A 72,089-nucleotide genomic window follows, 5' to 3' on the forward strand; every position below is an offset into this window, starting at 1 on the left:
AGGCCCAACATTCAGCAACCCTTGTACAATCAGCTTTCTTTTCCTCACCTCATGCATCCCCTTAAAGCCTTTTCCTTGTCCCAATCAGCAACTGCCATGATGTCACTACTAATTGGCCACTCTCAATGACTCGAGGTAAGGCGATCGGGTAACCACACCTCTCAGTGTGGGCTCGCCATATATGGAGTTGTTTTTTTCTCTCATGCCAAGTGCCATCTTGTAATGGCGAGAGAGGAGCTGCTTCCCACAAGGCTTTATGTCTAGGAAGCTCCAGCCCTGCTAGTCACCTCAGTGAACACAGCCTTCTCAGAAGGCACTAGCTTTACTAGTTACCCTGATGAGCATAGCTTATGCAGGAGTATCCAGACCAACCCATCTTAGTGAGTATTGAGTGGCTAGGAGTCTCTGGCTTCATCATTAGTCACTGGTGAATGTAGCATGAGCATGATGCTTGAGTCCTGTTACCTCAATGAAAACAACAGAATGCCTATGAATAGCATAAACACTCAGATTAGGGGTAGGGTGTGGGGGAGGAGTTGACATAAAAAATTTAACCAAAGACCTAAGTCTAGATCTAGAAGTCCCAATATAAAAACAATTTCTATGAAAAGACAAATCCCTAAGAATTATGAATTTTCCAGTAATGATACACAATGAAAATAAATAAAGAATGTAATGTTCAAAATAGCTCAAATACTTTTGAAAAATATAAGCTCAAGAGAAACATTAACTGAAATAAGATTGGCACACTATATGTAAAAAGGAATTTAATAAGGAGATAGAAATATTGAAGAGACACTAACTGAAATACTAAAAATTAAAAATATAAAATCTTTTGAGAGCCTCAACACTAAAACATCACAGGGAGGACAGACTGTCTCAAAGACAAAATGAGAAAATTAAAGGTAATTGGGCAACTCTAAGGAAACAGTGTCTTTCAGACACAACAGGACTGATGCAAATATGAACTCAGAGAGACTCTGCCAGCACACACAAGACTTGCTTGCAGAAGTTCAAGCCAGATGGAGTCCCAACACTGAGAAGGGTAAGTGGACACAGTAACCAAGGAGCTGTTTGAAATCGATACCAATTGGGAAAGGGGAAATCAATTTTCTCCAGTAAGGTGACACTCAAGGGCATGCCCCATTCCCAAGAGTATCTGGCTGACACAGAACGAACTCAGTGGTATTTTGTGGACTTTCTGGTTTTGTTTTGAGGCATTTTTTATTGGTCTTTTGCCTATTTTTATTTTTAATTTTTTGGAGGGGTGACTCAAATAGATATGTGTACTCTAGAGCATAATTCACCAGCACTGAAAACTGGAAACATCTTATGACCATCAGTATTGGAATTAATTAATTTCAGTTGTTATATACACACAAGGAAGTATTCAGGCACAAAATTAAAGAATTTATGTATAAGTGGACTGATAAACATGTCACTACTAAGGCAGATACAGAATGAGTCTGTATGATTCCATGCATGCAACTACTTCAAATAGACATGTTCAAACTATAATTTTGATTATCAGGAGTTGAAAGTAGGGATAAAGGGAAGTAGAATTTTAATGAGTATAGAGGTCCTATCAGTGATGATAACATCAGTTTTTTTGAGACTGGCTAACATTGTATTATTTAACCTAGGCTGGCACTAAACTCATAATTCTGCCTATGCCTTCCAAGGGCTGAGATTACAACTATACCTAGTTGATAACATTTTGAGTTAATAGAATGCTGATTGTTAAACACTGTAATTGTATTTCCATGCCATTGAAACACCACAATAATAAATACTATTTTATATGTATCCTGCTATAACTAAAAGCCCTACAAATATGTCAAAGTTTAATTAGTAATTATACACTTACCGTGTGTACAGCATGTTTTCACAACATATTTTCACAACATATCTTCTGAAAAACAACTGTTACTCCTAATACAGGCAGGAAACAATTTCTGTTCAGTAAATCTGATCTAACGTCTAGAGCCCTACCATACTCCACAGCATGGCTTTAAAACCAACTCCAGGAGACTTCAAACACATTGAAAAGAGTAAATATTTTCTTCCCTCTGATTTTTTGAGTCTGGTGTCAAGTTTGGCTTTGAACATGGATCCTTCTTCCTAAGTCTCTCAAGTGATGGGATTGTAGGTATAAGTATCATGACTATACATCTTTTTTCTATTCCTTTTTTTTCAAAATGTATGTAGCCATGGTTGTTCTAGAAACTCTATGTAACCCAGGTTGCCCACAAACTCACAGTGATCCTCCTACTTTTGTCTCCTAAGTGCTGTAACTAAAGATGCTCACCACTTTGCCTAGCTATCTAGTATCTTCTCAACCAAGGCAGAATTTTACTCACAAAGCAAAGGTTAAACATGTGGGCATATTTTTCAATCCTTAAAGCCTTTCTCTGAGAAGTGATTTTGCTGATTACATAATTCTCATATATAATTCATTTCAAGTAAGATGAGATGTTAATATACACATGCATTATCTGAAGTAGGCTTAACATAAGATGCAGAACTCTACAACTTTAAGAGGAAATATTACGTCCATGAACCTTTTTATTGTTTGAATAATTGCACAAAACACCAGGCAGAAAAGTACTCAGGGAAACAATGGTCACTTTTTTACTATTTGCCCATAGTTTCTTCATCTTCTAGGCATGTAAATGTTCTTGAAAGGATGTTAGACATTTTTTATCTCATGTTAATCAGTAAACTAGCATCTTCCTCCCTCCCCACTTTTAGACAGAAAAGTGTGCTAAATGTCTCTTTGTGGCTTGTTTGACCACCATTCTCCCATATACAGAGTATACCTTTGTTTTCTGAAACACTCCTGAACTACAATCCATCCAGCAACAGGAAAGAAGTGCTACTGATAGTAATCTTCAAAGGGTGAGGATGGGTAACTGGCTTGAAGGCAACTGGGAGTGGTCTTCAGTAAGTTATACTATATTGGTGACTGTACAGAGACAAATCTTGTCAACAAGGTATCACCTCCTTCAGTTAAAATTAGGAGAATGCCACCCATCACAGCTGAGCCAACCATGGCCACCAGTCCTTTTCTTGCTCATAGGATAGTTCTTATTGAGAAACCACTGGTGATAGTTCCAGACAGTCAACCATGGTAAAACTCCTTCCCAAACTATAAAGCTACCTCTGGTTTACTCCCACTGGAGAATTTCAAAAACTTGATATCTGGAAGTGTATCACCACCTATTTTACCCATGGTAAAGGCACCATTACACTCATCCACAATTAGCCAGGGGCAGGACTCTCACATGTACTCGTCCATCTTGGCTCCAGACTTAGGAGAGTTCAAGAGCATGCTAGACACAAAGCTTTTGATTTAGTTTTATATTTTTATGACTTAGTTTTATATTGTGTTTGGTTTCTTGCTTTTTATGTCTTTGTTCTTGTTTATTTGTTGTTTGAGAGATATAGAGAATGAGAAAACCAAGTTCAGGGACATAGGATATGGAGAATATACCAGATGAGTTGGGGAAGGAAAAGACAAAATATAGTGTTTGGAAATATTTTAGTAAAGAATTAGTGCTTAGAGCTGAAGGTATTGAAGGCTTTTGTGACAGCTTCTCCGTCCAGCCCCCAAAAGAATATGTACAGACAAAAGAGCATGTATTATAGAGAATTCTGTAAAATTGTGATAAAAATGTTCTTCACAGTTGATGGCTTTTACCAGGGGGTGGGGCAAGAAAGGACTTAGTATTCTTTAAGGGGCTTTCCATTGTGTGTTTGATCATGCTCTGGTGAATATATGGACAACACAATTGGACTAGGTAAGGCTTTTTAGGTGTATGGGGCACAAGGAAGAATGGGAAGTACGTATGATTGAAGTACATTGTATAAAATTCCCAAATAATGAAAATAATATGCTGGAGAAAAATAAAAATTAATTAATTAAATCAAGATCATACTAGCAATTTCAACAGACCTATAATCCCCAGTGAAATAGAAGCAGTAATTAAAAGTATCCTAATAACAACAACAAAAAAGTCCAGGGCCATATGGTTTTAGGGTAGAATTTAAAAGAATGCCAATACTTCTCAAATAATTCCACCAAAAATCCCCAGAAAGAATATTGTCTAATTCTTTTTAAAAGGACACAGTTACTCACTCCGATACCTACACTACTTGAAGACTCAACAAAGAGAATTACAGATCAGTTTTCTCTATGTACAGAGATGCAGAATTTTGAATAAAATGACTGAAATACAAATCCATGAATATATCAAAATATCTCCAACCATGACCAAATAGGTTTCATTGAAGAGATTCAGGGATGGGTTAATGTATGTAACACAATAAGTGTAATTCACCATGTAAACAGAGTGAAAGACAAAAACCACAAGATCATTTCATTAGATGCAGAAAAGGACTTCATATTTGACACTCTCTCATGTCTAAGACCTGGAGAGATTAAGGATACAAAGAACATAGATGAACAAAATAAAGGCAGTTTATCACAAGTCCACCACTGATATCAACCTAAATGGAAATGCAAATCATTTCTATTAAAATCAGGAACAAGACAAGGTTGTCCAATCTCTCCATATCTATTCAAGCCAATACTAGAAGTCTGTCTTAGGGTTTCTGTTGCTGTGAACAAACACCATGAACAAAAAATAAGTTGGAAAGGAAAGGGTTTATTTGGCTCACACTTCCACATCAAAATCCATCATTGGAGGATATCAGGACAAAAATTCAAGCTGGGAGGGAGCCTGTAGGCAACAGCTGATGCAGAGGCCAAGGAGTGATGCTACTTAACTGGTTTACTTCACATGACTTCTTTGGCCTGCTTTTTTGTAGAACCTAGGACCACCAGCACCATCCACAATGGGCTAAGACCTCCTTCACTGATCACTAATTGAGAAAATGCTATACAGGTGGAGCTCATAGAAGCAGGTTTTTTTTTCTTTCTGATGACTGTAGCTTGTGTCAAGATGACATAAAACTAACCAGTAAAAAGGCTTAGGTAGATCAATAAGACAACTAAAAGAGATCAAAGACATACTAACAGCAATGAAAGAAGTCAAAATATCCTCATTTGCAGATGCTTCTACAGCATATATAAGTGACACTATTACTTCTACCATGAAGTACCACAGCTGAGAAGTGCTCACCAAATGTATCAGGGAATGAAATTAACACACTAATGCCAGTAGCCGTCCTTGTATAAAAATGATGAATGGAATGAGCATCAAGGAGCAATAGTTTCAACAATATCCTCTAAAATATAAAATATATTGGAATAACTCCAAGACTTGTATGAAAAAAGTAAGATATTGAAGAAAGAATTTAAAGAAGATACCAACAGTCGGAAAGATTTTTTATACTCATGGATCAGTAGAATTGATATAATAAAAATGTCCATCCCACCGGCAGCAACCTCCAAATTTTATGCAACTGCATTAAAATCCCAACAATTCTTCACAGAAGTGGAAAGAAAAAGTATCAGCTTCATAGTAAAACAAAAAAATGAAAACAAAACAAAGCAGGATAGGGAGAACAATATTGAATTATAAAAGATCTCCTGGAGTACCACTATCTACAATTTTAAGTTATACTACAGAGTGACAGTAAACACACAGGCACGCACACATGCCAGTAGTTTGTTGTGACAAAAACATGGATGTTGATCAATAGAATTGAATTGAAAACACAGACATAAATGTACGTATCTATGAGCACCTATTTTTTTTTATTTAAAAAGGCAAGAAATACACACTGGAAAAAAAAGATAGCATCTTCAAAAATGGTGCTAGCCAAACTGTGTAAGCATGCAAATAGAGCCATACTTACCACCCTGCACAAAACTAAACTCTAATTGGATAAAAAATCTCAATGTCAAACCAGATATATTTAACCTGATACAAGGCTGTATTTATAATAGAGATTGTAAACAATCTAGATGTCACCTATCAGTGGATTTATGGATGAAGGAACTGTGGCAATTTACACAATGGAAAGTGAGGAATAATCTTGAACTTATTGGCACAGGAAAACACTATGTTCTGAACAGAACACCAATAGCAACAGGCAGTAACAACATTTAATATGACAGCTCATGAAATAGAAATGCGTTCGTATGACAAAGGAAACAATTATTTGTACAAAATGTCAAGCTACAGAATGGAAAAAGATTTTTTTTATCAACTCCACAACAAATAGAGGGCTAATAGCCCAAATATATAAAAAACTCAAAAACAGCAACAACAACAACCAAACAAACAAAAAAACAAGACTGGACCTCATGAGGGTACAGAACTAAACAAAGAATTTTCTGAAGAGGAAACCGAAATGACTGAGAAGCACTTAAAGAAATGTTTCCTTAGAAGGAAAACGCAAATCAAAAGTACTTTGAAATTTCATCTTACATATGTCAGAATGGCTGAGATCAACCAAATAAGTAAGAGTTCAGGTTGGCAAGCATACATATTAAGGGGAATTCATCTATTAATGATGGGACTGAAAACTTGTTCTGTCACTGTAGAAATCAGTGTGGTGATTCTCAGGAAGATGGGAATGGATTTACCTCAAGATCCAGCTATCCTACTCTCAGGCATATGCCCAAAGGGTCCTTCAGCATCCTTCAGAGACATTTGCTCCACCCTGCTCATCACTGCTGTATGTATAATAGTCAGAGTTTGTAAAACAATCTAGATGTCACCTATCAGTAGATTTATGGATGAAGGAAATGTGGCAATTTACACAATGGAATATTACTCAACAGTCTTAAAAAATAAAATCTTCAGGTAAATGGATGGAGCTGGAAATAATGAGCAGCTGGGAATAATGAGTGAGGTAATCCAGGCCCAGAAAAATACTTATGGTTTATATTTACTTACATATGGATATTAGCTACTAAGTCTACGGTAGTCAGTCTCAGTCTGTAAAATCACAGAATTTAAGTGTAGAGTAAGTATTATTGGGGGGGGATTTCCCTATAAAAAGAGAATAGAATAGTTAGCTATGAGTGGATGAGGGGTAGGACTAGAACTCTTATATCAGAGAGGTTGAAAAGAGGCAGCAAGGGAGGTAATATAGGGAAGAACATTTAAAACTAAGGGCCATTTGAGGCTCATATATGAAAACCTGATACAGTAGAAACTTATTAAAATATGTTTAATCAGGAAGTCAATCTAAATGAAACAGGAGAGACAGAGCCCAAACTGGGCATTTCTTGTGACCAAATGACACTTCCAATACTAATAATGCGTTACATATAATCAAGTTGTCAGCCAAAGGGGTCGCAACACCCATACAACCCAGGGCATTTCCATTTCTACAATATTGTTCTGCCAAAGGAGTTCTGAAATCAAATGACTTCTAAGGATGGTTTGCTGTACTTGTAGATCAGTGCCTTGCTCAGCCATCATCCTAAACCCTTCCTCCTGCAGTAGATATAAAAAAAAGTACAGAGAACCAACACCAGATATTGTGCAGAGAGTGAGAGTCCTGAACACTGTAGCAGCTTCTCATAGTTTAATAATGATGTTTCTTTCCCTTGATGAAGACAGTCTATGAGGATGTGTGTCATCCACACTTCAAGTCTTGAGAATTCCAGAAAACCTACCAAATTCAAGAAGTTCAACTTGAAAGACAATTTGAAGACAAAATGAAGGTTGAGAAAATGTGCTAAGGGAGTTAGCTTTCAGAAAGACAGATTTGAGAAGGAGCTGTAATAAGGCCTGGATTCACTAGTTTCTCAATAAGTCTCATGGGAGTATAACATGAACAGGAAATGTTCTTTTATGCTAAGACCAATGTTCCACAGGGAACTCAGTTGCATAGAGGCTGGAATTGCATGTAATGAGCACACAGAAAACAATAACAGCATTATACATTGTCCTCATAGGAGACAATCCTCAGATGGACAGGTTAAACTATTTCCAGTTGTGCAGGGGATCAATTCTTCAAGGTTGTGCTACCTCTTTTGCTTCTGTTAAAAGCAGCTCTACTAGAGTGTGAAAACCTGTATTTGTAATGTGTGCAGTGAGATAAGGTAAGATATATTGCAGACTCTTGCAGTTTAATCATTGTGACCTATGCTACAGACACAGCACCATGGCATGCATGCATGCATGCATGCATGCATACATACATACATACATACATACATATATACATACATACATATACATACACCTCACAAATAACATATTGTTGTGTCTATAGACAAATAAGTACAATAGAATATTACAAACATTACTTTGAATATATTAGCTCTGTGCTTTTAGCAATGAAAAGGATCATTCTGTAATCACCTCCGAATTCTTCAGTCATTGTGGTCCTTTTCTTTCTTATGTTTAATACTTAGGAACTTTATTGTTTACATGAATTTATTTCACTGTGTTTGTTACATTTGGTATTATTGTGCATGTCAAGAAGCAGTTATTTGTTCTTTTCTAGGAGTCACTTTTAGCACATGAAACAACAAAATGATACTCACAATTTACAGTTTCTCCTCCTGGGACTTTCAGCGAACACAGAACTGCAGCCCCTCATATATTGGCTCTTCCTTTCCATGTACCTTGTGACTGTTTTGGGAAATCTGATCATCATCCTGGCCACAATCTCAGACTTCCACCTGCATACAGCCATGTACTTCTTTCTTTGCAACCTGTCCTTTGTGGACATGTGCCTAATCTCTACTACTGTCCCAAAGATGCTGGTAAATGTTCATGTGCACTACAAGGCCATAACTTATGAAGGCTGCATCACGCAAATTTATTTTTTTACATTATTCGTAGGGCTGGATAACTTTCTCCTAGCGGTAATGGCTTATGACCGGTTTGTAGCCATCTGTCACCCGCTGCACTACACAAGCATTATGACACCTCAGCTCTGTATGTCACTAACTCTGGTGTCTTGGATCACAAGTTCCCTGAATTCTTCATTACAAAGCTTTCTTGTGCTACAGCTTTCTTTCTGTGCTGATGTGGAAATTCCACATTTTTTTCTGTGAACTTAGCATGTTGGTTCACCTTGCCTGTTCTGACACTTTTTTAAGTAATATGATAATGAATGTTTTAGCTGCACTGCTGGGTGGTGGTTGTCTTATTGGCATCCTTTACTCTTATTCCAAGATAGTGTCCTCTATACAGGCAATCTCCTCAGCAAAGGGGAAGTACAAAGCATTTTCCACCTGTGTGTCTCACCTTTCTGTTGTCTCCTTATTTTATTGTACCCTCTTGGGAGTGTATCTCAGCTCTTCTGTGACCCAAAACTCACATGCTACTGCAACAGCTTCATTGATGTACACTGTGGTCACTCCAATGCTGAACCCCTTCATCTATAGTCTGAGGAACAATGATATCAAGAGGGCTCTGAAGAAGAACTTTGTGAAAAAAAACTAGAAGAGTGATTACTGTCCTGGGTCTTAAGTTTTAAAGCAAAAAAAAAAAAATGTTAAGGGCTAAACATTCTGAAATTTCTAATTCTCTGTCTCTTGAATGTGTATACCAACCCCATTCCCAAAGCTGAGAGATTGTTTTGGAAGAATGGATGAAAGAGTATAAGAGCCTAGGACTGTGGATGACTACAAAGGAACATTGTCTCCTAGACTCAGCAAGACATCTGCATATATGAACTTACAGAAGTGGCAACAGCATACCCAAAAAATCTGTTTAAATCCAAGCTAGACAAAACCAGAACTTTTAGAGGGGAAGTGGCACACAATTTTACCCCCAAGCGGTGAACTTATTTTTAGTTATTGGGAAAAAGAAAGGCAGTTTTTTTGTAAGAGTGTAGACATTGGTAAGTTGATCAGTCTCCAGTGAAAGTCCACATACACAAGACCATTTGAGCAGCACAAATTAGTCTCAAAGGATTTAAGAATAAAAGGACACAAATTTGGTTGAACAGGGAATGGAGAGGTAGAACTGTGAAGACTTGAAAGAGGGGGTTCATATGACCAAAACACACATGAAGCTGTCAAAGACTTAATAGACAAAAATCAAATATTTTGGGATGAGATAACAGAGCAAGGTTTTACGTCTATGTATTTGTTGTAGTTTCCATTTCTTTGGTTTCAAAATCTTTATGAAGTGTGCAAGCATTTGGCTTCTCCTAATATCTCAGTTTTCTCTTAAAAACTTTGAGATTTTTTTTCACATTTGGTTTTAGTTACACATAACACATATTTTTAAAAATATATATTTTGTCATAGGACATGGATTTATTTTAAACCTGTTTTTAATTTTAAATTATCGTACAAGGTATTATATATTATGGAATTTCAAGCAAAGTATGTTTTAGTAGATTTCCCTTTCTTACCTCACCCACCCACTGTTACCTTTAATAGCCCATGTAACTTCCCTCAATCTCTTTTTTTTTCATGTTGTACATGTCCTTTAACATGTCTCCATCTTTCCTCATGATCAACTTTTACCAACTCCAGGTCTCCTTTCACTTATGAATAATTCACATCAACATGATGAGATATCAAGTTGCTTTTCTTATGATATTACTGAAACCATTTTATGCTGTGCTTCTCCTTTATGCTCTTTCCACTGGGGGTAGACTCACATCCAACAGCGAAGGATATTTGCATAGTAGTAGATGACAGATGTTGTGCAGACCCTTCCTGCCTTCCAACATCTTTCCCCAACTCTGCATCTTTTAACAGACTTCTGAGTTTTTTATCTCAGCAAGAAATCTCCTGGACTTCATGGGGACTTTTTTTTTTCAGTTCTGCATTCACAACACCCACCATAGTCATTGGGAGAAACATATTATCAAATGCACATCAATGAGAAAGACGCATTTTTAATAAATTGATTGCTTTGGTCTCAGAATGGTAGTAGATCTTATACCCAATAATATAAACACAAACATCATACATTTTACTACTAGGAAACATTTTTCTTGTACAATAAACATAATTGAAATATAAAAGTAAGTAATCTTTGAATACTCATTGATACATTTAAAAAGTATGTATATGTGTCTACTTATGGGCTTATTTACATGCATGGGCCACAAAATCCAGAAGATGGTTTCAGATCTGGAGCTGGAGTTACAAGCAGTTGTGGATCTCCTGAATTCAGTACTGGAAACAAAACTCAAGTCACCTGGAGTATGTAACATATAATCTTAACATCTGAGCTATCTCTCAGCTCATAACATTATTATTATTATTATTATTATTATTATTATTATTATTATCCCAACTTCCATTTTCCTCAGAAACCTAATTGTTCATAAATTCTAAGTAAAACTTCCTTTTTTATTCTGAATTTTGCAGTTGTCAGTAGAATGAAAAAAAATCAATGTTATTTATTATGTGTCTTTATGCTCATAAGTCACTTCTGTCTTCATGACAAAAATATAATCTGTAAGAGTCCTGAATTGCTGTTCAACTATGCAATTTTGCTTCACTAGCTTTCCTAAAAAATATGAAAATTCTATATTATGGAAATAATCATCATATAGCAATGTCCAAATACAAATTATTGAATATTCTTACAAAATAAATGCTGAATGTTTTTTTTTTTATTTCAGAGACAACTCCAAAGCAGCACATTACACCATTGTCATCATGTCCATTAGTCATTATAAGAGTTAGCTTTTGCTACAGGACAATAATTGCTAAAAACAAGTGTTTTAAATAAAGTGCCAGTGTTTTCAATGAGACAATATGATGATGAGATATTCCAGCCTGGGCTGATTTCTACATTTGTAGTCAATAGTGTTTGACTTGAGAATTTCTTGACATCTTGCCTGGACTTCTACTTAATGAAGATTTAGCTGAGAGTTAGATGATTTAGGATACTGACTGTGGAAACACACACACACCATCACAAATAATGACATAGCTATTTTCAGATTTGATTGGCTTGTTCAAGGGCTTGGGATAAAATAACCAGTCTTATTCACTCATCTGGGTCTTTAACTAAGATTGTGCAATCTGCAAAACAAATTATGCAAAACACTATGTGCATACATTTTGAAAATTTTTTCTTCTTTGAGCCTCATATTTATTTGAGTTTGTTTGTTTGTTTGCTTGTTTTTAATTAAAGGGCTTAGAAAATTTGGGATTATATGCATGAGGTCAGTCATCAAATGTTGAACTGTTAACTGGATCATCATCACTCCTTTGAATAGATTATTTTTATTTTTTCAATAATTCTTTATTCTGATTTTTGGAAATATCATTCTCTTCTTCTGAAGGGGAATCATGAGGAATTTTTTCACTGATTTATTTATTCACTTTAAATCCAAATTTCAGTCTCCCCTCCAAGTCCTGCCCTTGCACGGCTCTTCCTACATTCCTTCCTCCAGTTTACCTCTGAAAAGAGGAAGGTTCTCCCCACTCCCAAGGTAGCAATCTACCCTGGCACCTCAAGTCACTGCAGAACTAGGTACATCAGAAAAGACAGCCCAGTTAAAGGAACAGGATCCACAGGCAGGCAACAGTTCCTTTGTTTCTTTGTTTACTTATTCAGTTTATATCCTACTCACTGCCCCCACTCCTGCTCACATCCTCCCACAGTATCCTATACTTTGTGTTTAACATTTACTTATAAATTAGTACATACCAGGCATGTCCTTTTGGGTCTGGGTTACCTCACTCAGGAAGATATTTTCTAGTTCCATCTATTTGCCTGAAAATTCAAAATGCCCTTGTTTTAATAGCTGAGAAGTATTCCATTCTGTAAATGAACACATTTTCTTTATCCATTCTTCTGCTGAGGAACATTTGGGTAGTTTCCAGTTTCTGTCTATTATAAATAATGCTACTGTGAACATAGGGGAGTAAGTGTCCTTGTTGTATAGTACAGAATCTTTTAGGTATATGCCCAGAAGTGGTATGGCTAGGTCTTGATTAATTGATTAATTAATTGATTGATTTTTGAGAAACCATCAGATGGATTTCCAGAGTGGTTGTTCATGTTTGCATTCTCGCTAGCAACAAAGGAGTGTTCCTCTTGCTCCACAGCCTTGAAGTGTGAACTGTCTCTTTACATTTTGATCCTAGCCATTCTGATGAGTGTAAGGTGGAAACTCACAGTCATTTTTATTGAATATTTTATTTATTTGCATTTCAGATGTCATCCCCTTTCACATTTCCCCTCCCTAGAAACCCTCTAGCCCATCCCCTCTCCTCCTTTTTGCTTTTATACCATTTTAATCACATGCAAGAATTAAGGTCAGTTCTAGGTTGAGGAACTAGCAATACAACAGATGCAAACAGTCAAGGAACAAGCAAGGCAGTAAGCACAAATAGTCAAAAAAAAAAAAAAAAAAACAAGCAAGGCAATAAACAAGGACACAGGAACCACAGAGAAGACAGAGACAGGATTCTTCCATTTTCTTTCTGCATATAGAAGCTAGCCCTATGCCATAGCTTTCCATACCCAAAAACCCATGCTGAGAAAGCTGGTATCCCAGGAGTGTTGACACACCTAGGATCACCAACTCACAGGCTCACAGGAAAGACAGCTACAGTCAGAGAAAACAAGACCAACTAACACCAGAGATAACCATATGGCAAGAGGCAAGTGCATAAGCAACAAAAACAAAGGTTAGTTGGCATCATCAGAACCCAGTTATCCCGCCACAACAAGCCCTGGATACCTCAACACACCTGAAAAGTAACATTCTGATTTAAAATCACATCTCATGATGATGATAGAGGACTTTAAGAAAGACATATATAACTCCCTTAAAGAAATACAGAAGAACACAGGTAAACATGTAGAAGCCCTTAAAGAGCAAATGCATAAATCCTTTAAAGAAACACAGGAAACGACAACCAAGCAGAAGAAATAATTAAATAAAGCCAACCAGGATCTAAAAATGGAAATAAAACAATAAAGAATTTGTGGGTCCCTGCTGGAGGGTGTCCCATGATGTTCTCTGGCCTGACTGGGGACAGAGTGCAAGCAGGGAGGGTCTGTTACTGCCTCTGCCACTGACTCTGCCCATGGGAAGTCCAGGCCAAGGGGATAGAGCATGAGCAGGGAGAGCTGGCCTCTTTTGCCTCTTTCGCTGCCTCTGCCCATGTCTCCACTGTCGCTGCCCAGTTGCTCCCAAGTGCTGTACATGTCTCTCTGTGTTAAGATGGCCCTGGTGGTGCTGGTGAGGTGCCGGCTATCTAGCGGAGAGGGGAGGGTTCTGAAGGCGTTTTGGGAGAACAGACCTTTTCTCTAGTGTTACAGCTCTTGTGACAGAAACTCTCAGACAACAGGATAATTCTTGTGTGTGTTTACTTCTCCTGAGTTAGTTCAATATATACAGTTTTGGGGTGGGTTAAAGTCTGGTAGCAAATAACCCTTATTGGCTTGGTCTGAGAGCTTGGAGATGCCTCATCTACATGTGGGAGAGCCTAAGGCAATATTCCTATGTGACTGGTGGCCATAGCTGTGAGATGCTGAGACTGAGTGAAAAAAGCCAGGTGCCAGGAGCGATGCTGAACACATTCTGTCTCATGAGGGTTGGGTGTTCAAAGCTTGTGCTTGAACAGGTGCTCAGCTGCTTCTCACAGCCCACTGCCCCACAAGAAATCACAAAGGAAGACAACTCTTGAGATAGAAAATCTATGAAAGACATCAGGATTTATAGATGAAAGAATCACCAACAGAATACCAAAGATAGAAGAGAAAATCTCAGGTATAGAAGACAACATAGAAAACATTGACACAATAGCCAAAAAAAATGCAAAATGAAAAAATCTTCTAACCCCCAAATCCAAGAAATCCAGGACACAATGAAAGGATGATACCTAAGGATAATAGGTATAGAAGAATGCAAAGATTCACAACTCAAAGGAACAGTAAACATCTTCAACAAAATTATAGAAGAAAACTTCCCTAACCTAAAGAAAGAGATGCCCATAAACATACAAGAAGCCCACAGAACAACAGGTAGATTGGACCAGAGAAGAAATTCCTCCTGTCCCATAATAATCAAAACACCAAATGCACAAAACAAAAAAGAATATTAAAAGCAGCAAGGAAAAAGTCAAGTAATATATGAAAGCAGACCTATCAGAATTACACCAGACTTCTAAACAGAGACTCTAAAAGCCAGAAGATTCTGGGCAGATGTCATACAGACCCGAAGAGAACATAAATGCCAGCCTAGGATACTGTACCCAGCAACACTCTCAATTACCATAGATAGAGAAACCAAGACAAATTTATTCCAAGACAAAATGAAATTTACACAGTATCCTTCCACAAATCCAGCCTTACAAAGGATAATAGATGGAACATTCTAACACAAAAAGGAAACACCCTAAAAAAGCAAGAAAGTAATCTTCTTTCAACAAACCCAAAAGAAGATAGCCACATAAAATAATTCAACCTCTAACAAGAAAACTATTTCACAAAATAGAAACAGTAGGAACATTACCTAATTCATTCTAAGAAGCCACAGTTAAGCTTATACCTAAACCACACAAAGACTCAACAAAAAGAGACTTCAGACCAATTTCAAATATTTATGAAAAACTACTCAATAAAATTCTCACCAACTGAATCCAAGAACACATCAAAATGATCAGTCACCACCATCAAGTAGGCTTCATCCCAGGGATGCTGGTATGGCTCAATATAGGGAAATCCATCATCATAATCCACTATATAAAAAAACCTCAAAAAAACCCCTACAAGATCATCTCATTAGATGCTAAAAAGCATTTTGTCAGGGACTGCTCTGCCAAATGTTGGAACCTGCACTGCAGAAAGCTTGGGGGCCAAAATTGTTAGAGCCCACACTGCCCCAAGCTTTGGAGGCTAAATTGTACTGCTGCTCCAGTCTGCAGGTCAGGGTTCAGCAAGAGAACGAGAGTGAGGGAGGACTTGAAGAATGGAGACCAGAGTGTGATTCAGTCCTGTTTATTTTCAAGTCTCTCTCCTTCTCTCTTTCCAAGTCCCTTGTTCCTAGTCCAAGTCCCAAGTCTCAGTTCCTAGTCCCTAGTTCCCAGTTCCTAGTGCCTCCATGTTCCAAGTTTCCAGTCCCTTTTCTGTCTGCCTCTCACCTTTTATAAGTCTCACTTCTTAAGTCATGCCTTTAAGTCACACCTTTAAGTCTCATCTCTAAGTCACACATTTAAGTCACACACACCCAAGGGAAATCCTGGGTATATAAAACAAGATGTTATCAGAGTGTGCTCAGCTGTTGTAGGCTGTTGAAAACAAGTCTCTTGTCAGGGAATATGGCTCAAGATGGCTGCACGGATGATAGCCACCTTCTGTCAGCTCTCCACAAGTTCCCCTTTTTAAATATTTTTTTTTTCAAAAGGGAAGGCTTGGAAAACTTACGGAAACCATGCCTGCCTTAGGTAGGAACAAAGGACCCCAGCCTCCCTTTCCTATCTTTGGATACTCAACAGCCATTGGTTGAGCTCCTGTCTTAGGATGGTGAGGCCTCCCTTTTTAGGGGTAAGGGTCTTGAAGTGTTCTCTTACCTGTCATTGACTATCCAGCTTAGCGCATAAATTAGGAGTTAATCCTCATAGTCTTGATGACAGAGGTTTTAGAATCCCCTACTTCCAGCCTGTAATGATGGACCTGTATGGGTTTCATTTGAATAGCATCTATCTGTTGTTGTACAAAAGCCATCAGTTTGTTAAGCAGCATGGACCCAAGAGACAAGAGACTTAACAATTCCTGAATAGTCTGTATAACAGCAACACTCTTTTTTAAGGGCAACACATAACTCCCTCTATCAGAGGAGTAAAAAGTATAAGCCTCTTCTATTCTGTTTACAAATGTGTTATAGCAGAATCTAATTCTATAGAAATTCAGAACTGATCATAGATTTGATCTTAGCAAAACGTACGGAAATCCCTGTTCCTGCTCCAGTCAATCTCAAACCCAACAACAACTATAGTAACTGTGGTAGTGGGTTTTCTCCTTGGTCTAAACAATGTTCCCCATTAAATCATAAGTTGTAGAACCAAGAGTCTAATAGAGCCACCCTGGAGGTATGGGTGGTGATGTCTCCTTCCACATTGAGGACTTCCCAAGTCAGGTTTGCTGGTTGATCTGTTCCAGTTTGAAGGCAATTGAGAAGCATCTGCATGTCTCCTGCAAAGAAAAATTACACTTCTTAGTGGGTTTCTCCTCCCTGGATTTGTTATTGTTGTCTATTTATTTAATCAGTCTCTCTAGCAGCCAGCGTGTGGCATCTACAGTTTGGGAATATATGCAGACAGAACCTCTTCCCCAGATAAGCACTGGATCTGGCCCATTCCAGGATCCAGTTAATGGGTCTTTCCAGAGGACTGTGGCATAATTCTTTTGGGTATCAGGGTGCCAGAATCTATTTGCAGCAGATTTTCCTTTGGAATCTAAAGTTAAAAAATTTAAAATAAAGAGCATGTGATAAAGGATATTTCTGGGGGATCACTTGGTAGGGTACCATCCCCCTTTTTAATTTTTTCAAATTGACATTTAATGGTTTGGTGTGCCCTTTCTACCATACATTGGCCCTGTGGTTTATATGGATTGCCTGTTTTATGTAGTATTCCCAAGTTTTCACAGAATTGGTGGAAACTGGAGCTTGTATAACCTGAGTCATTGTCAGTCTTTATCTGTTTAGGCATACCAGCAATTGTAGCAAGCATATGAGTGATCACATTGTTGCTTGTTTCTCCATATTGTAATTTTGCATAAATGAAACTACTGTATGTATCTACACATACATGTATATATTTTTGCTTGCCAAATTCATTTTAATGAGTAACATCCATTTGCCAGAGACTGTTTGGTATCAGTCCCTTTGAATTTACACCCAAATGAGGAACTGGTAAAAGTGTAACACATGATTGACATTGTTTATCAATTTGTCTAGCTTGTTCTCTGGTAATTTTAAACATAATTTTTAAAGGTTTAGAATTAAGGTGATGTAACTTATGAACCTTTATGGCCTGATGCAAGTTAGATGCGGATCTGATAAAGTCACTGCAGCTACATGAGTAGCTAGATCTGCCTTGGTGTTTCCTTCAGAGAGAGGACCTGGTAGCCTAGTGTGGGCTCTCAGGTGTCCTATAAAGAATTTACACTTTCTCCTCAAAATTAATTGTTGGCACTGTAAAAACAAATCAGCTGCTTCTGAGGAATGCTTTATTTGCACAGCAGTTTCTAGCAGAGGGATAGATTGAGCTATATATTAGCTATCTGTATAAATATTAATGGTTTGATTTGTAAATGCTTGAAACACAGCGATAACAGCATGTAATTCAACCAGTTGAGCTGACACAGATGATGTAGCAAAGGAGACTACTTGATCTTTAAAGGCAGAAGCAGCTGTTCCTGATGTGGAATCATCAGTAAAAACTAGCAATGCTTCCTTGATAGGTGCATGTGTGGTATGAGATGGAAAAACGAATGCATGGTGATTACAAAACTGAACTAATTTATCTGGGAGATAATGATTATCTATCTGACCAGCAAATGAGGCACATGCAATAGGCCAGACTTCAGAAATCTGCATAAGCCAATCAATCTGATGCCTTGTATAGGGTTGTACTATTACATCAGGATCTTTTCCAAAATATTTTTGACTATTATCTCTGCCCAGCATAATCATATCAGCTACAGTAACATAGTATGGATAAAAAAACTTCTTAGGGGATGAGGGAAGATGAACCCATAATATGGGTGCAGTTTGCCAAAAAACTGCAGTAGGAGATAGTTTAGTGTTAAAAATAAGAAAATATAAAGGCTTAGAATAATTAATATAAGTTACAAATTGAGATGAAATAACACTCTCAACCTTCTGTAAGGCTTTTCTACCCTCTTTTGTTAGAACCCTGTCAGACTTAGGGTCAGGATCTCCTTTGAGAATCTCAAAGAGAGGCTTCAATTCTCCTGTCATGAGTTTCAAATATGGTCATAGCCAATTAATGTCTCCCAATAATTTTTGAAAATCATTAAGTGTCTTAAGGGAATCAGTCTTCAAGGTGGCCTTACTATTAATAATAAGTGGACCATTAATCTGAAATCCTAAATAAGTATATGGATCTTGTAATTATACCTTTTCTGGTGCTATTTGTAATCCTGCAGCCTGTAAAGCTGTTCTAAGGTCATCAAAACAATGGGAGTACCTGTTTTCCATCTTTTCCTGCTATTAAAATATCATCCATGAAATGAATCATATAGATTTGCTTCCACATGGTTCTAACATTCACTAGCAATTGAGCAGCTTATAATTTTTCGGTGGTTAGGGACCACTGATCCACCCAGATGGAAGATCCACCTTCCAGGTGATGGGATCCACACAATGCACTAGGGGTGCAGTTGAATTAGTAGCCCCCATCAAAAATACCACAAGCCTCTTCTTCCATTCTTACCATGGACCTCCATAGGATTAATAATCCCTTCTTCACTTTTTCCTAACCCTTTCTCTGGGGAAAATCCAGAGTTTACCATTTGAGCCATGATTACTTCATTAGGGGTGCACATAATCAATCCCAACTGGGATAACAGATCTCTGCCCCAGAGATTAATGGGAAGGCCCAGGATGACATAGGGTTGTATATTCTCTGTATTACCTTCTTTATCTTTCCACATCAGCACCTTAGAGCTTTGTTGTGGATTTTGACTTTGGCCAATACCCCTTAGATTGGTTAAGGTTGGGGTCAGAGGCCAGGTGACAGGCCAATCTCTTTGTTTTAGGATAGTCACATCAGCTCCTGTGTCTACCAAGCCTTAGAATGCCTTTCCATCTAGCCATAGTGTCATCATAAGTTTTTATTTAACTATAGGCTATACCCATTATGCATCAGAGGAACCAAAGCCTTCATCCCCTCTCTTAGGACTCTTATATTTGTGATTAGTAGGAAACAATGGAAGTAACAATAGTTGAGCTATCTCCTTCCTGTAAGAATGGTGACTATATTCTGAATTGCTTGAGCCATTACCTTAATCTCACCTTTATAATCATTGTCTATAACTCCAGGAAAAATTTGTAGTCTGTGCATAGTAGTATTGCTTCTTCTCACTATCAGGCCAAATACATTTGGATAGAACAGTCCAAACACTCCAGTGGGTAAGGCCTGAGGTCCCATTTCTGGGGTGAATACTGTGTAGGTGGCAGAACTAAGGTCCAGCCCTGCACTTCCTGGTGTTGCTCAACTAAGTTCAGAAAGGAATTTGTGTTTGCTGGTATGAAACTGACTGCTCCATAAGCCTGTTTTGGTTTGCATTGGTTCAGGGCCTAGAACTGGCCCCTGTTCCCGTTTCCCTGATTATGGGAAAGGGTGTTTCCTTGTGCATCTCTTTTGGACCTACATTCACTAGCCCAGTGCCTTCCACACTTGCAAAGTGGGCAGAGCCCAGGCTGTTTTCTGGGCTGTCTCTGGGTTAACTGATTTTCTGCCTCACATTCTCTTGCAAAGTGTCCAGGTTTGCCACATTTAAAACAGGCCTTTTAGTTTCTACTAGCCAAAAAATCTCTTACTTATTGTCATTGCATGGCAGCTGCCATAGCTAAGCCCTGTTGGTAGGAGGGACCTATATCAGAACATAGTCTGATATACCCAGTAAGGTCTGTCTTTTTCCTGTAGGGTCTAATGGCCACTTGGCAGGCAGGATTGGCATTTTCATATGCAAGTTGTTTCACATAATCTACTCCTGCCTCTGCATTACCAAAAATCCTCCCTGCTGTTGTCATCAATCAATGAACAAAATCAGAAAATCGTCCATTAGGTCCTTGTCTGACTGCTGTTAAGGATGCACCAGGGTCTCCCTTTGCCAGGAGTTTGCGTCAAGCCTTTATGGCTGCATTTTGAATTTGAGCAAATAAGCCTGGGTCATATTGCATCTGGTTATCACTAGAAGCAAATTGCCCTTCTCGTACTAAAGCACCAACGGGCCAACCATTGTCTGCCTGAATGTTTCTCCTAGCTGTTACTTTACAATTCTCATGATACTCTGATTTCCAAATAAGATGTCACCACCACTAAGAACTGCTCTCACTGAAGCTAGGTGATGAGAGAGAGAGAAAGAGAGAAAAAGAGAGAGGGGGACATGGAGACAGATGTTCACATGTCTCCACCAGTCAAAGATGGTTGATATATCTAGGTTGAGTATTGGGTTACACTTCTGATTGAGCATTGCCAAACTTATAAAGCCTTTGATTAACACTGTAAAAAAATTGTATAAAAGCAAAAAGTAAAAGGGGGCATAGGATAGGGGTTTTCTAGGGAGGGGAATTGGGGAAAGGAGATGGCATCTGAAATGTAAATAAAATATCCAATAAAAAAAGAACTGCTCTCACTAATGTATTCCAATCACCAGGAGTCAGCCACTCCTCTGTGTCAGACTCTAAAATTGCAAGAGTAAAGGGAGCAGAAGCACCATATTGTGATACTGCATTTTTAATTCCTTAATAATTTGAAAAGTAAACCCTGTGTGATGTATCCAAGCAACCCCTTGATCGTCTCTGGTCTCAGATACAGGGAAAGCCTCAGCATCTCCCTTTTCTGGATAATCTGTGGCTAATCTAAAGCTAGTTGATAGGGGCTGCCTTTGTATTCCGGGTTGAGGAACACAAGGAGCCAGGGGATTTTTGCAGTTTACCTCTTGAGACATCTTCCCTGTCTTTAATTTTTGTATCTGATTAATTAAGTCTTGATACTCTTTTTCTAACTCTATTTGTTGTTTAAGAACAGATTTTTTTTCCTGTAACTCCCTTATGGTATCTATAACCACCATCTCCATTGGGAGAGCATTTGGAGGCGAAGGCACATAGGGAGGGGGTCTTTGGAAAGAGGGCCATTAGGGTCATAATGTTCGGCTGCCTCTTCCTCTAGGTCAGCACAATCTGGCTCTGACAAGTCGTCATCAACCTTTGGTTGTATTTTAGATTCTAATTTCGGATAAATACGATTCTTTTTATTTTGAACATGAAAGATAACATTTAAGGTCAAAGCAAAAGCAGACAGTTAACACACATGAGCAGTAAACAGCAAAATAAAAACAGAGAGTTGAGTTCAGGCTGACTTATTTCTTGCCCCATTTTTATTTCATGACTTACCTTTCTCAAAGCTGCAGATTCCCATGGTGATCACCTTCATTTCACTTCTGAATTTTCGGCAGATCCTTCTTCCAGTAACGTCCCTCACTGGGTCTCTTATTCTTGTTGCCCCATGTTGGGTGCCAAAATGTTGGGGACCACTCTGCCAAATGTTGGAACCCGCACTGCAAAAAGCTTGGGGACCAAAATTGTTAGAGCCCGCACTGCCCCAAGCTTTGGAGGCTAAATTGTACTGCTGCTCAGGTCCGCAGGTCAGGGTTCAGTAAGAGAGAGAGTGAGGGCAAGAATGGAGACCAGACAGAATGTGATTCAGTTCTGTTTATTCTCAAGTCTCTCTTCTTCTCTCTTTCCAAGTCCCTTGTTCCTAGTCCAAGTCCCAAGTCTCGAGTTCCCAGTTCCTAGTGCCTCCATGTTCCAAGTTTCCAGTCCCCTTTTCTGTCTGCCTCTCACCTTTTATAAGTCTTACTTCTTAAGTCATGCCTTTAAGTCACACCTTTAAGTCTCATTTCTAGGTTACACATTTAAGTCACACATACCCAAGGGAAAATCCTGGGTATATAAAACAAGATGTTATCAGAGTGTGTTCAGCTGTTGTAGGCTGTTGAAAACAAGTCTCTTGTCAGGGAATATGGCTCAAGATGGCTGCACGGATGATAGCCACCTTCTGTCAGCTCCCCACAGCATTTGACAAAATTCAACACCCTTTTATATTAAAAGATTTGGGAAGATTAGGAATTCAAGCCCATACCTAAACATACTAAAAGCAATATATAGCAAACCAGTAGCCAACATCAAACTAAGTGGAAAGTAACTTGAAGCAATCCCACTAAAATCAGGGATTAGACAAGGATGCCCACTCTTTCCCTATCTATACAATATAGTACTCAAAGTTGTAGCCACAACAATAGACACCAAAAGTAGGTCAAAGGGATACAAATTGGAAAGGAAGAAGTCAAAACATCAATATTTACAGATGATATGATAGTATACTTATGTGACTTTAAAAATTCCACCAGAGAACTCCTTCAGCTCATAGATACCTTCAACAAAGTGGTTGGATACAAAATTAACTCAAAAAAGTCAGTAGCCTTCCTTTACTCAAAGGATAAATGGGCTGGGGAAGAAATTATAGAAATGATACCCTTCACAATAGTCACAGATAATATAAAACATCTTGGTGTGACTCTAAGCAAGCAGGTGAAAAATCTGTATGACAAAACTTCAAGTCTCTGAAGAAAGAAACAGAAGATCTCAGAAAATGGAAAAATTTTCTATGCTCATGGATTGGCAGGATTAATAAAGTAAAAATGACCATCTTGCCAAAAGCAACCTACAGATTCACTGCAATTTCCATCAAAATTCCAGCTAAATTCTTCAGAGTTAGAAAGGGTAATTTGAAAATTCATTTGGAATAACCAAAATCCCAGGATAGCAAAAACTATTCACAACAATAAAAGAACTTAGCTGACCTCAAGATGTACTACAAAGGAATAGCAATTAAAAAAACTGCATGGTATTGGATCAGACAGGCAAGTAGATCAATGAAAGGGAATTGAAGACCCAAAAATGAATCCACACACCTATGGTTACTTGATCTTTGACAAAGAAGCTAAAACCACTCAGTGGGCAAAAGGTAGCATTCTCCACAAATGGTGCTGGTTCAACTGTTGTCCAACAAGTAAAAGAATACAAATTGATCCATTCTTATCTCTTTGTACATAGCTCAAGTTCATGTGGATCAAGAACCTCCACATAGAACCAGATATGCTAAATTGAATAGAAGAGAAAATGGGAAAAGCCTCAAACACATGGGCCTAGTGGAAAATTTTTTCAACAGAACAAGGTCAAGGATTGACAAATGGGACCTCATAAAATTGAAAAGGTTCCATAAGACAAATGACACAGCCAATTGAACAAAACAGCAATCCACAGATTGGAAAAAGATCTTTGCCAATGCTACATCTGATAGAGGACTAATATCCAATATATACGAAGAACTCAAAAAGTTAATCTCCAGATAATCAAATAACAATATTAAAAATGGGGTACAGAGCTAAACATAGAATTCTCAACTGAGGACTATCAAATGACAGAGAAGCACCTAAGAATGTGTTCAACATCCTTATTCATCAGGAAAATGCAAATTAAATGACCCTGAGATTTCACCTCATGCTAGTCATGATGGCTAAGATTAAAAATTCAGATGACAACAGATGTTGGCGAGGATGTGGAGAAAGAGAAATACTTCTCCATTGTTGGTGGGATTGCAAGCTGGTACAACCACTCTGAAAATCAGTCTGGTGGTTCTGCAGAAAATTGGACTTAGTACTACTTGAGAACCCAGCTATACCACTCCTGGGCATATACCCAAAATATGCTTCAATAAATAACAAGGATACATGTTCTACTCTGTTTGTAGCAGCCTTATTTATAATAGCCAGAAGCTGGAAACAGTCCTGATGTCCCTCAACAGAGGAATGGATACAGAAAATGTGGTACATTTACAAAATGGAGTACTACTAAGCAATTAAAAACAATGACTTTATGAAATTTGCATGCTAGATGGAACTAGAAAATATCTTCCTCTTTCTGGTCTGTGCCCAGGCACTGAGCAGACCTTGGCCTTCAGCTCTGCACCCAATCCCACAAAACCCAGAGGAGGTGGGGCTCCCAGAAGCTCTAACCATGACAGTATCTTAGGTAAGGAGACAGCAACAGCAACCCCAAACAGGGAGTAATTAGGACCCACTGAGACCTGGCTCAGGGCACTGGTTCCTTCAAGTCTGCATCTGAGCACTGAGCAGTTCTTGGGCTTTCCCTCTAACCCCAGCAGCAACACCTACCCCAAACAGTTCTGACACAACCAAGATAATAGGAAAGACAAGCTCCAGTCAGAGACAGCACAGGTAGCACTAAGGAGAACTAAATGGTGAGAGGCAAGTGTGAGAACATAAGCATCAGCAACCCAGGGTACTTGGCATCATCAGAACCTAGTTCTCCCACAATAGTATGTCTTGAATTCTCCATATCACCAGGAAAGCAAGATTCAGATTTAAAATCACTTCTAATGATGATGATAGAGGACTTTAAGAAGAACATGAATAACACTCTCAAAGAAATTGAGAAGAACACAGGTAGAAGCATCTAAAGAGGAAACACAAAAAAATCCCTTAAAAAATTACAAAAAAAAAAAAAAAAAACCCGCAACCAAACAGATGAAGGAATTGAGCAAAACCATTCAGGACATAAAAATGGAAGTAGAAACAATCAAGAAATCACAAAGGGAGACTACCCTGGAGATAGAAAACCTAGGAAAGAAATCAGGAGTTATAGATGCAAGCATCACCAACAGAATATGATAGAAGAGAGAATCTCAAGTGTAGAAGATACCATAGAAAATATTGACACAACTGTCAAAGAAAATGCAAATTGCAAAAAGTTCTTAACCCAAAACATCCAGGAAATTCAGGACACAGTGAGAAGACCAAACCTAAGGATAATAGATATAGAAGAGAGTGAAGATTCCCAACTTAAAGGGCCAGTAAATATCTTCAACAAAATTACAGAAGAAAACTTCCCTAACCTAAAGAACGAGATGCCCATAAACATAGAAGAAGCCTACAGAACGCCAAATAGACTAGACCAGAAAAGAAATACCTCCTGTCACATAATAATCAAAACACCAAATACATAAAACAAAGAAAGAATATTAAAAGCAGGGAAAAAGACCAAGTAACATATAAAGGCAGACCTATCAGAATTACACCAGAGTTCTCCCCAGATATTAAAAACCCAGAAGATCCTAGACAGATGTCATACAGACCCTAAGAGAACACAAATGCCATCCCAGGCTACTATATCCAGCAAAATTCTCAATTACCTTAGATGAAGAAACAAAGGTATTCCATGAAAAAACAAAATTTACACAATATCTTTCCTCAAACCCAGTACTACAAAGGATAATAGAAATAAAGCTCCAATACAGGGAAGGAAACTATAACCTAAAAAGAGTAAGAAAGTAATCTTCAAACAAATCCAAACGAAGATAGCCACACAAACAATGCCACCTCTAATAACAAAAACCTCGAATGGCTAAGAAACACCTAAAGAAGTGCTCAACATTCTTAGTCATCAGGGAAATGCAAATCAAAACAACCCTGAGATTTCACCTCACACCAGTCAGAATGGTTAAGATCAAAATTCAGGTGACAGCAGATGCTGACAAGGATGTGGAGAAAGAGGAACACTCCTCCATTGTTGATGGGATTGTAATCTGGTACAACCACTATGGCAAGCAGTCTGATGGTTCCTCAGAAAATTGAACATACTTTTACCTGAGGACCCAGTTATACCACTCCTGAGCATATACCCAGATGATGCTCCAACATATAACAAGGACACATGCTCCACTATATTCATAGCAGTCTTATTTATAATAGACAGAAGCTGGAAAGAACCCAGATGTCCTTCAACAGAGGAACAGATACAGTAAATGTGGTACATTTACACAATGGAATACTACTCAGCTATTAAAAACAATGAGTTCATTAAATTCTTAGACAAATGAATGAAACTGGAAAATATCATCCTGAGTAAGGTAACCCAATCACAAAAGAACACACATGGTATGCACTCACTGATAAGTGGATATTAGCCCAAAGGCTCACAATACCTAAGATACAACACAGACCACATGAAGCTCAAGAAGAAGAAGAAAGTCCAAAGTGTGCGTGCTTTAGTCCTTCTTAGAAGGAGTATCAAAATACTCAGCCAGGTCTTTCAGATTCTAAACCTCCAGCCTGGGAACACAAGGGAAGGGGCTCATGGCTCCACCTGTATAGGTAGTTGAGAATGGCCTTGTCAGGCCTCAGTGGAAGAGGAGGGCCTTGGTCCCTGAAAGTTTTGGATTCTATAGTGTTGGGGAAATCAAGAGCAGGGAAGCGGGAATGGGTGGATGGTGAAGGCACACCCTCATAGAAGTCAGAGGAGGGGGGATTGGATAAGGGGTTGTGGGTGGGAATGGGAGAGGGGATAACACTGAAAGGTAAATAAATAAAATATCCAATTAAAAAAGACAGCTAATGGGTCTGGAAATTTTAGTGGAGTAGTTGATACTTTTTGTTAACAATTTATTATAGGGATTTCATATAATCCTCAAGAGTTCAATTGTAGAATTGGCCCATGGAACTTTCAAAAGATTGCTGAGACATACTTTTACTGAGACAAAGAATAAAGCTGACCTGTGAAATTGCTGACAATGGTGACTGGTAAGCTGTATTGGACACATGTTTCTGACCTACCTTTGCTTGACTATATCCCAGATGGGACAAGCTGCCTTGCCTCAAGTTTTTAGACCTTGTGGTATAGAAAATCAAAAAGAGAAATTATAATGTCTTTTGTATTTTTGTTAAAGGTGACCAGCTATTAGGACTCAATCATGGACTGGTCTAGAAATCAATCCAGTATTGAAAATAACAATCTTCATTTGGAAGGCTAGATCTGGACATTGTCAGAGACATATTTGGAAGTGAACTGTAGTTTACTATGATGTTATGATAGTAAGAGATAAAGTTGGGACAGGATCTGGATTTCAAACAAGGGTTAGAGCATGTTTTAAGGCTCTTATAATTGTCAAGCTAAAATTGGTTTTGTCTCTTCTACAGTATTTATTGTAAGTTGCATTGACTGTATAATTTCCAATTGTGTTAGTGTGTTGAAACCTGGCATGTCTGTTATGGGGGTCTATCAACCAGCATTTGTCTTACTGCCCTGAGTATTAGAAAACCTTGATTCTCTAAAAAAAAAGCTTGAAAGTGCTGGAAGAAGTGAGTTAGGCTTTAAGCAGAAGCAAGAGGGTAGTGGACTTGATTATTGTTGGTATAACAGCTTTAATTTCATTAATTGCTAGCACCACTGCTTCTGCAATAGCATTGACACAAAGAGTTAAGAAAACTATTTTTGTTAACCACCTAGCAAAAAATGTTACTAATGTATTGAGTATACAAAAGAATTTATTCAGGTATCTGGAAAAATGGATGATGCTCTATAACCTATTCAAATTATCTGAAAAAGGTTCAAGGTTCAAGAGTTAGGAGCCATCCCAAGAATCATGACAAATATCATTGGAGTAGTGTTAGTTCTACCAGTGGAGTTGTGTTATTTCTAAAATTTACAATGATAATCATTATATTTAGGAAAAAGTTTAAAGACACTTGCAGGGTATTTAGCATAATTCTAACACCTCTCAGGATGTATTAATTTTCCATAGTGAGATTGTGAGTTTAAGGAATGCTGCTCTGTTGAGCTTTGATGCTGCAGATAATGCCAATAAAATTATCCATGCCCTGAGGTCAGTATTTCCATTTTGGTCAAGCTTCAAGAATGGCACATATAGCTTGATCATGCTAGCCACTTTTGTCCTGGGGATACCATTATTCTTGCCCATCATGTTAAAAAGTTTGTCTTTAATATCATCAACATGCTGGCAGCCAAAGTACATGGCTTGAAACTGATAATGGATTCCTAGAAATAGTTATTAATTTAACAGGCTGGCCAGCCAAGGACAGGTAAGATTTTGCACACAGCCTTACCAACCTAAGACAGAAATCCATTGCTTGTGATACTGCATATTATAGGATGGGTAAGTAAGGCATGACTTAAGACAGACTCAGTCTTGTTTATCAAATAAAATAGAGAGAGTAGCAGAGACCTTTTAGGGTTGTTGGCAAGAATCTGACATTGGCCAAGTGTGACCTTCCCCCAGGCCTGAGGAGGCCTGTGAGTTTTACCACAGTAGACCAAGCAACAGTAGGACCTAGGAGATGCATTACATTACCAGCCTTGACACCTTGGAGCCTGCTACCTGAGCTAAGAATGGACTGCCTGCTGAGCTAGCCTTGATACCTTCTGGAGTGCTATCTCCTTGCCTAGCCCCTGGGCTGAACTGAGAAGAGACTCTGGGGGGTGGGGCTTCCCCTTTATATGTGAAAGCAAATTATTAAACTTCAGGCCTTGATCAGAATACTTTGTCTTGGCCCCACGTTTCTCTCACCCTCCATTCCCGTTCATTCCTAGGCTTCCTCTCAGGAGAACCCAGTTACCCATAGTTGCAGGCAACTACAGAATGGTGCAGACTGGTGGGGCCTGAGAAGAGAAGACCAGCAGAGGAAAACACTGTCTTGGTGGAGCTCCATGGAAAATGGAAGAAAAAAAATAAAGTATCTGGAGCACTAGGTAAACAAGGAACGCCATGGATGCTAGCTAAGGTATGGCTGTGTTTACAAGAAGTGCGAATAAGGTGGATACAGGTCTAGAATTGAGTGAGCATTGACCCAATGCTAAACTCATCTAGGGAGTGACAGTGAGTTGGGGAAAGGAGAGTATTTGGCCGGCCCAAGAGAGGCAGCCTTAGACAAGAGGAACTGGGTTTAAAAGAATTTGAAAAACAAAAAAGGGCAGAGCAGTGAGTAGTATCCATAATTCTGCCTTCTTTGTTTGTTCCTTGGCTCACCAATGTCCACGTGTCTCATTGTGTTTTTTGTCCACGTGCCTTAGTGTGAATGATTGGTATGTCTTGTGGTGTTATATGTTTAATGTTCAAAAGATCATTAAAATTGCTTGATCAAACACTTGGTCTACTTTAACTTAGTTTTCAAAAGCAGTTTTAATATGCAGAGCAGTGGCTGAGAAGTTTGCTTAACACCTGTAGCTAAGAGTCGAGCTCAGCTGGAAAAACTTTTGTAACAGTTGATTGTCCATACTTTTCAAGGGACCAGCAGTTTTTTAGAATCAACAAGGAAGCTAAGAGTTGTTTGTCTTAGAAAAATCTCTGTGACAAGGTGCTTTAATCTTAAAATTACAGCTGGAGAAAGCGAGAAATTTTGTTTGGTTTAAATATATAAGATGTGTGGTCACTTCATTTTTGTTTCTAATTGGTTTTAAAGTATAAATATGTTCTACATGTCTTGGTTATAGATTATTGGCCTAAAGTTATTGGGTATGATTAAAAAGTTACAATCTTGGTAACCAAGAATTGGCTTAAGATTTGTAACTCATGGTTAGAGTCATTCAGAAACCAGATGTATAAAGATAAGATTTAAAAACAATGTCTCTTTAGTGAGATATTAAAGCTGCACTATCATGTATTCATATATAAGAATTGGCAGCAAAACTTTGTAACATGAAGGTAATCTACTTGGTGTTGATTTTAGAGAAAATAGATTGCTTACATCGTTAAAAATTGGTTTTGTTTCTCAAAATTATGGTTATACTCTAATGTTGCAAAAGAAGCGTAAAAACATAGTTAAACTGCCAGTATTCCATTGGCTACAGTTGGCAGTTAAATCGAGAGTTTGAGATTTTTTGATTTACCCATATTTATAGAGAAAAGATACAACACGTATCTTTTAAAGTTTAAATTTAAAGTTAAAAAAAATTTGCAGTAGTACCAGCCTAGGCAGGCCTCAGAGAACAGGCCAGAGATTAAGAGCATTTATGTTTGAATTAAGACAATGCAGACTGAGCTCTGCAGCTCACGTGCCAAGCATCCCTTTTGTCCTGGGTCTTCAAGACTAGATCCTAGAAATGGGTGAGGAATTTGTCTTTTGCCTTCCTTGTTTCTTGGAGGAGGGGTAGTTCTAAGACCCAAAGACTTTACAATAGTCTGTGGGCCAAGAGTTATGATTATGCTGGAGACATTAAAATTATGCCTACTTCCCTCCATGAGTTATAACTGTACCTGCTGACAAAAATATTATTCAATTTGTTTTAGTTCCTTTACATCCACTTCCTTCCAAAGTTATTAAAAATGAGATGCTTTTGGTTCCTCTAATATATGTAACAATTATTAGAGGATAAGTTTGGCCTTTATCTGATATTCTCACTCAGCTAAAAAAAGATTGGTTATTAAATTAATCCAAAAGAAAGTTCAAACTTAAGATTTTTGAGACTAATGGAGCATTACAGCCTAACTTGCCTACTCCAGCTGCCATTTCAGTAAATGCTTATAGAATTATTATAGATACAAAAGATGTTTTTATATCATTCCTTTACATTTCTGGTAAAGGTGGGAGGCTTGCAGTCAGTAAATTTATTCGTAATTCTTAAGAGCCCATGAAGTAATAGCGTTAGAAATGTTTGCTTCAAAGAATGGTTAATTGCTTTAATATATATATATATATATATATGTTGCTTTAATATAAAAATTAAGAGTTTAAATCTTTTAGTGTATATTATTCATTGTATGATACTTTATTAGCGGATTTCTCTAAAGGAGTTTTTCTGCAAGCCTTTGCTCCAATATAACGAGATTTAAATTTTTTGGAGTACTTAGGCAGCATCTTTTCAATATTTGAGATATCCTAAGTAGGTTGTGACACAGAAAATTCTGATTAAAAAAGAAAGTTGGGGCTAGAGAGATGGCTCAGCCATTAAAGGCTAGACTTACAATTAAAAATAAATTGAATTCCCAGCAACCACATGGTGGCTCACAACCATTTGTGGTGGGGATCTAGCGCCATCTTCTGGCTTGCAAGTATACATGCAAAAAGAAAATGGTTTGCTTTTAATCTTCATTTGCTTTTAATGATTTTTAAAAGTTGTTAAGAGATATTAATTGGCTAAAATCTTATCTTAAGCTTACTATAGGAGGATTTAAACCTCTGTTTGATATTTTCAAAGGGATACAAGTCCTAATTCTCCTTAACAATTAACTATAAAGAAGAGATAGCTTTGCTGTAAATAGAGTAAGCTGTTAGTTATCAACAGATAAATTATATAGACTATGATAAATTGTTGGCTGTTTGTGTTATTACTACTTATATGTCCACAGCAGCACTTTGGAAAAAGAAAGCATTAATGTGGATTTATCTTTCTTCATCTACAAGTAAAGTTTAAGCATCCTATTATAAAATTATAATTGTGTTAATACAAGATTATATGATAAAACCCTAAAAACATTTTGGATAAAAGGTTTATTCCTTATTCCAAATAGCAATTAAATTGGTTATTGAATTATTAAATTTGGCCTATTACATGACAAACTTTTTAGACAAATTTTCATTTGTTATACTTTTTCTCTGTGCATGCTTTTATATTTCCTAAAATTTACTATGCATGCAGCCCATAGAAAAGATGTTTGCTATATTTATTATATTTACAGATGCCTCATCTATTGAGAAGACAATATATGTAATTAAATCATATGTGTATTTTCTTGAGTTTCCCCTGCTTCAACACAAATAATTAAATTATGTGTTGTAGTGACTGTTCGAAATGCCAAAAAAATTAAGCTTTCAATTTATATACTCATGGCCAGTATATGTCTCATGATTTATAATTGCTTAAAATTGTTCCTTTTTTAGATATAGCTAATTCTCAAATTTTATTTATTAAAATACAGCTTTATTTACAAAACATGTACTGTTTCTTAACTTTATAAGACATTCAAAAGCTCTTTGGATTGCCTGAACCCCAGGGCAATGCTAGAGCAGATTTATATACTAGACATATTAATAGGCCTTTCAAAAATAATTGGCCATACAGTCTTATTCTTTACAACATCAAAATAATAATAGCTTGAGACAACAATTTGTCATTTCTAGAAAGTGTGCAAGTTAAATTGCAAAAACTTGTTCTCAATATCTTCAACTTTTTCATAATGGTGTTAAGCCTTGAGGATTTATATGTTATCAATTTTGAAAAATAGATGTTACTCATTTTTGATTAAAAAATTAAAATATGTACATGTGAGTTGACACCTTTTAGACCTTTTAGTTGCAACTACTTTAACAAGAGGAGCAACTAAAAATATAATTAGTTATTAACTATATTATTTTCCTGTGCTTGGTGTTCCATATCAGACTAAGATAGATAATAGAACTGACTATTACAGTTATTTGGCTACAGTCAAACATTTGAGTTGTTTGTTGACAATTTAATATTACTGATATTTCCTTATTATCCTTAAGGACAAGAAATTGTAAAAGAGAGATTATGAAACTTTAAAATAATATTTTCATAACTCTCTAAATATGGGAAAAACAGCTAATGGTGCTTCTTCCCTGGTTTTACAAGTAATTCTAAAACATTGGCTTTTTGAAACTAGGAAGGGGGAATTATACCCCACAAGGTCACCAAAAGCACATCTTGCTTTTGTCTTGTTTTAAATTTTCTGCAAACTGATGCTGAAGGTCAGTCTGCAGCAGATTGCCACTGGCATCCAGTTACTTCCACCTCATTTGCCAGGGTCTTGTGGAGAGACCCCTTAACAATACTTGGTGTGGTCCTGATCCTGTTTTAATTTGTGGTCATGGGTCAGTCTACATTTTTCAGAAAAAGAAATTGGAGCCTGATGGCTGCCTGAAAGACTGGTCCATCAAGTGGACACAGATCTTGAGCCTAATAATTATGATTCTAATAATAAAGATGGCTCAAAATCTTTATCAACCAGCTGATTTAATAATCTCCACTCTTACTGTAGTGTGTTTTTTATCATTACTTAAAGCCACCCACCTGGTGGCCAGACTTTGTGTCTGATCCCTGCTAATTAGCAGTTGGATTAGATGATGAAACACTTCCACTTCCAATCTTATTTTCTACATTGTTTGGATAATCATGTTGCTTTTAACATTTACACCTTGTATTTTAAGCAGATTGATTGCCCTCACACAGGATTGCTCTCAGCAAGCTCAGTTATTCATCCTGGCAGTTACACACCGCTGTGAAGAGTTACATCTAGTACATGCCCACAGGTCCTTTGGTCTGAATGTGGTCTTGGTCTAAAGAGTGTACCAATGATGGCCAGTTAGTCAAAGATGGGTAAGAGTGTTTTGAGCTCCTATAAACCTAAGACAGAGGCATATATCATCATGCTATGTATGTTTTCCTCGATGACGGGTAATTATAGGAGTAATTTTTAGCTCCCATAAACCTAAGGCAGAGGCATACATCAATATGCTATGTATGATTTCCTCAATGACAGGTAATATATGAGTAACATAAATGCCAAACCTAAGCCAGGCATGGTCACCTGGCCACTCTAGACCCTAGACGGGATAAAATATTGTGCCCCGTCCAGATATTGACACTGCCATTTTAAAAAATTAAGGGGGGGACTGTGCCCTTCCCCCAGGCCTGAGGAGGCCTGTGAGTTTTACCACAATAGACCAAGCAACAGTAGGACCTAGCAGATGCATTGCATCACCAGCCTTGGCGTCTTGGAGCCTGCTACCTGAGCTAAGAATGGACTGCCTGCTGAGCTAGCCTTGACACCTTCTGGACTGCTATCTCCTTGGCCAGCCCCTAGGCTGAACTGAGAAGAGACTCTGGGGGGTGGGGCTTCCTCTTTAAATGTGAAAGCAAATTATTAAACTTCAGACCTTGATCAGAATACTTTGTCTTGGCCCCACATTTCTCTCGCCCTCCATTCCTGTTCATTCCTAGGCTTCCTCTCAGGAGAACCCGGTTACCCGTAGTTGCAGGCAACTACAGACAAGGACAAGGAAATGGGTTGCCTGGCAGGAATCTTATATTAGGCTAGAACAATGAAGTAATTTCAGACAGGAATCTAATTTTTAGTCTAGACCAAAGAAGTAATTTCTGTCAGGAATCTGAATGTTAGGCTAAAACAAAGAAGTAGGCTTCAGGCATAAAAATGATTTTGGTCTAAGACAGGGAAGTAGGCTCAGATATTTTGGATATTTTGGTTCTCCTGATAAGCCCTTAGAAACAAGAATCAAGGGAGTGATCATGGGACTTTGTTTATTGCCTTGCTTGTTCTTTGACTATTTGTGTTTATTGTCTTGCTTGTTCCTTGACTATTTGCATCTATTATATTGCTAGTTTTCAACCTAGAACTGACCTTAATGTAGTTAAAATGGTATAAAAGCAGATTGGGAAAAATAATAAAAAAAGAAAAGAAAAAAAGAATAGCACAGAATAACCAGGATACAGTTCACAGACCATATGAAGCTGAAGAAGAAGGAAGACCAAAGTGTGGATGTTTCTGTCCTTCTTAGAAGGCACAACAAAATATTCACAGGTGATAGAAGTGGACTTTGGAGGAATAGAAAAGGGTGTAGGGAAAAGGGAGCCAGGGTCAAGTATGGTAGGAGGCTTGAGTGATATACAGAGTCAGGAAATTGAACAGAGGTGTGTAGCAATGAAGGATGAGGAACTAGTAGTAGTTACTGGAAAGTCCCAGGTGTCAGGAAAGAAAGAGGCTCCCAGGACACAACTAGAATGACATTAGCTGAAATACCCTGCAAAGGGGAGGTAGAACCTGTAAAGACCATATCCAGAAGTTAGCCAGGGCCACTGAGAGATGAAGTTACCCACACATCTCCAAAATTTTAACCCAGAATTGCTCCTGTTTAAAGGAAACATGGGGATAAAGAGTGGAGCAGTGGCTGAAGGAAAAGCCATTCAGAAACTGCCCTACCTGAGGCTCCATCCCATATTCAGACACCAAACCTAGACATGATTGCTGATGCCAATAAATGCTTGCTGACAGGAGTCTGATATAGCTGTCTCCTGAGTGTCTGCCAGAGACTGAACAATATAGATGTGGATGCTTGTAGCCAACCATCTGACTGAGCATGGGAAACCCAGTGGAATGGTTAGGGCAAGGACTAGAAGAATTGAAGGGGTATGCAACCCCATAGGAAGAACAACAATATCAACCAACCAGACCCCCATGAGCTCTCAGGGACTAAACTGCCAACCAAAGAACATACATGGAGGAACCCATGGCTACAACTGCATGTGTAGGAGAGGATAGCTTTCTCTGGCATCAATGGGATAGGAAGTCTTTGGTTTTCTGAAGGTTCTATGCCCCAGTATAGGGGAATGATAGGGTGATGAGGTAGGAATGGGTGGGTATGTGGGGAAGCAGCCTCATAGAAGCAGGGAAGGGGAGATAGGTAGGATAAGGGGTTCATGGAGAAAAAACACAGAAATTAGATAACAGTTGAAATATAAATAAATAAAATATCCAAAACAAACAAACAAACAAACAAACTCCTCATAATACAAAACAATACTGCCCCAGACTCCCAATTTGCCTGTCTAGGACTACTGAAATATGCATCTGAACCCAGATTGTAATGTTTGAGGGTATTTTTCCATTTCTTTGAGTTTTGTTTTATTCCATTTTGTAGTAATCATTCATTTTACATAATTTTACATAATTGATTGGTGTGTGTGTGTGTGCGCACACCCTCACACATGCACACTTACTAGGGCACATAAAATAAACATAAACTACTATTTTCACACTTCCAAGAGTAGAACCAGAACATGAAAAAGAAGTATTTTGCATAATAATATAAAGTTGTTTGATGGTGTCAATATATTTTCTTAGTCATATTAAAGTCAAACATGACTTTAAGGCCATACTAAGTCAATTTATGAATTCAATTTTTTTCTATCCACATGAACTCCAGTTGAAGCAGTCACCTTTTGCCAGTAACTTCAGTTTTCATTGTTTACTCTTACAGTAGACCTTTGTGAGAAATAAAAACCTAGTGTCCAATAGGGAAGTCATTTGTGTGCTAAAGTATGCATGAATATACTGAGGAGGTAAAATGTAAAATAAAACCACAATGAGGAATTAATGGTATACGTCAGTGCACACCATATGCTTCTTATACACAAGTCCCTGTGTTCAGTTCTCAAAGTGAATGTAATAGAGAGACAAGGGGAGGAGGAAGGGAAGTCAAAGAAAATAAGGAACAAAAGGAGAGGAACAATGGAAAGGAGAGTCTGGAATGAAAGATGAAGACAGAAATTCTAAAACTTAAAAAGTAGAGGGAGAAAGTTCATGAGCAAGGTCAGACAGTGCCACTCACTATTCTTTGTTTCAAAAAGAAAGAAAAATGAAAGAATGATGAAAGAACATGTAAAAAGAACATGGTTCAATTTTAAAAATATATTTTTACTTGCTCTTTGAGATTTTGCATAAGTATATTGTATGTTTTTTATTATATTCGTGTACTACTCCTTCCTCCCACTCCCCCAATATCCCATTATTGAGTTCCCCTCCCAAATATGTGTCTCCTATACTTTTTCTAATAACTGACTGAGCCTAATAAGTGCTGATCATATGTACATGTATGAAGGACTGTGCATGGGTATCAAGCTCCCAAACAGGAATGACTATCCCTCTACTTGCAGCCATTACCTACTGATAGCTCCCTAGCTAGGAGAGGAACTTTATAAGTCTTTTATAACTATACACTGAACCTTAACTGGCTTCATCTCTGGGTTCATGGTTCTAATGTTATGTACAGGAGACAAAGTTTCCTAGTGTTCTATACAACCTATATTCTTTTTTAAAATTACTTTCTTCCTCTTCTTCCATAATGTTTTATGAGCCTGGGAAGGTACTACACATTTTCTGAGTCTATAAAATCAAATATATCCTATATCTTCCTCATTTGCCAAAGGAAATTGTTGCCACCTAAGGATCATAACTTAAGAATATTTTTTTAGAAGGCCATCCAGAGATAGCCCCTCCTAGGGAATTTATCCCATCTGCAGATACCAAACCTTAACACTATTGCTAATGTCAAGAAGAACTTCCTGATAGGACCCTGGTATAGCTGTCCCAAGAGTGGGTCTGCCAGTACCCAAACAATATAGATGCAGATACTCACAGTCAACCATTAAACTGAGCCCAGGGACCTCAATGAAAGAATTAGGAGAAGGACTGAAGAAGCTGAAGGGAATTGCAGTCCCATAGGAAAAACAATAGCAACTAACCAGACCACCCAGAGCTCCCAGGGACTAAACCACAAACCAAAAAGTATACATGGAGGGACCCATAGCTCCAGCTATATATGTAGCAGACTACTGCCTTATCTGGCAACAATGGGAGGAGAGGCCCTTGGTCTTGTGGAGAATTAATATCCCAGTTTAAGGGGATGATAGAGCAGTGAGGCAGGAGGGAATGGGTAGGTGGGTGGAGGAGCACCCTCCTATAGGCAAAGAGATGAAGGGATAGGGTGGGGGGATTTTCATAGGGGAAACTGATATGGTGGGCAACATTTAAAATGTAAATAAATAAAATAACCAACAATAATAGACTATTTCTTTAGTGAAGGAAACAATCTCCACATATACTTTCCAAAATACATAATTTTTCCTGAAATCTCAGTCATTTTCTAAATGAAGCACCAATTAACAGAACTTTCTGATCCAAGGATGAGAATATGTGGGGAAAGTAGGAAATGACAATGGATTACAGATAACAAAAGGTATTCAAGGGGAGAACTTGAATTGTATGAGAAGGTGATTGTCTTAGGGTTTTACTGCTGTGAAGAGACACCATGACCAAGGGAATTGGGGCTGGCTTATAGATTCAGAGGTTCAGTCCATTATCACCAAGGTGGAAACATGGCAGCAAACAGGTAGCCATGGTTCAGGAGGAGCTAGCTGAGAGTTCTACATCTTCATCTGAAGGCTGCTAGCAGAATACTGGCTTCTAGGCAGCTATGATAAGGGTTTAAAGTCCACACCCACAGTGACACACCTACTTCAACATGGCCACACATACTCCAAGAGGGCCACACCTTCTAATAGTGCCACTCATTAAGCCAAGTATATACAAACCATCATAGTGATATACAAGACAGAGCAATTGTAGGAAATAAATGACTAAATTATTTTTATTCAGCCTAATCAATGAACTGCAGTAAATAATCCAATACATTAACTACTACTAAAACAGACACTTTATGAAGATGAATTCATTGATCTGCTTCTAGTTACACTCCTTAACAGGATTTTCAAAGCTGTCTTTATGTCTTTGTTTCTCAGACTGTAGATGAAGGGGTTCAGCATGGGGGTGACCACAGTGTACATCAATGAAGCTGTTGCAGTGGCATGTGAGTTTTGAGTCACAGCAGAGCTGAGGTACACTCCCAGGAGGGTGCAATAAAATAAGGAAACAACTGAGAGGTGAGATGCACAGGTGGAAAATGCTTTGTACTTCCCCTGAGCTGAGGAGATTGCACGAATGGAGGACACTATCTTAGAATAAGAATAAAGGATACCAGAGAGGGGGCCAACAGCCAGTAGCATAGCTGTAATGTAAATTACCATATCATTAAGAAAGGTGTCAGAACATGCCTGGTGTACAACTTGATTAAGTTCACAGAAAAAATGAGGGATTTCCAAGTTTGTGCAGAATGACAGCCGTAATGCCAAAAAGCTGTGTAATAAGGAATTCAAAACACCTATAATCCAGCATGCCAGAATCAGCAATCCACAGTGTTTTGTGTTCATGATGATCATGTAATGCAGGGGGTGACAGATGGCCACATAGCGGTCATAAGCCATCACAGTCAGTAGAAAGATGTCTAACCCTGAAAAAAGCAGTAAGAAGTACATCTGGGTGATGCAGCTTGCATAGGTGATAACCTTGCTTTGTGTGTGAATGTTCACCAGCATTTGTGGGACAGTGGTGGAAGTGAAGCAGATGTCCACAAAGGACAGATTAGAGAGGAAGATGTACATGGGTGTGTGTAGGTGGGAGTCAACAATGATGGCCATGATGATGAGTAGGTTCCCAGTGACAGTCACTAGATACATGGAGAGGAACAGTCCAAATATGAGATGCTGAATTTGGGGTTGATTCTCTGAAAATCCTAGAAGAAAGAATTCTGAAAGCTGAGTGTCATTTCCTGGTTCCATCTATGAAAAGAAGCAAAGAGAGAGAGAGAGAGAGAGAGAGAGAGAGAGAGAGAGAGAGAGAGAGAGATTTGAAGCCTTGGTAACACATCAATAACCTGGTATCAATTCTTCCTCACTCCTTCCTTCTTCCTTTCATTTGTATCATGAAACCAAGTACCTTTTAATCTTACCCATATATTCTTGGGTGTGAGGCTATCCACTGAATCTGGGGCATGGTAAATCTACCAGGGACCACACACCTGAAAAACACTGACTCTCCTCAGCAGCAAATGACTCCTCAGCTAGAGATGAAGCCTTACTATCACTTCCCTCTTCATGCAGGCATGTTGGCTGGTTTGATCTTTTGCAGGTTATGTAGAGGCCACTGTATCTACTTTGAGTTCATTAGTTCACTGGATTTGTCATGTTCAGAAGCCACTATTTTACAGCATTCTTTTCTGTTTTCTCTTCTGGAGAGTTCCCTGAGCCTAGTAGGGAGGCCTGTGCTATAGAATCTCTTTTAAGGCTGAGCACTTTATAGACACTTATTCTCTACACTTTGACCAGTTATGATTTTATCTCCTGTCCACTGGAAAAAAAAATTTCTCTGATAGAAACTAACAACTTCACTAATTTATGAGCACACAAATAAATATTTAGATGAAGATTGGATGTTCACTTAAAACAATAGTAATAGGTTCTTCTCCAGAACTCATGAATTCTCCATTCAACAGGTCTTTGGCCAGGCAACTTAGTTAAACACTCTAACTATGAAATGACCCTACAACCTTGGTCATATAGAGGCACACAATTTATTTCTCTATTTTATATGAATACAATGAGGAGATACTATCTTTGATAGTAATGCCTGTGTTGTACTCAATCTCTGCTCAAAGTTCATGTATTCAATGAACCGTAGGACTATGATGTTCTCCTGGCCCTCCTCCTCCATTTTTTACTCTCTTGAATATAGACTTCTCTCCATCATGAACTCTTTAACACTCACCTGGAACACAGACACATAAGTGTACCTGGCACTCTTCATTAAAGAAGTTTATTTTTGAAGTATACAGAGAAACTATTACAGAAAGCTACAACTGAAAAAGGTGCAAAGAACAAATATCTGTGGCTGCCCAAGCAAGGGAAATATCAATTTCTAAGGGAACATCACAGGGAATAGGGAAGAAAGATTGTAAAATTCATAGGGCTATAGAGTTTCTACATTTTGAAAGTATGACAGGGAGCCTAATGCCTGATTATCCAATTCCAAATGCACAGTCCTAAAATCATATACATAGAAGCAGTAATTAACAAGCTCAGCATGTTTTGTGTGACACACACACATGTGCACACACACACACAGATACACACAGAAGAAAAAACATTAATTTGAGAGGGAGTGTAGTTTGGACAGGAAGGTATTGAAGAAAAGATTTGAGGTGACAGGAGTGATATAATTATATTTTAATCAAATAAAACAATCCTAAATAAAAACCTGAATTATAAACACTTTGAGGCACTTAAGGAATAACAAAAACCAAATATGAAAAATTCCAGACACTATTTAGATAATGATGAGATATGAAGACACACAAAATTCTTACAATAAAATGAAGAAGATGAGGTACAAGCAAAAATTGTAAAGTACACATTATACCTGATGGTGCCAATGATATGTTCATAAATTTCTTTAAATAAAACAAATTCCTTAGATAGTCAGCTTATAAAGAGGAAAGGTTTATGTGGGCTCATGGTCTCTAGTTCCTTGGTTCTGTAGTTTGACCCTTCATGGAGACAGCCCAAGTGGTTGGAACACATAGTCAAACAAAGGCACTCATTTTAGGGCTTTGGATATAACTTATTTGATAAGAATTCTTGCAGTACTAGCCTGGCAATCTGGCTTCAGGTACCATGGCCCATATATTTTAAAAGTAGTCAGACTCATTTCTGTAAGACCATTGCTATAGGAGAAAGAACAGGAATATTTCTAGGACTTCTGGGTGGGCAACACAGCCATAAGTTTAGTGACAGAACACTTAATAGACAGGGGTATACTCCACTACACATACACACTGCACCTGCTCTCTCTCTCTCTCTCTCTCTCTCTCTCTCTCTCTCTCTCTCTCTCACACACACACACACACACACACACACACACACACACACATTTGTATGTACATTATGCACATAAAATAATGGGAGAAGGAAGGAAAAGAGATGGGGATGGAGGGAGGAAAAGAGAGAAAGAAAATAGGGTGAGGCAGATGGAGAGAGAAAGAGAGACCACTCACCCCATAGCCTTAAAGCAAGTTGAAAAGCGAAAGAGACTGGAGCATAACAGTGTCCATGCAGTGCATAGTTCATTGACCAAAAGACTTTCATGAGATTTCTCTCTTGACAATTCTACCACCTCCCAATTCACTAACATTGGAAATACACAAACATTTAGGGGACATTCAAGATGCACATCACAGCAAGTGGAATGCAGAAAAAGAAATACAATAACAGATAATTGTTGATGGGGATGTCTTTCTTAGGTGCTCTGATCTCACTGGATACAGTCTCATTCATATATAGTCATCAAGGAGGATAGGATAAGTTCCAATGCACCTTGGACTGTTCATACAAAGAGGGACATCCATGCAAGACTTCAAAGAATACATTTTCTGAAATTATTTAATTTGGACAAGAAAGTCAAAGCAGTAAAAAGAATTAGTAGGAGGGTGACCAGTTACAAGTGGTATCATGAAATCATGGATGCATATGCCAGGTGTGGTGGAACACATCTGTAATTACAACTGTTCCAGCAGGCTGAGGAAGAATATGGTGCAAGCATGGGAATTTGATACTAGCATGGAAAATAAAAAATTTACTTTATCTGGGTGACAGATTTTGCCTGGCATGCAAGAGGTTTTAGATTCCATCACTGGCACACACACACACACACACACACACACACACACACACACACACACACACTATACCCAAAGCACAGTGAGTGTCCTGTGGTCTTTATTAAAGTTACATGTGTATTTCTGTGTGACAATACTCAGAAAAAAGAAGCTTAAAGAAGAAACAGGTTGATCAAGTTTAAATATTGTGGGGTTTAGTTGTTACCTGTCAATTTGACACAACCTAGTATCATTAGTATCATCTGGGATAAAAGTCTTACCTGAAGAATTAACTAAACTAGATTGGCTTGTGGGCATGTGTACAAGAAGGGTTGTCTTGATTATTAGTTGATGTGGGAATATCTGTCCATTGTGGATGATACCATCTCCTAGATAGGAGTGTTCTAAACTGCAGAAAAGAAGAGAAAGCCAGTGAGCAAGTCATCCTATACCCGTTTGTTTCCCATTGTCTTTGATAGTGAATATGATGTGGCTAGCTTCTTCAAGCTCCTGTCGGTATGACTTTTATGCTATATTGGACTATAATGTGGAGTTTTAAAACTTAATCAACCTGTTTCTCCTTGAAGTTTCTTTTTTCTGAGTATTGTCACACAGAAATACACATGTAACTTTAATAAAGACCACTGTCTTCTTACACCTCGCCATAATAGACAAACTGGCACTACCACATCATCTTTCTGTTTCATTAAGGCCATGCTCTCTTTTCTGTTCCAGGAAACATTTGACTGTGCATTTAACTATAGAACAGATAGGTTCTATTGTAACATCTTCATTCACATTTCCAATGTATTTCAGCCTATCACCCAATCCCTTCTTTTAGTCTTTATTTCCTGAGCCTTGCTGGCTCATTCCTATGGCTTAAAAATTGACCTTTCATACATAAATTGCTTATATGATAATTAAATAGCTTCTCAGTAAAGAGGGAGCAGAAGTAACAACATTTGACAAATGAAAACAATAAAATAAGTGGATTCTCCTGAGACCAGGAGGAAAGAAAGGTAGCTTCTTTGGTCATGAGAATGTTCTGGCTCCCATTCCATCTCATGACATCCAACCAAAATTTGAGGAAAATATTTTACCCCAAACCAAAGATAACAGTTGCTATTTTAAAGAAATGTAATAGTGTATATGCTAGAAAGAAATATAGCTATGAGAATAACTCAAATGACTGTGACCTACATAATAGAAGGGGATAGCCAATCCTGAAAGTTATCCTCTGATTTACACACACAAGTGCACACACACACACACACACACACACACACACACACACACACACACAAAGTGTGTTGTGGCATGAATAAACCAATGAATATTTACATATATAGAAAAATATGCACAGAAATAATGGAATGAGATATTTACCTATAAATAAATAAGAAACTTATTTTCACTTTGTCTGTCCCATGTTTGTTTGATCCACCAATTTGATGTGGTATGGCAGTGAATCAGGAAATGTGATACCTCGGTTTCCTCATCTAATGCCTTTTCTTTTTTGCATTGGGTTTCGATTGTACACTCTTTTTGATAAATTTTATGTGTACATTCAGGTCTTCCTTCTAGTGATCATTAATATTCAAAAGAGCTCCCCAATAGAAGGGAACACAAAGTTCTATTGCTTCTGGATGAACTACGTGGATTTGGGGGAAAGATGATCTTCAGATGTATAAGTTCTAATGAAGCCACAAGTACAAAACAGATATTTTCAAAGTCATGATCATGCAGACATCTGTGATTAAACTCATTTAGTAACAAAGCAAACCAAAAAGACTTAGATATGTGAAAGGGACTCAGTGAGATAGGAAGGGGCTATCAGAGAAAGGAGAGAGGAGAGGATAAGGGAAAAGAATGAATGTGTTGCACACATGTACAAAATTGTCAAGAATAGTCATAAAAGGCATCACCAGTATCGCTACACAGACTCCTCCTCCATGGGAATAGAATAAGTATGTCTTATTACACTGACAAACATTCTTTTTCTAATTGAACCCTAAAGACACCATGTCAGCAAACATTGGCATGATTTCATACTGTTCATGCTTTCCATACCATCATATTTTGTCCCAGTTATATATCTGGATACAAATTAGCAGTGGCTTAGTCTGCTAAAGTGACCTTTCTGTTTGCACAGAACTTGTGAATACATTACGGAATTTGTATAAATGTCATTCATTTGGTTCTTTCTCATCAATATGACATTATTATGACCATAAAAATAAAAGAGCACACAGTTATTGTGGTGTAGGTAACTTAACATTCAATGTTCTGTCTCTATATTCCATAATAACAAAGGTCCATAAACCTAAGTTTTCCTTTAGATGAAACCATTTTATCAGTTCATAAATCTATAACTTTTTGATTATCCTTCCAAAATAATCAAAATTATCACTTAAGGGTTAATTCCCATCCCTATTACTGAGCTCAGTGCATTCTTTTCAGCTTCATAAATCAATAAATTCCATGACCAATCCAGAAAGCCTCCCCTGCATCTCCTAGTCTTGTTTAGACTAACTTTCCTCTCATGCACATTTTCTGTTCTTCCATTTTCTGAACTCTTGCTATAATACCAGCAGAGCTCCTGGACTCACCTGGATGAATCTCTGAGTTGTAAGAGAGTCTGCGTCTCTAAGCACAAACTCCACTCTGAATGACTATTGTTAAAGAATGAAGCTGCGATTGACTCATGAAGAGGAACAAAGAGAGGCATTAATCCTAAGCCAGTGTCAAGAAATCAAAATGAGAAAAATTAATGTGTAGCTCAAGTTTGCAAACCAGAATGACTGATTATACTGGGGAGACACTCAAAGATGATAGCAGCTTCTCCCTTGAGAATATTTTGCTTCTGTTATTTCAAGTTCTAAGCACATGATTTCCCTATGGAGCATTGTTCTACATGGAAAAAAAATGTTCCTAAAGATTGCCTGTTCTCAAAGGCATAGGTTAAATACTCAGATGACAAGTCATTTTCCTTCACCAGGAACCCTCTTTATTTAACCTCCTACCAGCTTCTCTTCATTTTTATTTAATGTTTCATCCAAAGTCTAAAGCTATAAAAGTTATCATAAATATGTCCTCAAGTCATCAAACTACTGTCTCAGGTTGGTGCCAGGAAAATTGTTTTCTCTTGCTGTTAGACCATGGGTCTTAAGTTAATTGGCCTTATTGGGCTTTTTCTAAAACAACAAAGGATGTACTTCATCTTGTGCAAGTAGAAAAATCCCATTCATTCTATTATTCATGATATATTTTTCTTTTTATTGTATATTTTATTTATTTACATTTCAGATACCATCCCCCTTCCACATTTCCCCTCCCTAGAGCCCCCTATCTCTTACCCCTCCTCCTTTTTTACTTTATACCATTTTAACTACGTGCAAGTATTAAGGTCAGTTCTAATTTGAAGAACTAGCAAGACAATAAACACAAATAGTCAAGGAACAAGTAAGACAATAAACACAAATAGTCAAAGAACAAGCAAGACAATAAACAAAATTCTGTGAATACTCCCATGATCACTGTTTCTAAGGAGTTATCAGAATGACCAACATATCTGAGCCAACTTCCTTGTCCTAGCCCAAAGTCATTTTCATGTCTGAAGCCTACTTCCTTGTTCTAGCCTAAAGTTTAGATGCCTGTTTGAAATTACTACTTTGGCCTAGACTAAAATTTAGATTCCTGGCTGAAATTACTTCATTGTTCTAATTTAATGTCAAGATTCCTGCCTGATGCCCACTTCCTTGTCCTTGAACAATGTCATATTCCTGCCAAGCAGTCCATTTCCTTGTCCTTGGCAGATGTCAGATTCTTGCCAAGCAGCCCCAAAAGCTCTCTGCCTCTACCCATTTTTTTTTCATAAGCAAGACTGAGCCTGTTTTAGTTCATTCTGACAAGAATGCCTCCTTTACCTATCATGGAATATGTAGGGAGCCTTGAACATATGGGCACAGGGGAAACATTCCTGAACAGGACACCAATGGCTTATACTCTAAGATCAAGAATTGACAAATGAGACCTCATAAAATTGTGAAACTTCTGTAAGGCCAAGGACACTGTTAATAGGACAAAACTGCAACCAACAGATTGGGAAAAGATCTTACTAATCCTACATCTGATAGAGGGCTAGTATCCAATATATACAAAGAACTCAAGAAGTTAGACTTTAGACAACCAAATAACCCTATTTTAAAGATGGGGTAGAGAGCTCAACAAAGAATTTTCAACTGAGAAGTATCGAATGGCTGAGAAACACCTAAAGAAATGTTCAACATCTTTAGTCATCTGGAAAATGCAAATCAAAACAACCCTGAGATTTCATCTCACACTAGTCAGACTGAGATATTTTTCTAATCCTCCAATTAAATCCCTTTATATATTTTTCCAAACATTAGCTACTTGTCTGTTTAGGTGTTCAGTATATCTATTGACATTGTTGTTAAGAAACTGGTTGCACATTTGCAAAAGTGAGGCTCAGACACTTCTGTGATGTATCCCAAGTTACAAACAAGAAACAGCCAGATTTCGAGAACTCCATAAACAGTTTTCTAGCTTCTTTATATCATTTTTATTATATGTTATTTATTTGTGTGTGTTTGTGTATATTTGTGGCCAAAATAAAGTGCATGCACACACACACTAGAGCACATTTCTGTAAACAAGGGAAGAACTTTCAGGATCCATTTCTCTTTTCCCCCCAATATGAGCTTTAGTTATTCAACTCTGCTTTTCAACTAAGAGCCTTTACAACATGAACTATTTTACAAGCCCCTATTTCTGCCTTCCTAGATTTATTGTCAGATAAGTTGTGACAATAAATGTTAGGATGAGACAAAAGGTGATGCTCAGCATCTGAAAGAAGCAGCAGAAACTCTCACCCTAAAACTCTACTTTACGGCCTAGCCATACTTCCACTCTCCCTCCACTGTGCATACTCAATCTCTCTCCTCAGAGAGGAGACAACTCTAAGGTCAACACTGGGAGAGTAAGAAATCCTCTCTAGCTCAAGACTTTTTCAACTCCAATGTGAAAGTTTATTTTAGGGGATATATAGAAATGAAGATTTTGATTTGCCAGATCTAGAGTAATCCCAGTAATTATGACTTGATATTATGACTTGATATGAGATAGTAAAGTACAGCAACAGAGGATGCAAGATATGACTTTCTTATTCAACAAAATTTTAATGAAACAGAATGAATAAATCGGTATAATAGCCTCTCAAGGAATCTGTGAAGATTTTTTTCTAACAGAAATCCTCCAACTATAGGTACAAGATTTGAATCATCAATATTTCTTCATGAATCAGGGAGAAGACATGGGGCCCCACTTCTCTCGGAGAGCTGGCAACTAAGGTTGTTTGAAAAAAGAGGAATAATTTTTCCAGTGGTGTAGACACTGACAAATCACCTTTTCTCTGGTAAATAACCTTTGTCTTAAATTCTAACAAGAAACTCTAATTAAACTTGGTGGGTCATACATTAAATAAATGCATACACAAAATGCAGAAAAGGACTTATTGAAAAGGTTTCCAGCTGTGAGAAAAAGTATTGGGAAGTGGAAATGGTTAAAAATCCATATATAAATGCACAAAACTGTCAAATGATAAATAATCTTTGAAAAATGTGTGAAAAATAAAGAAAACATTACAACTAAGTAGAAACTAGGCCTAAAAACCAGAAACTGTAAAGTAGAAAGAAACTTTCTATCTACCAAAGTGTCAATATTCCCTATGTATTTTAATTGAAAATTTTATGCAATATATTTTATTGTGGTTTTCTCCTCTGCAATTTTTCCCAGAGTCTTTCCACCTCCCTGACCACCCAACCTTATATTCTTTTTATCTTTCTCTTTTAAAAAAAGACCAAGCAACCAAAACTAAGACAAAACAACATAAAAGACTGAACACACACACAAATATATATTCCACAAAAATGGAAATACAGAAAAGCAAAAGACTTATAAGCCAAAAACTGCCCAAAGTAATATGAGACCAAAAATCTAAAAATGTACTATTAATTTAGTTTTGTTTTGGAAAACTGGTACCCCTGGAAATGAGGTATTGCTTGAAGTGCTAACCACTATCCTGAAGGCTAATAGCTCACACCACCATCACTTTATAAAAACAACTATATTATTAGACTCATAAATGTATAATTTTCTATCTGCCTTATTTTGCTCAACAAGTATGTATTCTGTAAATTTAAATAATTTATTACAAATTTTCAAAAAAATGCTCACTAAACTTTACATTGTACATGTTCTATAGAAAACATTCCTTATGCCATAGTAGACAGAGCAATGGCCTTTCAAGGAAGTTCCCATTCCAATCTCCAGGACCTAAGGCTACATGAGGTCTTGTTGCAAATAGGCCAAATAAGCAATAAGTAGTATGAAGGTACTTAAGAATTTGATCATGGATGGGGATATTGACTGGATTAGCTGAGATATTCCAGGATAATTAAAGAAGCTTCTATCCTACTTTTATTTCTGTTGCTGTAAAAACAAATTTAAAAAGAAATTGGGAGATTCACATTATCAATAGTTAGTGGAGGAAATTCAGAACAGTAGAAACTCGAAACACTTTGTCATATGATATCCAGAGCCAAGAACAGAGAGAAATAAATAAATGCATGATCAATTACTTGGTAATGCTCAGCTGCATTTCTCTACTCTTATACAATTCAAGACCCTGTTCAATACAACTTGGCAACATCAGAACACAGTTTCCCACTATATCAAGTCCTGGATACCTCCAACACAACTGTAGAGCAAGATTCAGATCTAACTTCTCATCTCATGAAGATGATAGAGAACTTTAATAAGAATATAAATAACTCCCTTAAAAATACAGAACACAGGTAAACAAATAGAAGTCCTTAAAAAGAAAATACATAAATCCATTAAAGAAATACAGAAAAACACAATCAAACAGAAATTGAACAAGATCATCCAGGATCTAAAAGTGGAAATAGAAACATTAAAGAAAACACAAAGGGAGATAACTCTGGAGATGGAAAACCCAGGAAAGAGATTAGGAGTTATAGATGCAAGCATCACCAACAGAATACAAGAGATAAAGAGAAAATCTTTAAAATCAAAGAGAAAGAGAAAAAATGTAGATGATACCATAGAAGAAAGGGATACAACAGTCAAGGAAAACATAAAAAGGAAAAGCGCCTAACTCAAAACATTCAAGAAATCCAGGACACAATAAAAAGACCGAACCTAAGAAAAATAGGTATAGAAGAAAGTGAAAACTCCCAATTTATAGGACAAGCAAACATCTTCAACAAAAGTATAGAAAAAACCTTCCCCAACCTAAAGGAAGAGATGCCCATAAAAATATAAAGCCTACAGAACACCAAACAGAAAACCAAAAAAGAAATTTCTCCTGTGACACAATAATTAAAACACCACATGAACAGAACAAAGAAAGAATATTGAAAGCAGTAAGCGAAAAAGGTCAAGTAACATATGAAGGCAGACCTATCAGAATTACACCAGACTTCTCAACAGAGACCCTAAAAGCCAGATCTTTGGCAGATGTCATACAGACCCTAAGAGAAAACAAATGCCAGCCCAGAAAACAATACCTAGCAAAATCTCAATTATTATAGATGGAGAAACCAAGGTATTCTAAGACAAAACCAAATTTAAACAATATCTTTCCACTAATCCAATTCTACAGAGGATAACAAAAGTAAAAATCCCAAATAAGTAGGGAAATTATACCCAAGAAAAAGCAAGAAATTAATCTTTTCACAATAAACCCAAAAGAAGAGAAGCACACAAACATAATTTCAGCTATAACAAGAAAATAACAGGAAGCAACAATCATTGGGCTCTAATATCTCTCAACATCAATGGACTCAATTTCCCAATAAAAAGACATAGACTAACAGGCTGGCTAAATAAACAGGACCCAGCACTTTACTGCATACAGGAAACACATCTCAATGACAAACACAGACACTACCTCAAAGTAAAAGACAGGAAAAAAATTCCAAGCAAATCGTCCCATGAAACAACCTGGAGTAGCCATTCTAATATTGAAAAAAACAACAACATTCAACCAAAAGTTATCAAAAAAAGATGGGGAAAGATATTACATACATGTCAAAGGAAAAATCCACCAAGATGAACTCTCAATTCTGAACACCTATGCCCCAAATGCAAGGGCACCCACATTTGTAAAAGAAATGTTACTGAAGCTCAAAGCACACATTGAACTTCACACAATAATAGTAGGAGATTGTAACAACCCACTCTCACCAATGGACAGATACATTTCACCCTACAACAAAGAATATATCTTTTCAGTATCTTCTCCAATATTGAACATATAATCAGACACCCACAAAAAACCCTCAACAGATACAAGAACATTGAATTAATTCTATGTATTCTATCAGAACACTATGGTCTTCAATAACAACAAAAACAACAGAAAGCCCACATACACATAGACGATGATCAACTATTTACTCAATGATAACTTGGTCAGTAAAGAAATGGAGAAAGAACTTAAACTAGAAAATATCATCCTGAGTGAGGTAACCCAAACACATGATATATACTCACTGATAAGTGGATATTAGCCCAAAAGCTCACAATGCCCGTAATATAACCTACAGACCATATTAAGCTTAGGAGGAAGGAAGACCAGGGTGTCGATGCTTCAGTCCTTCATTGAGGGGGGAACAGGATGATCTTGGGTGATGGAGGGAGAGAAAAACCTGGGGGAAAGAGGGAAGGGGAAGAAAATAATGGGGACAGTATCAGGTGCTGAAGGAGATGGGAGAGAGATACAGAGGATTAGGAAATCGAATGAAATTATGTAACAGGGGGAGGGGATGAAGAACTAGAAATAGCCACTGGAGGATGCAAGACTCCAGGGAAATGAGAGGCTCCCAGGACCCAACAGGTAGAGACCACCTCCAGTGGACTCTAGATAGGCACAGTCCTCGGTTGAGGGATAGGGCCAACCACCTGTCTCAAAGTTTTTAACCCAGAAATTTTCCTGTCCAAGGGATGAACAGGGACAAAAATGGAGCAGAAACTTCAAGGAGGGACTGTCTCACCCGGGAATCGATCCTGTCTGCAGACACCAAACCCAACACTGGTGCTGTTGACAAGAGGCTCTTGCTGACAGGAACATGGTGTGACTGTTTCTTGAGAGGTCCAGCTAACAGCTGACCAATGTAGATGTGGATGCTTGGAACCAACCATCAGACTGGGCTTAGGGACCCCAGTAGTGGAGCTGGCAGAAGGACTGGAGGAGTGGAGGGGTATTGCAACCCCAAAATAAGAACATCAGCTGGCTGAACCACTCTGTCTTTCCAGAGACTAGACCACCAACCAAGGAGTATACAGGGAGGGATCTATGGCTCCTGATACATATGTAGCAGAAGATGGCCTTGTCTGACCTCAGTGTGAGGGGGAGGCCCTTGGTCCTGTGGAAGTTTGATGCCCCAGCAGAGAGAGATGCTGGAGCAGTAGGTTGAGAGAGGGTGGGTAGGTGGGAGTGCACCCTCATAGAGGCAAAGGGGAGAAAGGAGAGGGCTGATGTGAGATTTGGGGTTTGTGGAGGAGTAACTGGGAAGTGGGATATCATTTCAGATATAAATGAATGGAATGATTCATAAAATAGAAAAAAACAGATAAGACTTTGTAACAACTTCCCATATATGTTTGGATTTTTGTCTGGCTTTAATTTGCTCAAGTCTTGTGCCTATGTTTCCATTACTGTGGGTTCAAATGTGAAACTACGCTTCTGTAGCTGGAAAACATTGTTTTCTTATGGCAATACCTCTGTCTCTTAGTCTTTACATCCTCTCTCTTCTGCAATGATACATAAGGTTTGTGAGTGTGTAGTATGGTATAGAAGTACTATTTAAGAGTGTTTTTTTTCTGTAGGCTGATTCTCTCTAGCTTGGCCAGTTGTGAGGCTGTATTATTGCCATCTACTACAAAAATATGTTCATTCTGAAAAGAAAATACCAATTTATTTCATCTGGGAAGAGAGATACCTTTTTAGAATTATTGGAAAGTTTAGGAAAATATCAAAGATATGTTTTGACTTATGAATGATCCCATTGGATTCTCCAATTGTCCACAAATAAAGGTTAGATTATTGTGGAAATAAAGGCTGAAATGCTGCAGGACATTGTGAGGAATCCCAATGTCTATACAACCTTTTCTGACATTATAAGATAGTTGTTGGTGCCATTGAAGGAAAGCTCTTAGTAATGATGAATATGTCTACAGAAGAAAAAAAGATGAAAGAATACATAAAAATTGCTGGCCCATTTTTTTAAAAAATATTTTTATTCTTTGAGACTTTGACACACACACCTATATACAATGTATTTTGATCATAACCATTTTTTCTCTCATACACCCTTACTGTATGCTCTTCTTAACTCCCCATCTTCTTTGATAAATTTATTATAACATATTAAGCTGAATTGTGACTCTCCATACAATCACATGTGTGGAAATGTGCACCATTGCATGGTCAACCTACTGGGATATAAAAACCCTTCAGTAGCTGTCATTATCTACCTGAAGCACCTCAGCTAGGAGTGAGACCAATCATCTCTTTCCCTGTTCTGGAATGTTGCCTGCTGTGTGCTGTTTGACACTCTTGCTAATGAGATATGAATAGATATCTACCTACCCCAGATAGGAATCAAGGAGAGATCAAAGTAAGGACACCACTAACTTCAAACTTTGTGAACCAGTAAATTTTATTGGTATTACTTATAGGATTATGAGTGAGGGGTTGCTTATAGGAGCAGAAATGAATCAATGACAGGTGTATCACCAAACCCACCACAACACATGACAAGTGAAAATCCAAAGCATACTTCTTAACCTATAGGCAGCTCAACAAGCTGAAGAGTGTTTTTAAAAAAGCATTTCATTGGTTCTGACACTCTCAAAGGCAGTTCTGCTGGTTTCTTCTTGTTGTTCGTCTTCTTGTTCTTCTTCTTGTTCTTCTTCTTGTTCTTCTTGTTCTTGTTCTTCTTCTTGTTCTTCTTGTTCTTGTTCTTGTTCTTGTTCTTCTTGTTCTTCTTGTTCTTCTTCTTCTTGTTCTTCTTCTTGTTCTTCTTCTTGTTCTTCTTCTTGTTCTTCTTCTTGTTCTTCTTCTTGTTCTTCTTCTTGTTCTTCTTGTTCTTCTTCTTGTTCTTCTTCTTGTTCTTCTTCTTGTTCTTCTTCTTGTTCTTCTTCTTGTTCTTCTTCTTGTTCTTCTTCTTGTTCTTCTTCTTGTTCTTCTTCTTGTTCTTCTTGTTCTTCTTCTTCTTCTTCTTCTTCTTCTTCTTCTTCTTCTTCTTCTTCTTCTTCTTCTTCTTCTTCTTCTTGGATTCTCAGCAGGTCTGAGCTCCTTCTAGGCAGCTTAGCTTATCTGAGAGGCTTCTAGACATCACAGTTTGTCTTCAAGTGTCTCTTGGCAGACCTTTCAGCTTAATACATGATTACATAGGGGGAGGTATAATGAACCCAGTCAATTTTATGGACTTCCTGAACTATTTAAGTTATTTACTTTCTAAATTTAAGGCACTTTCATGCAGGATGGATTATTTCTTCTCTCCTTAACACATCCTCTGTATTCACCTCCTTGCAAACATCCCATTCTTAATAGCCTTTCCTCCAATATGAAAGGGTCTATACTTGGAGGAAAATACTACACACTGAGAGCTTATCCAGGTCTTATATAGGCAACCACAACTGTTGTGATTTCATAAATGTAATACCACTGTCACACCTAGAAGATAGTTTCCACACATCTCCCCCAACCTCTTCTTATAGACCCCTGACTCAGGGGTGTTGTTTAAATTATTAAATACTATACAATTATGTACCCTATATTTCAAATAGAATTCTGTCCACAGAAAGAACATAACTTGGGGATACTTTTTAGTAAAAATAAAAATAACTTAATACTTGTTCTTCCAAAATAAATTATTTTTAAGAAGTCCCAGTTGTTCCCTGGTTAGAATAGCAGTTTCTAGAGGATTTGATCCAAGGATGGGTGTTTATTTACCAAAATAAAAAATGACAAACTAAAATGCAGATATTAGAAAGAACTCTAAGCCTTGTAGAGAATGAAATTTTATAAGGAAGCTGGTATAATGGTCAGGGGAAATAGATGAAATAGATAAAATAAGTTTTATCACAATATATGACTAATGGATCACAAATTCAAATTCCATAACCCTAAGTGTATGAACGCAAGTACACGACTAAGAAGGCAAGGCCATTGGTCTGCTAGTTACCTTCAATAAAACTATTTTCAGAGCCTTCTTCATGTCATTGTTCCTTAAACTATAGATAAAAGGGTTCAGCATAGGGGTCACCACAGTGTACATCAATGAAGCCATTGCAGTGGCATGTGCATTTTGGGTCACAGCAGAACTGAGGTACACTCCAAGGAGGGTGCAATAAAATAAGGAGACAACTGAGAGGTGAGATGCACAGGTGGAAAATGCTTTGTATTTTCCGTGAGCTGAGGAGATTGCACAAATTGAGGATACTATCTTAGAGTAAGAGTAAAGGATGCCAGAAAGGGGTCCCACAACCAGTAGCATGGCTGCAATATAAATCACCATGTCATTAAGAGAGATGTCAGAACAGGCATGGTGGACAATCTGATTAAGTTCACAGTAAAAGTGAGGGATCTCCAGGTCTGTGCAGAATGACAGCCGTAATACCAAAAAGCTGTGTAACAAAGAATTTATAACACTTATAATCCAGCATGCCAGAATCAACAATCCACAGCATCTTGTGTTCATAATGATCATATAATGCAGGGGGTGACAGATGGCCACATAGCGGTCATAGGCCATTGCAGTCAGCAGAAAGATGTCCAGTACTGAAAAAAGTAATAAAAAGTATACCTGGGTGATGCAGTTTGCATAGGTGATAACCTTGCTCCATGTGTGAATGTTCACCAGCATTTGTGGGACAGTGGTGGAAGTGAAGCAGATGTCCACAAAGGACAGATTAGAGAGGAAGATGTACATGGGTGTGTGTAAGTGGGAGTCAACAATGATGGCCATGATGATGAATAGGTTCCCAGTGACAGTCACTAAATACATGGAGAGGAACAGTCCAAATATGAGAAGTTGAATTTGGGGTTGATTATCTGAGAATCCCAGAAGAAAGAATTCTGAAAGCTGAGTCTCATTTCCTGGTTCCATGTGTTTGATGTGCCTACAGAAAGAAGAAATTTGAAGAACTCTGTCACCTATCAATGACCTGATAACAATGCTTCTTCCTTTCCTTTCTTCTTTCCTTCCTTCCTTCCTTCCTTCCTTCCTTCCTTCCTTCCTTCCTTCCTTCCTTCCTTCCTAGTCTCTCCCATCCTCTTACTAATCCATCTCTCTTCCCCACTCTTAGGTCAATTAGCTTTGGTCATATAGGTTTCTCACTAGGACACAAACATTATCAACTTTGTAGAGTCTATACCCTTAAACAACTGGATTCTCCCTCGTCCTGCAGTCTTTGAATGACAACAGCCCCTCAGTCAAAGTTGAGACATTTTCTCCTCCATGACTGGCTGTTGACTGGTTTGATCTCGTGAACATCTTGTACAGTAAATCACAGCTTTTATGAATTTATAAGAACCTGCTGTCTTGAAAAGACACAACATCACAGGAGACCCTTTAAAAATTCTGTCTCTTACTCTTTCCATCCCTGTTTCCAGGCTATTCCCTAAATGTTTTGATTTGGATGTCCTATTTTGGACTGAACTTTTCAAAACATTCAATCTCCACACTTTGACAAGTTATCAGTTCCTATATCATCTATCCTCCATACACTAAAAAGGCTTCTCTGTAAGGACTGAAAGTATCACTTATCTTTCAACATAGATATAAATATTTAGACTTACTTTGATACTATGAACTTTTAGAAAAATAATAGCTGTGGATTCTCCCTAGTGTCCATAAGCTCACTCCTCAGTTCCTGGCCAGATAATTGATATATTAGGCAAGCATTGACTGCTAAGGAACACTGTAAGCCCAATCGTTTATAGTCATGAATTTTATTTCTATGTTTCATATGTATCCCATGAAGAGAATCCTGCTATCTCTGAGAACAAATTTCTGTGTCATGTTCAATCTATGCTTATAGGCCTCATACAAAAAAAAAAAAAACAATAAAAAGCTCTTAGAGACACTTATGAAATAAAACCTGATAACAGCCCCTGATAAAACACTATTTGGATTAATATCACCCAGTGAAGAAAGACAAAATACTTTCAGAGTAATGAATGGGAAGCAGGAGGAGCAAAGTTTAAGGGCGTACTTTATCCGATGGTGACAGGTGCTATATACATATCTACTTCTCAAATCATCAGTCATGGCAGCAAATACCTTTACCTGCCAAGTCAACTTAATGGCCCAGTTTCATGACATTTAGAAAAGTAGTTTCCACACGTGAGAGAGATCCATGGCCAATAAACAAGTAAAGGGCAGCGGAAGAACATAAATGTGACAAAGAAAACAATGAAATGAGCTGATTCTCATGAGATCAGGAAGAAAATTAGCTTTCTTGGTGATGGGAATGTTCTGATTCCCAGTCTGCCTTGAGACCTCCCTCCAAGGAAATGCAGCAAATTAGAATAATGCTTTACCTAAAACCAAAAGTAACATTTTTTATAGCACATACTCTAAAAAGAGAAAACTCGCCATGAGAATAAACACGCATTTCAAAAGGAGGAGCATGGTTAGCACGCTGGTCCCATGGTTAAAAGCCTCTGCCACCAAGCCTGACAACTTGAGCTGTATCACCAGGTCACACAATATGAAAGGAGAGAACTAACTCCCCAAAGTTTTCTTCTGCTCCACTTACACGCTGAGGCACATGTGTGAACACATGTATAAATAAATATTTATATAAAATATGGGCAAAGCTGCTGAACTGTTTTCTTTTCCTATAAAAAACAATGAAAGCCTCATTTTCCCTTCTTCTCTTTTATTTCTTCTGAGCCACTTTTTTATGTGGTCTGATTCAGGGGCAGGGTATTTGACACCCCCCATTTCTCATGTAACACATTTTTCTTATTAGTAGAGATTGGGCTTTGGACTCTTTTGTAAAATTTTATTTGTAGACTCAAGTCATCATTCTAGTAATTAATATGCAAAGGTATTTGTGATTAAGGAAATCACAGACTCCTACCCCTTCCTGCTGAACTATGGGGTATAGTTGAATCTAGAAGTGTACATTGGTATTCAGTTGTGTACCTTCTGCTGAACCCAATAGAAAACAATGGATAATTCCAAATCCACGATAAAACAGATTGTCATACTTAAAGTTATTGGGTCATAAAACAAAACAAAAAGACTTAGGTGTGGGGAAATGACTCCTAGTATAAAGGGCAGACACTGACAGAAGGAGGAATACAGGACTGGGGTGAGGGACAGTAAACACTACATACATATTAAATTGTCAATGAACACATTTTATCAATAAAAAAGGGTATTCTCAGTGTTGCTGTATAGAATCTTCCACCAGGACACTAGGATAAATATATTTTATACAAGCATATATATTCTCTACTCCCTCCCTGTGGGCACCAAGTAACCTTATCACATATTGCTCCCATGACAATTCTGGATCAAGGTATAACATTATCTTTAATAGAGTATAATTGACTTAGAGACATAAATATCATTCCGTGTCTTATAAAGATACATAAATCATATATGTTTATGATACCTAAACTTCACTTGAACATAAATCATGGCTTAATGAGAACCAAAAGTCATAAGTCTTATAAAAACAGACCTGTCCAAAAAGGCCAAAGACCAGGCCTGGTAACAGACATATAATCAGAGCTACCAGAGAGCCTGAGGCAGAAGGATCACATATTTAAAGAATACGCTATTGGGAAATATGACCATCTTCTTTAGTTTTGTTCTTCTCAGTTTGTAACTTTAAGCCAAACATTTGTTAAATCACTCCTGTCTGTAAAGTGAGGTCAAGTCCAGCCTTAATGGTTTAGTGAAACTGTCTCAGAGAGTTTTATAATTTACTGGTGGGACACTTGTCTGGAATATTTGAGGCCTTAAACTTAACACCAGGCAGAAAACTATAAATGACCAAAGGTATAGCAAGGAAAAAGACTCATAGAGATGAAATGAGGATGTCTAAGAGGGTGTTCAATAACTCCACTGAGGAAGACATACTTTGAACATGTGAACATTCAGAGCAGTGAAATAAGCCAGGGACCAATACAGGTAGCACATTTTCATTTGTTTATGTTTATAATATAGAATTTTAAATGTAAAGAAAAGAGAAAGAAGAACACGTGGGAGAAAGAAGGTGGCCATCAAAAATGGTGGTGTAATTATAAAAGAATGATGAACATGACTGCAATGCATTCTACACACCTATACACACATCACAGGTGGATCCAGTATATTATATAATTGATATTTTCCAAAAATGGTACAACAATTAGAAGGACAAAATATGTCTATTAGATCAGACCTCCAAAATGTACAGGTCTCCCAGAAACACAAATAAACATACATGCACACACACACATACACACACACATACATACACACATACACACACTACACATACTAGAATATCAACTAGAAAAGGTGATGGGAAAATTCAATCTATACCTGAAAAGAGTTCTATTTTTAAACATGAAGTAACCACACACTATTTCTACTCAACAAATGGAAAGAATATACATTTGCAATAAAGGAAATAAACAAGTAAGAATAACAGATTTTTGAGCTCATTGGTAAGGAAATAATTGCAAGCAAATCATTTTAATATATCACTTTCCACTTTTTCATGTGATTATATTAAATGAAGAACGACAGAATAAATGAACCCTATGAACTCTTACAGCAGCACAGACATTCTTCATCTGAATCTTTCCTATTAACCTGACATTATATACATCTTAAGAATAAAAGGCATGCAGTCATTGTGGTATATATAACTTTACAACCAGTACTTTCTGACTATACATTCTACAATTTCCAGGGTCTATGAACATAAGTTCCTTTTTAGATAGAACCATTTATGAGTTCATAAAACTATAATTTCATGATTATCCTTCTAAAATTACCAATTAAAGACTAATTGTCATCTGAATTACTAAGTTTAGTACATTCTTTTCTTTTCAGCTTCATGAATCAATGAATTCCACCAACAACCCAGAAAGCCTCCCTTGCATCTCCCAGTCTTGTCTAGGCTAACTTTGCTTTCAGGTATATTTTCTATTCCTCTGTTTTCTGAATTGTTGCTGCAATACTAGCAGAGTTCCTGGACTCACCTGGATGAATCTCTGAAAGGTATGTCTGTATCTCTAAGCCCAAATGCCCCTCTAAATGGAATGACTATGGTTAGAGAATAAAGCTGTGATTGACTCATGAAGAAGGACAAAGAGAGGCTTTAATCCTCAGCCTGTATCAGGACTTCAAAATGAATAAAAATAATGTGTAGCTCAAGTTTGCAAATCAGAAAGACTACACTGGGGAGACACTCAAAGATGACAGCAGCTGCTACCTTGAGGATATTTCCCTCCTGTTATTCCAAGTCCTAAGCACATGATTTCCCTCTGGGACATTGTTCCACAAGAAAGATAATTGTTCCTAAAGATTACCTGTTCTCAAAAGAATAGGCTAAAATCCCAGGTGACAAGGTATTTTTCCTTCCCCGTGAAATTTGTTGGTGTAACCTATCCCCATTTCTCTTTCATTCTGATTTAAGGTTTCAACTAAAGTCTAAAGCTATTAAAAATGTCTTCAATATGTCCTCAAGTCACCAAATCATTGCCTCATCTTGGTAGCTTCAGAAACACAATATTCATGTGCAACCACAAGAACACTTTCCCCTTGATGTGAGACCATGGATCCTATGCTAATTGGCTTTATTTTGTTTTTCCAAAACAACAAGGTATATATTTCTAATTAGACAAGTAGAAAAAAATGTATGCTATTTTCATGAGTCATCTGATAGTTATAATGTTGAGATTAGCCGCTTACCAAAAATCTTAATAATTTTTCTGTGTTGACTTGATTAAGTGGTACTACTAATAAAGTATTTCTAAAAATATAGAAATGGCTCCTGGAAGTTGTGTGTTTTGTCCAAAGTTACAAGTAAAATTTGAATAAACTTTGATTGGAATTCCATTAAGACTTTCCTACTTCCCAATTTTAAATCAATTTTAAATGACATATTATTTATTTAGTTCTGCATGTTTGTATATGTGCATGTCCACATTATACTTGTGGAATTCAGAGGTCACTTTCAAGACTCAGTTCTCACTCTTTACAATGTGGGCCCTGATGACTGAACTCAGGTTGTCAGGCTTATTAGCAATCAACTTATCAGCTATTTCACTAGAACATATTTGCTGTTTTTAGACTTACCTTTGATCAGATACGAATTTTATTCCTATAATCTAATGGAATGTGTAAAGGTGCTGAGTGTGAACAGAAGGACTTGTAACCTCCTGCACAAACAAGGGGGAGGCAGTGCACTAGTGAACACTTAGAGAGTGAGGAGTTCTGTCCTGATAAAACCTTCCAATTTTTATGATAATGATACATGTGGATATTTACTGATATGAATGTTTTGCCTTACCAAGTCTAGGCTGAGTTTGAGGATTCTGGATTTGTGACTAGTTCTGTCAGGGTAAATTATAGGTGAGACAAAATAGAGAATAGAACTTTACAAAACAACAAACTGTTAGTGAAGCACGAATACATATGTAGAATACACAAAGACACAATGAAACTAACAGAAGTTATGAACCAATTGGACTTAACTGACATCTATAGAACATTTCATCCTGAAACAAAAGAATATAACTTTTTCTCAGCACCTCATGGTACCTTCTCCAAAATAGACCATATAATTGGTCACAAAACAGGCCTCAACAGATACAAAAAGATTGAAATAATCCCTTGTACCCTATCAGACCACCATAGAATAAGACTCGTCTTTGATATGAACAAAAACAATAGAAAGCCAAGATACACATGGAAACTGTACAATGTTCTACTCAATGATAACTTGGTCAAGGAAGAAATAAAGAAAAAAATTAAAGACTTTTTAGAATTTAATGAAAATGAGGACACATCATATCAAAACCTGTGTGACTCCATGAAAGCAGTACTAAGAGGAAAACTCATAGCTCTAAGTGCCCACAAAAAGAAAAGGGAAAGAACATACATGAACAACTTGACAGCACACCTGAAAGCATTAGAACAAAAAGAAGCTAATATACCCAAAACGAGTAGACTGCAGGAAATAATCAAACTCAGGGCTGAAATCAACCAAGTTGAAACAGAAAGAACTATACAAAATATCTACAAATCCAAGAGCTGGTTCTTTGATAAAATCAACAAGATAGACAAACCCTTAGCCAGACTAACCAAAGGGCACATAGACAGTACTCAAATTAATAAAATCAGAACTGAAAAGGGAGATATAGCAATAGAAACAGAGGAAATTAAAAAAATCATCAGATCCTACTACAAAGGCCTATACTCAACAAAATTGGAAAATCTGGATGAAATGGACAATTTTCTAGATAGATACCAGGTACCAAAGTTAAACGAGGAGCAGATAAACCATCTAAAGTGTCACATAACCCCTAAAGAAATAGAAGCAGTCATTAAAAATCTCCCCACCAAAAAAAAGATAGGGGCCAATGGTTTTAGTGCATAATTCTTTCAGACCTTCAAGGAAGACCTAATACCAATTCTCTTCAAACTATTCCACAGAATAGAAACAGAAGGAACAATACCCAATTCGTTCTATGAAGCTACAATTACTCTTATACCTAAGCCTCACAAAGACCCAACAAAGAAAGAGAATGTCAGACCAATCTCTCTTATGAATATTGATGCAAAAAATACTCAATAAAATTCTCGCTAACCGAATCCAAGAACACATCAAAACAATCATCCATCATGATCAAGTAGGCTTTATCCCAGGAATGCAGGGATGGTTCAATATTCAGAAATCCATCAATGTAATCCACTACATAAATAACCTCAAAGAAAAAAAACCACATGATCATCTCACTAGATGCCGAGAAAGCATTTGACAAGATAGAACATCTTTTCATGTTAAAAGTCTTGGAAAGATCAGGAATTCAAGGTCCATACCTAAACATAGTAAAAGCAATATACAGCAAGCCAGTAGCCAACATCAAACTAAATGGAGAGAAACTTGAAGCAATCCCACTAACATCAGGGACTAGACACGGCAGCCCACTGTCACCCTACCTATTTAATATAGTACTGGAAGTTCTAGCTAGAGCAATTAGACAACAAAAGGAAGTCAAAGGGATACAAGTAGGAAAGGAAGTAGTCAAAATTTCACTATTTGCAGATGATATAATAGTATATTTACATGACCCTAAAATTTCCACCAGAGAACTTCTAAACCTGATAAACAACTTCAGTAAAGTGGCTGGATATAAAATCAACTAAAACAAATTAGTAGCCTTCCTATACTCAAAAGATAAACAGGTTGAGAAAGAAACTAGGGAAATGACACCCTTCACAATACTTACAAACACTATAAAATATCTTGGAGTGAATCTAACCAAGCAAGTGAACGATCTGTATGACAAGAACTTCAAGTCTCTGAAGAAGGAAATAGAAGATCTCAGAAGATGGAAAGATCTCCCATGCTCCTGGATTGGCAGGATTAATTTAGTAAAAATGGTCATCTTGCCAAAAGCAATCTATAGATTCCATGCAATCCCCATCAAAATTCCAAATCTATTCCTCATAGAGATAGAAAGAGCAATTTGCAAATTTATTTGGAATAACAAAAAACCCAGGAAAATGAGAACTATTCTCAACAATAAAAGAACTTCTGGGGGAATCACCATCTCTGACCTCAAACTGTACTACAGGGCAATAATAATAATGATGATGATGATGATGATGATAATAATAATAATAATAATAATAATAATAATAATAATAATAATAATAAAACTGCATGGTATTGGTACAGAGACAGGCAGGAAGATCAATGGAATAGAATTGAAGATCCAGAAATGAGCCCACATACCTATGGTCACTTGATCTTTCACCATCCAGTGGAAAACGGACAGCATTTTCAGCAAATGGTGCTGGTCCAACTGGAGGTCATCATGTAGAAGGATGAAAATCAATTATCTCCTTGTACAAAGCTCAAATCCAAGTGGATAAAAGACCTTCACTTAAAACCAGAAACACTGAAACTAATAGAAGAGAAGGTGGGGAAGACCCTCGAATACCTAGGCACAGGAGAAAAGTTCCTGAACAGAACACCAATGACTTATGCTCTAAGATCAAGAATTGACAAATGGGACCTCATAAAATTGCAAAGCTTCTGTAAGGCAAAGGACACTGTCAATAAGACAAAACAGCAACCAACAGATTGGGAAATGATCATTACTAATCCTACATTGAATAGAGAGCTAATATCCAAGATATACAAAGAACTCAAGAAATTAGACTCCAGACAACCAAATAACCCTATTGAAAAATGGGGTACAGAGGTAAACAAAGAATTCTCAACAGAGGAAACTCGAATGGCTGAGAAGCACCTTAAGAAATGCTCAACATCCTTAGTTATCAGGGAAATGCAAATCAAAACAACACTGAGATACCACCTCACACCAGCCAAAATGGCTAAGATCAAAAACTCAGGTGATAGTAGATGCTGCCGCGGATGTGGAGAAGAAGGAACACTCCTCCATTGTTGGTGGGATTGCAAGCTGGTACAACCACTCTGAATATCAGTCTGGCAGTTCCTCAGAAAACTGGACATAGCATTACCTGAGGATCCAGCTATACCACTCCTGTGCATATACCCAGAAGATGCTTCAACATATAACAAGAACATATGCTCCACTATGTTCATAGCAGCCGTATTTATAATAGCCAGAAGCTGGAAAAAACAAGATGTCCCTCAACAGAGGAATGGAACAAAAATATTCAAGGGAGCAAATATGGAAACAAAACATGGGACAGAAACTGAAGGAGGGGCCATCAGGAGACGATTCCACCTGGGTATTCATCCCATGTACAGTCACCTAAGTTAGACACTGATGTGGATGGCTAGAAGTGCATGCTGTCAAGAACATGATATAGCTGTGGTGTCCTTAGAGGTCTGCCAGAGACTGACACATTCAGAGAACAATGCTCACCGTTAACCACTGATATGATCAAGGGGTTCCCAATGGAGAACTTAGAGAGAAGACTGAAGGAGCATAAAGGGTTTGTGACCTCAGGAGGAAAGCAACAATACCAAACAACCAGAGCTCCCCAGGGTCTAAACCACCAGCCTGGGAGCACATAGGGAGGGACCCATGACTCCAGCAGCATATGCAGGAGAGGATGGCCTTGTCGGGAATAGGTGGGAGAGATGATTCTTGGTCCCATGAAAAATGAACAAAGAGCTGGTGGGGAATGTGATGGTGGGGAGGGGTAGTGAGGGTGGGGAGTAGGTGGGGGCACAGCCTCATAGAAGCATGAGAAGGGGGGATGGGATAGGAGGTTTCTGTGTGGTGGGAGGAAGTAGGGTAAGGGGATAAAATCTGAAATGTTAATATAAAACCCAATTTTAAAAAAGACGAAAAGAAAAGAAAAAAAAAAGAAAAAAGAAAGAAAAAGAAAAGAAAAAAAAGGAGATTTAATAACACAAATGGAAGGATTTAGAAATTTAGGAGGCAGTTTATGTTAATGGAAACAGCATCATAGAAACAGGAAAATCACACCCTCATAGAAGCACAAGGAGGGGGGATGAGATAAGGGGTTCCTGGGTGGTGGGGGAATGGGATAAAGGGATAAAATTTGAAATGTAAACATTACAACCAATTTAAAAAAGGGAAAAATGAAAAGTTGTTAGAACCAACATCTTTAATAAAATGTCAGCCCTCTTAAAAATTATCTTGATAGTAAAACTTGTTTTGAGAATTGTATATTGCAGAATACACAGCCTTGGTGTAACTACTCATCAAGCAAGCTGAGCAGACCTGCTCGAACCTCTGATGTCCTGGAATTCCATCTGGATGCAGTGAAGACACAGCATCAGAGGCTTATCAATTCACTCTTTCCCCCCCCACCCCTCTTCTAATATCTCAACACCCATAATCAGCTTGAAGAAGTCAATGAAGAGTCAGCACCCCTATTCCCTGGGCTTGGGGACTAAAGTGGTTAATATTGTGCTGTCTTTCTAGAAAAAAGTAGCGGTTTTGTTGGAACAGGGAAGATTAGCTAGGATTTATTGCATAGCCATAACCTACTGGTAGAAATCTGTATAATTATTATCAAGATGAAGTTATAATTTCTTAAATGGTACAAAATTTACTTTGATTTCAAATTTAAGGTTTTCATTGGTACAAGCTTCTTATTGATATAAAAGTGAGATGAATATTGATACTCTCATGGGCACTGTGCCTGTATAACATATTTAGGAATACAAGGCTTAGACCCAGTCCTTCTTTAACTTTTTTAACTGATTTGTGATTGTTAGCCTGTGAGTTAAGGAACTATATCAAATTCATGGCTTTGAGTTTATTGTTAGGGTGTTTTCTATATTTTATTTAGAAATAGCTGAGAGGAGTTAACAGACAACAGTACAGATTACCTTACATGGTTAGTTGGTTTTCAAAACGTCAGAAGTCCATAGAATTGACGTTACAAACATTTCTATATTAATGTTCATTTTGATTAGAGACCTATCTGCTCCTGACAGCTTCCTGTCTTGGATTCTAAGAAGAAATTGAGCATCTTTGGAGTTACTCTAGTTGTGATGAGACAGCCACTAGGCAAGAATTGCCTCTTTCCATCTACAGACAAATTATTGTCCAGAAAAGGACACACTCGCAGAATAGTCGACTGATTATATCTGCCTAGACAGAGTAATCAGCCCTTAATAATTCTGCATCACAAAGGTCTGTCATATGATTCTGGGCCAGAAGGCTGATGAATTGATTCTCCAACGTTCTGTAGTATAGGGGCTTTTCAGGTGTTCAGAGGTCTCTATAAATTGGCTACGTTTTAGAAGCTATGCTTTGTGCTTCCCACAATTATAGTTAACTCAGTCATTCTGGATTTCTGACGGGGTTGAAAACTTATAGCCTCATAGCCAATCCTGGCTACTTACCTTGAGAGAAAAGATTTGAGTGGATGGTCTTCAGCTGACATTCATCCTAAAGCCAGGTTCAGAACTAAATGTTTTAGTTAGGATAGATGACAGAGGTGCTGGTTAGTCAACAAAATGATAGACTGGGTATTATGACTATCGTGTACCTCACTGGTACAAATAGGCATAATTATGCTCCAATTGTATTTTGAGAGAAAAAGTTTCATTTTAACGGGAAGGGTGATATGTAGGAGGAGCTAAGGGGGAAGGAGTACTGAGAGGAAGAGAAGGAGTAAGGAGAGGAGAAGAAGAAGGAGAAGAGAAGCTAGGTGATGAGAGAGAGAGAAAGAGAGAAAGAGAGAAAGAGAGAAAGAGAGGGTGGGGCATGGAGGCAGATGTTCATGAGTCTCCACCAGTCAAAGGTAGTTGATATATCTAGGTTGGGTATTGGGTTACACTTCTGATTGAGCATTACCAAACTTATAAAGCCATTGATCAACATTTTTAAAAAATTGTATAAAAGCAAAAAAGGAAATGGGGGCATGGGACAGGGGTTTTCTAGGCAGGGGAAATGGGGAAAGGGAATGCATCTGAAATGTAAATAAAATATCCAATAAAAAATTTTTAAAAAGGAAAAAAAGAATACACAAAGCCTTACATGGGCTCAATAAGTTTTCTCATACACAAAAATGTTCCAACTACAGACACAATATATCCATAAATATTTTATACCAATCGGATAGATGTCTGCACCATAAACTTTGTATTACACCGGTTCTATAGAAATTATTCCACATGCCATGATATGAAGAACAATGTGCTCCCCATGATGACAGTAATTATAATCTGAGGCATTGATAGGCTGCAATGCAAAAGGCAAGTATGTAGAAAATGGAATGAAGAGTCTTACGAATTTAAATGTAGACAAGGAGATTGCCCTGGATTATCTAAAGAGACACAGGGTAATCACACAAGTCTTCACTCTACTACTATTTCTATTTCTGTGATAAAATATCTTGACTAAAAGCAATTTAGTTCACAATTACAGGGTGAAGTGGAAGTAAGAACAGCAGGAGCTTGAAAAAACTAGTCACATGACACCAGAACCAAAAGCAGAAGAAAATAAATGCATGAGTACTTGCTTGCTTGATAGTGCTTATTGAATTTTTCACTCTTACAAAGCTCTATGACCCCTGCCTAAGGATTGATGCTGCTACAATTTACAGTTCCCTGCATTGCCAATTAAGACTTTTTCATAGAAAGAACAATAGGCAAATTCACTGTAGCCAATCTGTCTCTGAATGTCTCCTGATCATGAGTTTTAGACAATGGAAATCACTGTTCTGGAGTATTGAAGAGTAATAATGTTCAAAAGCCTCCATCTACAGTTGCTGTTTGGAGATGGCAGGGGATAAAGAATGATACTGCAAGGAAAGTGGACAGCTGCCAGAAAGCAAGAAAGAGTACATACTTCCTCAAATTTTCCTGGAAGAAATCAATGCTTTACAGAATATTGTAGACTTTGCCTTATAAATTTCAATTCTAATTAGTTGGAGCATTTTCTTTTTTAAAATTTTATTTTATTTTTTACTTATTCACTTTACATCCTGCTCACTGCCCCATTCCTGCCCACTCCCTCCCACAATCCTTTCACCATCCCCTCTCCAATTCTTCCCTGAGCTGTGGAGGCCCCTACTGTATATCCCCCTGCCTTGGCACTTCAAGTCTTTGCAAGGCTAGATACTTCCTCTCCCACTAAGGTCAGAAAAGGCTAGAAGAACACTGTGTGTACAGGCAACAGTTTTTGGAATAGCGCCCATTCTAGTCATTCAGGACCCACATGGAGATCAAACTGTACATCTGGTACATATATGCAGGGAGGCTTAAGTCCAGCCCCAGTACATTCTTTAGTTGGGGGTTCAGACTCTGAGAGCCCCAAATATCCAGTTTAGTTTACTTTGTTGTTCTCCTGTGGTATCCCCTTTGGGTTCCACAATCCTTACTCTTATTCTTCCATAAGAGTCCCCAAGCTTCATCCACTGGTTGTCTGTGGTGTCTGTTTAAGTCTGAGTCAGCTGCTGGATGGAGTCTCTCAGAAGACAACATGCTCCTGTCTGTGAGTATAACAGAGTATCATTAATAGTGTCAGGGATTGGTGCTTGCCCATGGAATGGGTCTCAAGTTTTGCAGGTTATTGGTTGGCCATTCTTTCAGTCTCTGCTTCATCCCTGGTAGCTGCATTTCTTGTAGACAGGATAAGTTTTGGGTACAAAGTTTTGTGTGTGCAATGGTGTCTCTACTGAGTTGGAACATTTTCTAATACAATTTTTTAAACTGAATTTTTATTGTTTGACTATTTTGTGCATTTATGTAATGGTTTTTAGTTATTTTTACCCCTATTCCACACTCTAATTTCCTTTTTGTATAAGACAACAGTTTTATTATGATACGTTTGTACACACATAGAATGACATTGATCATATTTAAATTTTAAATAGAGGGCATATTTACCTCTATTATCTTGTTTTCCCTGTATTTCCTTTTTTTTTCTTTTTTGGTTTTTCGAGACAGGGTTTCTCTATGTAGCCCTGTTCCCTGTATTTCCTAATACCAAACCTCTAAATAGCATTTCTTCTATTTCTGTGTGTTTTTAATCTATAGTATACTATATGGGAGAAAATGTGTCAGCAAATTTTCCATGTTTGTTTTGCTTACTATAATGATCTCCAATTCTGCTGTTCTGCAAATGGCATAGTCTCATATTTTTCATAGGTGAATAAAATTTCTTTGTGTGACAAATGCTTTGCCAAAATTTATTTAGGCATCCATCCATTGATGGGCATCTTGGCTGACACCATAAAATGGATGTGCATGTACCTCTATTTTATATTGACTTGGTTTCCTTATTGTATGTCATCAAGACTGGAATAACAAGATCACTCTCTTAAATTTTCAGAGAAACCTCCATACTGATTGCTAGAGTGGCTGTGCTAGTGTGTATCCTCATCTCTATGTGTAAGTGCCTTTCCTCTTTGCACTTGGACAGTCCGTGGTTTGGTTGGTTGGTTTTTCTTTCTTCCTTTTTTCCTTTCTCTCTCTCTCTCTCTCTCTCTCTCTCTCTCTCTCTCTCTCTCTCTCTTTCTTTTTCAAAATGATCATTTTGACTGAGTTGCAGAATCTACATTTTGTTTCTATTTGTGTTTGTTTTATGGCTAAATATGTGCATATGTTTCTTGCATTAATTTGCTAATTGTTTTTCCTTTTCTGAGAACTCTTTAGTTCAGCTGCTTCTTTATTGACTTGGCTATTTGTTTTAGCATTTATTTTTTAGTTTGTATCTATGTATTTAGTATGTATGTATGTATAAGCATCTTTGCATATGTGTAAACACACATTCATGGTATATATGTGTGTAGGTGGGTGGCTGTAGGCTGGATACTGATGTCAAGTGTGTTCCTTAGTTAAATCTCTAGTCATTGATTGAGTAAAGTTCTCTAAGATCAACCCAGAGCTCAGATACAGAACTAATTTAGCTAGCCAGATCTGTGTATACTCTGTCTCTGCTATCTGAGAACTAGAATTTCAGTAGGGCAGTCACACTCACCTAGAATTTTATGTGTATGTTGCATGTACAAATTCATGCTTTACTGTGGCAAGGCAAACATTTTTCTACTAAGCTACCTCTCTCATTCCCTTTAGTGTTTAAGTTTTTCGCCATTAATGAGTTAATATATTCACTTTACATCTTTATTGCAGACTCTGCTCTCCTTGAAGACCATACCCCCGTACACACCCAGCCCCTCCCCTTCTCCTCCAAGAAGTGGTAGTCCTCATCCTGGCAACCCATTCTGGTGCATCAAGTCACTGCAAAACCAGGCACATACTCTTTCACTGAGGCAAGACAAGGCAGCCCAGTTATGGGAATAGGATCCACAGGCAGGCATCAGAGTCAGAGACAGCCCCCCCCCTACTCCAGTGGGGAACCTGCATGAAGACCAAGCTGCATGTCTGCTACATATGTGTGGGGAGTTGGGGGGGAGTGGTTAGGTGCAGCCCATGTATGCTCTTTGGTTTGTTGTTCAGTCTCTCAGAACCACAAAGGGTACAGGTTAATTGACTCTGATGTTCTTCCTGTGGAGTTCCTATCTGTTCTGGGTCCCTCAATCCTTCTTCTAACTCTTCCTCAAGACTCCCTGAGCTCCATCCAAGGTTTGGCTGTAGGTCTCTGCATTTGTTTCAGTCAGCTGCTGGGTGGAGCCTCTCAGAAGACAGTTATTCTAGGCTCCTAAATGCAAACATAATAGAGGATCACTAACAGTGTCGTGGATTGGGTCTTTCCCATCAGATAACCATCAAGTTGGGCCAGTCATTGGATGGCCAATTCCTTAGTCATGGCTCTGCTTTTTTCCTACACTACTTGGTGCTGGACAATTTTGGGTCAAGGGTCTTGTGGGTGAATTGGTGTCCTTATCCCTCCACTGGGAGTCCTGCCTGACAACAGGAGGTAGCCACTTTAGGCTCCATATCCCACACAGCTAGGAGTCTTAGCTAGAGTCATCCCCATAGAATCCTGGAATCCTACCCTATAGCAGGTCTCTGGCATGGTGCAGAGTTGCTCTGATACCTCTGTCACCTGCCACTTGTTTTAGACTCTTTCTCCATGACTCTTTATACTTCATCTCCCACATCCTGTTTCCCTCTCCATCCCCTCTCCTAACCAATTCCCTCCTGGCTCTGATAAATATTTTATTTCATCTTCAGAGTGAGACTCATAATCTACTCTTGGGGCCTCCTTTTTATATAGCTTTTTTGGGGTCTGTGGATTGCAGCATACATATCCTGTACTTTATGGCTAATATCTACTTAAAGTGAGTACACACCATGCATGTCCTTTTGGGTCTGGGTTACCTCACTCAAGATGATATAAGTTATATTTTGATCCTTCCCAGCAAATTTCATGCTGTCCTTATTTTTTTATTGGTTATTTTATTCATTTACATTTCAAATATTGTCCCTCTTCCTGGTTTCCCCTCTGTAAACCCTTTATCCCATCTCATTCACCCTGACTCTATGAGGGTGCTCCCCCCACCCACCTACCCACTCCCACCTCACCACCCTAGAATCCCTCTATGTTGGAAAAATGAGCTTTCATGGGACAAAGGGTATCCCCTATCATTGATGCCAGATAAGGCAATCCTCTGTTACATTTGCATCTAGAGCCATGGGGACCCTACATGTATATTATTTGGTTGGTGGTTTAGTCCCTGGGAGCCATGGGGGTCCAGTGAGTTAATACTGTTGTTCTTCCTCTGGGGTAGCAATCCCCTACAGCTTCTTCAGTCCTTCCCCTAACTCTTCCTTTGG

The 72,089-nt window shown here is 37.8% G+C and overlaps 3 protein-coding genes across 3 annotated transcripts; 1 reads left to right on the forward strand and 2 right to left on the reverse strand.

Annotated features, from left to right (window-relative positions):
- The first annotated feature begins 7,883 nt into the window (after positions 1-7,883).
- Positions 7,884-11,835, forward strand: LOC143435906 (olfactory receptor 1073-like). The gene is given in 3 exon segments (XM_076919612.1): positions 7,884-8,026; positions 8,434-8,977; positions 8,979-11,835. Coding segments are annotated over 2 exon segments (930 nt in total). The 5' UTR covers positions 7,884-8,026; positions 8,434-8,449; the 3' UTR covers positions 9,381-11,835.
- Positions 11,836-38,222: 26,387 nt separating this feature from the next.
- Positions 38,223-45,358, reverse strand: LOC143435654 (olfactory receptor 7A17-like). Its single transcript, XM_076919168.1, has 3 exons — positions 45,185-45,358; positions 42,857-42,984; positions 38,223-39,705 (listed from the first exon to the last, which is right to left on the reverse strand). Exon 3 carries the CDS (start codon positions 39,703-39,705, stop codon positions 38,746-38,748), a length of 960 nt encoding a protein of 319 aa, XP_076775283.1. The 5' UTR covers positions 42,857-42,984; positions 45,185-45,358; the 3' UTR covers positions 38,223-38,745.
- An 8,528-nt stretch (positions 45,359-53,886) lies between these two features.
- LOC143435655 (olfactory receptor 7A17-like) lies at positions 53,887-60,111 on the reverse strand. Its single transcript, XM_076919169.1, has 2 exons — positions 59,899-60,111; positions 53,887-55,808 (listed from the first exon to the last, which is right to left on the reverse strand). Exons 1-2 carry the CDS (start codon positions 59,994-59,996, stop codon positions 54,839-54,841), a joined length of 1,068 nt encoding a protein of 355 aa, XP_076775284.1. The 5' UTR covers positions 59,997-60,111; the 3' UTR covers positions 53,887-54,838.
- Positions 60,112-72,089: the final 11,978 nt, after the last annotated feature.

The sequence above is a fragment of the Arvicanthis niloticus genome, chromosome 22, assembly GCF_011762505.2.
Source record: "Arvicanthis niloticus isolate mArvNil1 chromosome 22, mArvNil1.pat.X, whole genome shotgun sequence".
Lineage (NCBI taxonomy): Eukaryota > Metazoa > Chordata > Mammalia > Rodentia > Muridae > Arvicanthis > Arvicanthis niloticus.

Bases quoted from the DNA above. Each gene is read 5' to 3' on its own strand.
- LOC143435654 (XM_076919168.1), bottom strand. From the start codon at position 39,705: ATGGAACCAGGAAATGACACTCAGCTTTCAGAATTCTTTCTTCTAGGA.
- LOC143435655 (XM_076919169.1), bottom strand. From the start codon at position 59,996: ATGAGTCAATCACAGCTTTATTCTCTAACCATAGTCATTCCATTTAGA. The intron at 55,809-59,898 runs GTGAGTCCAGGA...TTCTTTCTGTAG, and splicing joins CCTTTCAGAGATTCATCCAG to GCACATCAAACACATGGAAC.